Genomic DNA, 60948 nt, shown 5'->3' with positions numbered 1-60948 from the left:
TTGATATATTTTTAGATCTGGGCTGAATATAATTTAAAATCTCACTGGAAAATGTTGACACTGAATAGAAATAAAATTCTAAAATAAAACAATCAAAATATCATTCTTTCAATTGTATAAGACAAAAATTAACAATTGAAGTAACGCTTTTAATAACTAGTAATATAATTGATTTTACAAGTTATGATAATAAATCAATGAGTAATGAATTTAACTCGTTACATGAAATTTGTAAATAAAGTTACAGGGTTATTAGTTAGTGTGAGAGAATGTACATATAAAATTAAGGAAATTTCAAGTTCTTTCAAGAATTAGTAACCAATATAGCCTGCGGCGAAATGGGTGTAACAACAAACAAGCAATACAAGATAGTTAATAAATAAAGTAAAGCTTTTGATTAGTAATGTGATTGATTTTATTAGCTTTGATAATTGCTTAACAATTAGCGAATTTAACTTGTCACATTAAAGTTACAGAGGAATCAAGTAAGAAAGTAAAGTTTCGAAAATATGTATGTCTACATCCTCGGACGATATTCTTGCAATTAGCAGTAAAATCTGTCTGTATGTATAACTTCACAACCCCACTCTAACTCATGACCCAAAAAAAAAAAAAAACCACCCTAACTGAGATTTAAAGATTAATGAACAGCGAAAGAAACCTGGATAAAGTATGATACATCACATATGTCTATATATGATATTGATTGATATTGATATTTCACACGGGAATATAAGTTTTTCTCAACATTACAAAAAGAAAAACCATTCTTGTTCTGCTTCCAGTACGCGCAGTGGGAGGCTTTGTCTCGGCTCGGGTATTACTGTCTTCTTTCTGCTAAATTTTCGCTTCCCGTATTTTTTTTTTTTTTGCATCACACGTTTCGAAACTCGAGGGGGGAAAGAGGGTCGTTTGCGAGAAAATTAAAAAAAAAAAAAAGTGAAGTGAAGGAGCCACTGGCGTTTCGGTTGCCATTTGATTTCTTTTTATATTTTTTTTCCCACTCCTCAAAACAAGACACCATAAAATCACACAAATAGTCGCTCTTGCTTGCTCTGGTCTGGCCCCGTTCCGTCTCTATCTTTGGGTTTTGCTTTCTCTCTCCCTCTCTGTCTTTCTGGTTCTCTCGAGATTGGCGTCTAAGATAGAGACCAAGGAACCCCTTCTGGTTCGTTCTTTTCCAACTTCAATTTTTGAGGGCAATCTTCACTATCAGATGAAGGAGAGTGGAGGCTCTCTTGGAGAAGAGAGCCTGCCCGATAACACTAGCACAGAAGAAGACCAAACAGAAACACACTAGCTTTTTCCAAACCCCATTTTCTGTTTGAAACTTTCTTTCTTCCATGGCTCTTTCTATGCACAAAGATTCACCCAACAAGCAGATGGACACGAGCAAGTACGTAAGGTATACACCTGAGCAGGTGGAGGCTTTGGAGAGGGTGTATGCAGAATGCCCAAAACCTAGTTCTTTGAGGAGACAGCAGCTCATTAGGGAGTGTCCTATACTTGCTAATATTGAGCCCAAACAGATCAAAGTTTGGTTTCAGAACCGCAGGTAAAATAGCTCAAGCTCAACAGCGTGTGATGCTTGCTCAGGAGTTCATTTTGAAGCTTTGCTTTCATTTGTTTTCCGTGATGCATACTTTTTTCCCACTGGCTCCTTTTTGCATCTGGATTTGGGAGGAAGGGAAGTAAAGGAGAGATGTGAAAACTTCTCACTTTAAATCACACAAATTTTCCTCTTTTGACAATATAAAGTTTAATCAAGCATTTAGTTTCTCTTAGCTTATCCTGTAAATTTCATACTACTCTTGTTGCCTTTCTTGAGAGTCTGTTTCAGAGAGGAATGTTGGAAGGAAATGTTTTTTGGGGGCTAAATTTCCTTGCTTTGTTTAGTTTTCTCCGGGAGAAAAGGAAAACTTATTTTCTTCTTTAAGATTCTTGTTTTTCAATGTTCTCTTTTAGTCCTGAAGGCTGAAAGGTTGGTCTTTTCTGGCTACCTTTTTTCCTTCGCTCATGTTGTTGCTATTTTGATTCTGTTGGAGAAACATTTCTTCATTTTACAGGCTAGTTTGTTATCACCTTAAAGATGAAGATCTACTGGGAAAGTTACTTCCTTTTGTCATTTTCCCTGCGCAGATCTCAGTTCTGCTGATGAATAATATTATTTAGAAAGGATCTATTATTGAGTTGATTAAATGGAAGATAGCGACAGCTGATCAATCACATTTTGCTGTTTCCACGCCTAATTTTTTGTCCGAGTCATCATTTTGGTCATTCAATGATGCTTTTGTAAAAGATACTGTAACAGAAATGTTGCTAGTAAAACCATAAGTAAAAATGTTTATTATTTTAAAGGTTTGAAAGGACTAAACAGTTGTGAGGAGTGTTGTTTGAACAGGAATGGAGAAGAAAAAGGCTTGTGTTATGCAACGTGAAGGAGAGTTTTGTTTTTCCCCCCCTCTTAGAGAAATGTTTTTATAATTTTTTTATAATTTGTATTTTTAATTTTTAATTGTAATTAGTTTCAAATTTAAATTCAATTTCTTTTCAGTAATTTTAAACCTAAGTAATTTTAAACTATAAGTAAATTTATATTGATATATTCTTTGCTTAATGGTTCTGAATCTGGAGTGCAAATTTTTTAAATTTTTTTATTTTTCAGTTATAGGGACTTTTTTTTTAAAATTTGGAAGGGTGGTTTAATAGGACAATGACAGCTGACTTTGATGACTTTTCCACTCTGATTATTTTTCACTTTTGACCTTGTAACTTTTTCATAAATTTTTAATTTTTAAATTGTAATTTTCAATTAAATTATTTAGTAATAAAATTAAAATTAAAATTGAGAGTGTGCTTTGTTTTAATAACCTTAACTGTTTCGTCTAATGTCTGCTTGATTGCTGATTTTCTGATGTCATCCTTAACATGGGAACAAGGAAATAAATCTGTTTTACTACTTTGTTTCATCTTATAGCAAACTATTTGAATAAATAATGTTTTGTTCTGCTCTTGAAATTCCTATAAAATGCATCATCTTCCACTTTACTATGTCTGCGTTAAATTTACTTTAGATGTTACTGTTTCGTATTTTCAATCTTTTGCCTATCAGATGACAAAAGATAATGATGGTCTGATAACTAAGTACTGTGTTGGTGGTTGCTAGAATGATTCTGTCGTAGTGTCATTTATGTTATGAATGGCCTATTATGTAATGCAGATGTCGTGAAAAGCAGAGGAAGGAATCTTCGCGACTGCAAACTGTAAACAGGAAGCTCTCTGCGATGAACAAGTTGCTAATGGAAGAGAACGATCGACTGCAGAAGCAGGTGTCACAGTTGGTGTATGAAAATGGATACATGAAGCAACAGATACATACTGTAGGCCCTTCACCTTTCACGTGTTTTTATTTGTTATTGTATTTTCATCTCATGCATCGGTTGGTTTACTAAGCACTGTTCCAGCTATCAAACATCATTCTATCTAAAGGTATTGTTCAATGGAGAATCTCATTTACTGGTTTCTTCACAGGCGTCTGCTACTACTACAGACAATAGCTGTGAGTCTGTGGTAATGAGTGGTCAACAACAACAGCAAAACCCAACACCTCAGCATCCCCAGAGGGATGCCAATAACCCAGCTGGGTAACTAACTTCTAATCCTTTTTTATTGTAAACTAAGGATGAGCTACTTAGATTTATTTTCTAGGTTTTCTAATTGAATATGACATGGGAGTATCCTTCATACCTAAAATGACACGATTGACTTAAGTTACAAAAGTTCTACATGTTGTGTTTTTATTGGACAAATGGATATTAAACACCTAAGGAACTTTACCGAAGCTTTTTTTCCTTAATTCTTTTGAGTGTTTACCCAAGTGCCTAATCCTTTTAAGTTCAGTCTTCTGGCGATAGCTGAGGAGACCCTGGCAGAGTTCCTTTCCAAGGCTACTGGGACTGCTGTCGACTGGGTCCAGATGATTGGGATGAAGGTGTGACTTCTTTAAGAATTCTTTCCTTTATGTTTGTGCATACCATTGGAATTCCTGGAATTGAGAATATGTTTTTCCTTTTTCCCCCATTATGTAGCCTGGTCCGGATTCTATTGGAATCGTAGCTGTTTCCCGCAATTGTAGTGGAATAGCAGCACGAGCTTGCGGCCTCGTGAGTCTTGAGCCCATGAAGGTATGTATCTATAGTTGTGGTTTGATGCAAGTTTTCCTTTATGTTTCTTGTTTGTGTGGTGAAATTTTGCTTTTCTTGATTATTACATGATAATTCATCTCAGGTTGCTGAGATTCTTAAAGATCGTCCATCTTGGTATCATGATTGCCGCTGCCTTGATGTGTTGAGCATAGTTCCCACTGGGAACGGGGGGACAATTGAACTCATGTACATGCAGGTGTCATGGTCTTGCCTCGTGTTAATCTATAAATTTAAGCTCAACTGCAGTATCAATTATTAATTACATTTCCTCAGTTCAGCTGTTAATATGTAAAATTTTATTGGACAACTTTTTATCAGACCTATGCACCTACAACATTGGCAGCAGCACGTGACTTTTGGACTCTTAGATACACTACGAATATGGAAGATGGAAGTCTTGTGGTACTATGCAAATCCTAATCTTTTATTTCTTTATTTAGAATGTGATTCTTTTTGTTGGTGGAAGTTCGTTTTGTATGCTGATGTAGTATCGGATATCTTTGGTTGGCTGATTGCAAAATGCTGAATTGAAAGTTCCTTCTGCAGCTGTCATTGTTTTAAAAAGAAAAAAAGAAAAAGAAAATAACATCTTGAAATTATGCTTGCAGATATGTGAGAGGTCTTTGACTTCTTCAACTGGTGGCCCTACAGGTCCTCCTGCATCAAACTTTGTTAGAGCTGAAATGCTTTCTAGTGGCTATCTAATTAGACCCTGTGAGGGTGGCGGATCCATTATTCACATTGTTGATCATGTGGATTTAGATGTGAGGAATAATACATAAACATTTTCAATTATGTCCTCATTTTGCAAGCTTTGTTCTCATCGGTAATCTAATAATAAATCTACTTCTGGCAGGCTTGGAGTGTCCCTGAAGTCCTTAGGCCCCTCTATGAATCATCAAAAATCCTGGCTCAGAAAATGACTATTGCTGTAAGTTTACTTGCATGGATCACTTTCTTGACTAGACTTAAGATTGTTCAATAACATTTTTAATGTATTGTACAGGCCTTGCGACATATAAGGCAAATTGCTCAAGAAACAAGTGGAGAAATTCAATATGGCGGGGGCCGCCAGCCTGCTGTTTTAAGAACATTTAGTCAGAGACTTAGCAGGTGAGGCCCTGCCAACTTTGGGGGCAAAATCATTGGCAACTTTGTTCACTTAAAGTTTTTGACTGGGTTCATCAAATTTGGATGTCAGAGTCAAGATTAAATCAGCTTATCTTCTGTACTGACTACTAATTTCTTAAAACTTCGTTTTTAGGGGCTTCAATGATGCTGTGAATGGGTTTGTGGATGATGGCTGGTCTCTAATGGGCAGTGATGGTGCTGAGGACGTGACCATAGCCGTTAACTCATCTCCGAATAAATTTTTTGGGTCCCACTATGGTACCTCAATGTTCCCTACATTTGGAGGCGGGGTTTTATGTGCCAAGGCATCAATGCTGCTGCAGGTAACTTCTGAGCTTGCTAATCTATGAGGCCATAATATCTGGCTTCGCTTACATCTTCAATATATACAGATTTTACATTTATACTTTGTCATAACTTCAAGATGACATGCAGAATGTTCCTCCTGCTTTGCTTGTTCGCTTTCTGAGGGAGCATCGCTCAGAGTGGGCTGATTATGGGGTTGATGCATACTCTGCTGCATGTCTCAAGGCTAGTCCTTACACAATTCCTTGTGCAAGGCCTGGTGGCTTCCCCAGCAGTCAGGTCATTTTACCACTTGCTCATACTATTGAACATGAGGAGGTATTGGCTTGCAACTCTTGCTTATGTTTATTTCCGTTACAATTCTTGATGATCTGTTTCTGTTTTTTTGTACAATATATTTATTGGTCATCCCCTGCAATGGTACAGTTTTTGGAGGTAGTTCGTATAGAGGGTCATGCATTTTCCCCTGAAGATGTGGCTCTGGCCCGGGATATGTATCTTCTGCAGGTAGAATTGCGTTTTTATGCAGTCTGTCTTGGTATCTTGATTAAACCGAAAGCTAAAATGGATTCTGAATTATTCTTATTATGTATTTATATTATGTGCAATTTGATTTTGCAGCTGTGCTATGGAATTGATGAGAATGCAATTGGATCATGTGCTCAACTTGTATTTGCACCTATTGATGAATCATTTGCTGATGATGCTGTCTTGCTTCCTTCTGGCTTCCGTGTCATACCATTGGATCCTAAAACAGTTTAGCATTGCTTCTCAGCAACTTTTTTGGTTTTATATATGTTCTTATTAGTTGTTGTTGGAACTCTTTTGTTTTTTTTGGTCTTCCACATGGAGGGGGTATAATATTATTGTTAATAATTTTTATTTAGGCATTTTTTGGAGTCATAAAAAAATATAGCTAAATCACGTCCAAAAATAACTTCAAGGTAAATCCTAGTTTGCACTGTTTCTAGATAGCTATTTGGCCTAGCTAATCCTAGCTCCCAAGTCATTCCTTGTGAAGGTAGAACTAAGAGCAGTGGTGATTGAGTGCTTGTTTCTGTTTCTTGTGCATCTCAGAATGGTTCAGCAGCAAATAGAACTTTGGATCTGGCATCTACACTTGAAGCGGGATCTGGCAATGCCCGAGCACCCGGTGACACTGATCCAAATAGTTACAATCTTAGGTCGGTCCTTACAATTGCATTTCAATTCATGTTTGAGAACCATATGCGGGACAATGTGGCTGCAATGGCTCGCCAGTATGTGCGTAGTGTTGTGGGGTCTGTTCAGAGGGTTGCCATGGCTATTGCTCCCTCTCGCCTAAGTACCCAGCTTGGGCCAAAGTCTCTTCCCGGTACTCCAGAGGCTCTTACTTTGGCACGCTGGATCTGTAGGAGCTACAGGTTTGTCTTTTGACGGATGGCAAAACTTTCATTTTGCTGAGATTTTTACTTCTGATGTCTTGTTCTTGTTACTAGCTTTCCTGAGTGTGCAATGATTACTTGTTTCGTCAGGATTCACACAGGGGGTGAGATATTTCATGTTGAGTCCACGGCAAGTGATGCTATCTTGAAGCAACTTTGGCACCATTCGGACGCAATTATGTGCTGCTCTGTAAAAGCAAATGTAAATCACATTATGTTCAAGAAACTTCACTCGTTAATCTGTGATTATTTTTCAAGGTGAGGCCACTGACTCCAGAAATTCGTTGCAGGCATCCCCTGTTTTCACCTTTGCAAACCAGGCTGGACTTGACATGCTTGAAACCACTCTCGTGGCCCTTCAAGATATAATGCTTGATAAAGTTCTTGATGAGGCTGGCAGGAAGATTCTCTGCTCTGAGTTCGCCAAGATAATGCAGCAGGTGAGCGAATTACTTAGACTTGAGCTCACTGAAGAGATCAATTTGCCTAATTCCTAGCTATTTTATGTATTAGTAAAACAAGATATAGGTGGAGACACTGAAATTTTGTCTGAAGTTTTTGAATAAGCTAATCTGATGCCAGCTTGTTCAATGTCGGAATCTTTTCAGGGTTTTTCTTATCTGCCAGCAGGAATATGTGTCTCGAGCATGAACAGGCCAGTGTCGTATGAGCAGGCGATAGCCTGGAAAGTTCTGGATGATGATGATTCCAATCACTGCCTTGCTTTCATGTTCATGAACTGGTCTTTTGTCTAACGGGAAGGAAAATCCAGCTAAAAGGATGATGGTTTCCATCGTGGTTATGATAAGCACTTAATTACCGTAGACATAATATGTACTAATGCCAGGATTTCAAGACTCATGTCCTGCTTTTTTGCTTTTTATGCTTTAGTAAGCTCCATGTTACTTGTGAGAACCTCTTTTCTATATATAAATATAATCCTATTTTGATACTGGCCACTTCGAGCTCCTATGTTTGACAATTTCGTACATCACGCTCTGGAGACAAATTTGTGATTGAATTCACTGTAGCTTTCATTTGCATAATATGAAATGACACTTCATGAGTGTTGGAAATGATATATTTTAAATAATTACTTTACTGTCCCAGACTGGCAATGGTTGAAGTAATTTGTTTTGTATTTATACCTTTAAACCGAAGGACCAATAATCCAATGTTAAAAGAGCGTGCGCTGTGTGGGGTGGGGAAGTTAATTCATTTCATTGGCTAGGAAGATTTGTGGGGCCCATGGAATCTCAATTTGCAGCAGCGTTTGGATCTGGGGTAACATTATATGTATGGTCAAGGTCGTGACGACATCGTTTCAGATCGTCCATCCCAAACCTGTACAATCCTGACCCTATCCCCTGGCTGTTCCCTGTTTGGCAATCCAGTTTCGTCTCTTTCTTTATTTCCTTGCTTATTCCATTTATTTCTCTTTTTGTCGTTTTAGATTTTACGCCATCTCCAATAATTAATACGCTCGCCTTGATGACAAGCGAATGCGACGACGTTTCGAATCTGGGTGCGCGCTAAAGACAAATAAACAATTAGGCAAGGCTCTGGCCCTACAGGGCACTGTTAGGTGTCCATTTTTTGTCCCTTTCATTGGTTCGGTTGAGGACTTTGGACTTATCACTGTTGCTCAATGCCCCACCCAGTTCTTTCACTTGATTTAATGGAAAAAAATTGTAATTGTAAATTGAAATATTTGACGTAAAATGAACTAGATTTGGTCAACAATTACATATATGCATGTAGACCCTCGCTCTTAGCAAGAAGAGATCAAGTTTAATTAAATTTTCAGGTTACTCAGGTGACATACAAAATTCTTTTTGAAATTTTGAACTAAGAAGAAAGAAACTATGAATGGACGTTGGTGGTTTTGGTCCATTGTTCCTGGGCAACATTTATTTATATTTAATTGAAGGACAAGATTGGGAAGTCTGGAGGGTATAATGGCCTAGACGTACGTGGGTGCAAACCTACGTATGCAAAGGAACATGATAGAGTACAGCATATTACTCCCATGTAGCAGGATGATGCATGAGCCATAATGATTATGGCAACACCATCATGCATATATACAGTAGGGGCCCACCTCATTAACAGCAGCTCATAGTATGTGGTTTTATTTCCCTTTCTAGAGCCTCGAAACCTCAGGGATTGAAAAGCTGAGAGGAAAGGACACTTTTTAAAGTGGCCTGCCTCTCATGGGATTTAAATATTGCGCAACATGAAATGGGGAAAAAAGCGTAGCATTCAAATCTAGCAGGTTAAATAAGTAAATTAACGACCCAATGCCTTGTTTTTCATGACTTTGTCTAATTACAGTTTAACTCTTGAACTACTATGTTGATCAAACTTAGGCTCAAAGTTTGAAAAATGGAGAATGAAAGTGAAAGCGATCTTTGTGGCAGCAGCCTTGCAGGTTTCTTTAAATTTCCAGACATGAGCCGGCAGGCTATGATCATTATTGTGATCGTTAAGGGTTTAGTAATTGGGAAAAGGAAGCAAGGCAGAGTGGTTTGAGGGGCACCCCTAGATTAGTGAGGGGTGGTTTTTGAGGGGTTTGATGCTATCCATGACCGTGGTGGTGTCCATTCTTTGTTACAAAACATGTTAATGATCAAATGGTTGAGAATATTCCAATTCTTACTGAGTTGAGATGTCCGTGAGTGAGAGAGAGAGAGAGAGAGAGAGAGAGTAGGGTAGGGAATAGGATAGACGCAGCATGGGGAAGGGGGAGGGATGAGGCAGGGAGGTTTCTTGTTTGCTTCTGCTGGTGCTGGGGCGTTGAAGCACAACCACTAGCTTCTGTTAGGGTTCATCATCATTTCTTCCTTTCTGGGACTCTGTGTTCCTCCCTCCCTACTTTTTCATGTTTCCATCCAATATTTTTAAGTTTGTCTGCACTATGTTATGCCCAGTTCTTGTCCACTCTCTCGTTTAAAAAGAACAAGCATTTTTTAGGGGCTTGTATATTTAAAAGTTTAAAATATTTTTAATTTTTAAGATATAATTATTATTTTTTTTAAAAAAAGTCACTTATTAAATAAATTATTTTATATTTATTTTAAAATAAAATTTTTTATTAAATAGAGATAAAAATGAAAAGATAAGATTAATTTAAAGAAAATTAACCACTTTATTGAAGTGAAATTAGATTAATAAGTTATTCTATTATGTTATGCCAAAATCAAATAAAAGTTTAAAAATCAGAAATCTAATATGTTTTTAATTTTATTTTTATTAAATATACATATTTTAATAATATATTTTTTATAACATTTAATAAAAATAAAAGGAAAAATTTAAAATAAAAATTGAACAGTAACTTATGAATAAGATAAAAAAAGCTTTTTCTCTGTTTTATGAATAATACCATAGAGAATGCTACTTCTGCTTATGTTTAATATTATAATACATTTTTTTAAAGTATCATTTTAAAAATATAAGATATTTTAAATCTTTTAAAATATAATTAACAAGTTTTTTTCAAATCTTTTTAATTAAGAATGTAATTAATAAAAATTTTTAATTGAGATGTTCCATTAAATTTTAATAGATAAATATAAAAAAATTAATTTTAAAAATAATTAATTAACTTATTTGCTCTTGTATGCGCCTCCATCTCTCTTGTCTTTCTTTGTGGTGCTATCACTAAGGGGCAAACACTCGTCCCTTTCCTTTTCATCCCCATTTATTGCTCTCCCTCTCTCGCGCTTTCATTTTCTTCCCACCCAAATTGCAAAATTACACTGCCCTACCTTCACTGCTTTCCTTATTAATTAGCACTACACTTCGTTTCTTAAAGTTTTCTCATTCAAACTTATCTCTTTGACCATATCATTAACTTGATACATTCAAGCTCAGCTTTATACATTTGTACAAGTTCAGGATAAATTGAGACACATTTTCTTAGCCCCCATGGAAGAGTTTCACATATGTTACGTGTTTTATGAGTTCAAAGAACTCTCCTATTTAATATGTTAGTATTTTAGAACGAGTTCTCCTTCACACTAATGGTTGACGTATTTTTTTTTTTTTTTAAATAAGCCCACTGGTATTGATAAAAGCTTCTTGTTCTCATGTGAACGTAACAAGGGATGGGTATTGAACAGAGAGGTTGGTAAAAAAAATTTGGACTACTCATGCAGCTAGAGTCGAGAGTTGAAGAGCTACGTGTGTTCAGTGTTGGTGCTGCTGCCAACAAGAATTTAAGAGGGCAAGATTTCAGGATCTGCTTTGGAGATACACAGAATCAAATGAATTTATGAACAACGAAAATAGAACTAGCCAGTAGATCTGCTGCTGGGGAGGAGCTAGTTATTATAATGATAAGATAAGTACATCTTATAAATGCATCCTCACCAAAAGCAACATTCACCAGACCAGTAAATAACAGCAGAGCCCCCACATCATTTGGATTTAGTACTAATCATCCTTCTCATTGCCATTTGCCACTGGCAAATCACACTGCCTTTCCAATTTCACTTCGCGTTTCCTTTCTCACTAAAAGGTGTCTTTCTTTGTGTTTTTGCTTTGGATTGAAGAAAGAGGCAAATCTGCTGTCATCCACACACAAAGCAAGAAAAGGAAAGCTTCGTTGCAGTATCATACTCCCACTACCCTCCTTTATCTGCTTCATTATCGTCTCCCTTTCAATTTTAACCCATCAAAAACATGATCCAGCAGACTTGATTAGCTTGTGAGTAAAGCATGTGATTTCATTCCCCAGCACTAGTTTTATGCTTCATATTATTATTAATATTAATATTATTATTATTATTATCATATACAGGTATTTTTTTATTAGAGACAATTAGTCAAGCACTTAATATAAGTACATCTTCTTATAAAGTTTCAAACTCTTTTCTGAACCCAACCCCGTGGGTATATTATAATATTATTATTTAATTAACAAGAAATAAATTTAAACTATTTAAATCAAATATAAGTAACCTGAGAATAATCGTACTACCACCCCTGTTTTCCCAAATAAGCATCAAAGATTAGATGTATAAAGTATTCACCATAGAGTTCAAAGAATACCATGCATGCCATTTGACTTTGAAGGCACATTTAAAAAATACTAACAATAAATTGAAAAAATTAATATTTTAATCCTTTAACTTTTAGCTCACTTATAACTCTATATCTTAACTATGACTTGATATGATTTAATCTCTCAATTATAATTCATTACAATTCAATTCCTTAATTTTTTACTCACTTATAATTCAGCTCTTATTTTTTAAAATTCTTTAAAAAAATTATTCTCATCAAATAAGAGGAATAAAAAAATACTCATATTTTGCTTTAAAATACTCTCTTCTTGCTTTTTAATATGGCATCTAAACTAACATAAAAAGAGAGAGCTAACAAAAGTTGAGAGATTGAATCATAGATAAGTCAAAAATTGAGGAATTAAGTTATAAAAAAATTAAGTAATAGTGAATCATAATTAAAAAATTAAATTATAAAAAAAATTAAAAGTTGAAGAATTAAAAAATAAAATTTTTTTAATAAATTTTATGATTTCTTTTGAAGGAATCGTTCTTTTCTATACGTGCGAAAAGTTGGGCCCCACTAAATTAGACAAGCCCAAGATCTTTAATGATATTTGGGCCCATCACTAACGTGATATGTTTGGGTTGACTTTTGTCAAAGACTTTGTCAGTGTTCTTAGCTTTTTCAGCTTTTTTTTCCCCCGTTAGTAGTTGACCATGTTACTCAAATTTGTCTCCAAAAGCATAATCCAGAGGCTATCTTAAATTGAATCTTACCTTGAATGGCTTCTCACTCTAACTCCAAATGATAAATAACATGAATTCTAGGAGACAACAATATCGCAAATGATTTATTTTATTTTGGTGTTATTGGGGCACTTCTCTTTACTGTTCAGTTATTTCTAGCGAAAATAAAACCTCATGACGTTGTCTGCACAACTAGGCACGTTTCTATATATGTATTGTACCAAAAATCTGGATGAACTACATTGTTCATAGGTTATATATAATACGACGTTACATAAACTTTATTATATCTATTGATATGGGAACAGGATTATATTAATTTCTCATAATTTTTTTAGCACCCAATGAAATGGATGAAAATGACACTTGCACCTATAAATAAATACTAATATTTCACATTTTCATCTCTACTTTAACATATAACAGACCCCATTGCCACAAGTTGGCCTCTATGGTGAGCCTTTCCTAAATGTACAAGTCTAAAACAAATTTATTATTATAAAATGCGAAATAAATTTATTTTATATGTATAAAATAAAATCAAAGAGTCAAAATGGGCCAAACCTCATGCCAACTTCTTTTCTTGCAAAAAATACAACCCATTTTAAAACATGGGCCGAGTCATGAGCAAACTTCAATTTTTGCAGGAAAGGAAAAAATCATATGAAAGTGAAACCTCACTGGGCCTTGCCATTAAAAATGTTGACCGGTTTCGCGGCGTTGCTGGCTGTGGCGGGTGGCGGGTGGGAGCGACGGAGAGGAACGAGCCATGGAGATGGATCAGAGAGGGAAGGAGAAAGAACCAATTAGGGCTGCTTCGGAAGAGGTTTCCCGCGAGTTCAAAACCCTAGTCAGTACGGAAGATCTTCACTCCCTTAAGCAATTGCAGCACATCATGTACTTTTTATTTCCTTTTCCATCTGAATGCTTGTTGGATGTATTCTCGTTCTCATGTTTATGAAATATAATTATTATTATTTTTTTAGCGTCGTCAGATATCCTCGCTGCATTTCTAGTTCTTTCTTCCACCTAATGGATTATCAATTCAGCCCTGACAATTGGGATTGTTTTACTAGTCAATGAGGAATTTATGCGTCAGCAAGAAATGGTATTGCTAGCGTGGAAACTGGGAAACAATTAGAAGCAGTATTCCTTCCTGTTTATTTTGTGCTTTGGTTTCTTATAAGTTATAACATCATATTTCACCACAAAGAGGAAAGAGAATTTACAATGCCGATGTAGCTGGAACGGGCCATGCTCCTAGAATATAGGAATATGTATTTGTTGCTTTATGTTGATGAAAAATCGGAAGTCTTCCCGCCTCCCTTTTTTGCGCTAATGAGCAACGGTGGGTCATGACAGAATAGGCTCATAATTTGTTGACTAGAGAATGGTTTTGTTGTTTATACCAAAGTGATATCTTCTTTCTTGATGATTTTCAACATGGTCTTTGCCTGTATAATCTTGAGCTCTTGACTAATTGCTTTCCGTTTCTGTTTCCTTTCTAAAATGCCAAAATTTCAGATTGGGAAGGTTGCAGGATAGCAATGCTGTCCTATCACACTTTAATGAGTTCTCAGAAAACTGCTTTGCTGAGATTTCTGGAGATATCTCTAGAAATGCCCGCCTACTGAAGTCTATGAAGTCAGACCTCGATTATATATTTCTGAAATTAAGGTATTTTAATTTCCAACTGTTCGTTTTATCATGATTATGCATTTGTACCAATAAATGCAGGACAAAATTTAGATGCAGTTTTGATGTGTTTGTTATAAGGCTGTTCACTGAAAAACATGATTTTTTTTTTTTAAAAAATATATCTCAGTATCACGTGATCAGGTTTTTAACAATATTTTCTCTAGACGCCATGTTTTTATTGAAGATAATGATAACAGACACTCAAGAAACTTTACATAAGTCTAGTCCTTAAACTTGTCGTTTCTTGCTATGTAGAAGCAAGTCACCTTGAGAATGCTTATTATGGAGGCAAAAAATGAGTCGTTCCTGTTATAACATAAACGAAATGCTTGTTGGCACATTATGATTTACAATGGAGGTATGGGAATAGAAGAATTGCAAGTTATACTTGTGCCGTCTTATAAGTAATGTGAGAAAAAAAGCCCGTGCTTCAATCTAAGACACAGATATTAACATTCTTTGTTCCATGGTATGAGTTGCATTTTTAACTTTTAAGCATATAAATATTTGTTTGCAACCGTGTCAGAAAACAACTTTTGTTGAAATTTCATTTACAAACCTACTTCAATGACGTAAACGGTCATTAAGGGGGCAAAGAATAAATACAAACACTCACTGGCTACCTATTTATCAAGCTTCCTTAAAAAAGGAAGCACGCATGCTCCACTGTAGTTGTGCTAGTGTTGGACATGCATCCACTTTGATATTTGGGAGACATGGCTGGATACTTCTGGCTTCTGCTTAACAGTTTTAGAGCAGTGATTGCAGCCGCAAGTTCTACTTATGGTTTTATTCTAGCATTACCATGACTCCATAAGTTTTAATGATTGATGCAGTAACACTTGCCTGCTAATAATTGGTGTTTGTAAGGTAATTATGTCTCTATATGTTTTTGTTGTTTATACGTGATTGCCTATCAAATCGCATTTTGTTAACAATTAGCTGTGTCCTTGTATCTTTGCTTACTGGGCTAATTGTACTACTCCATTGATTTATGATATCCAACATATGGTGTTATTTATATGCCTTCCTCAATGGCTGTGTTTTGGTGAAGTTAGGCCTTACATCTGAGCTAAATTTCAAATGGCTTATACATGGGAACGGTGTCTTGCTTCTAACTAACGGAAGAAATCAATGATTCTGCACCATTTTTTAAATGCAGTCCATCTTTATAATCTTTATTCACCCCAACAAGAATGCACTTTTCAAAATCATCTGTCTGTGCTTTCTCTTACCTTATGATTGATCACGTGATCCCAAATTCCCCATGGCAGTATCTTCTTATCCTTTTCTCTCTTTTTTTCCTCCCAAAAAGTAGGTTTATCATTTTTGTTTCTCTAAAGTTCTGGCTTAGGTTCTTTGATATATCTTTTTATTATTGGACCTCATCGTTAGGCGCTAATTTGTAATAATAAATCAAATATTAGTTGAGTTTACATTCTTCATTACAGGCCTGATAGTCTTGTTTTTCTCCCTACAATATAATTATCCATGAAATGTAATGTCCTCACTTTATTCAGTTCCATAACGATAAAGCTTAATGTTGTTCACATTTTATAAACAACATACTAATACTTGGGGAGCAAGTCTCTTTGTTTCTGTCCTTTTGATATGTATGCTCATGTTATTCACATCTTTCCATGTATCTTGAGGTCTTACCTTTAGGTTCTGAGAATGTCCACTTGTCATTGGGGTGGAAATGAATTTGGCTGGATAATTGAGGGCATCGTGTTGATTAATTATTTGGGAACAAAGATTGCTAAACCAGGATTAGAAGGTGAAGGAACAGGACAAATATGTTGCAGAAAAGAAAATGGATTAAAAGGACTTTGAAAATATAATATATAATCCATTTTGAAAATATAATATATAATCCATATGGAAGGAGTTTTTTGTGTGTGCATGTTACTTCTTTTGTTGTAGTTTTTTTATTTCTCTAATAACAAAAAATTATTGCTTGGTTCACCCTCCCTGACAGAAGCATGAAGTCGAAAATTGCAGCAACTTATCCAGATGCCTTTCCTGATTATTCGGCGAATGAAGTGGTTGATGGGAGACCAGATCTCGAAATGCCCAAGTGACTAATGCTTGCTTATGAAGTAGAAATTCTAGATCATGTAAGAAGTTCTATATATACATGCATTTGTTTTGTTTTATGTTTCACGTAATAAAAGTTCTCTTTGTTGTCTTGATTGCGTTCTGCTACCAAGTATTCTTCATAACCTCAAGCTCTATTGATATTCCATTGCAATACCCCTATAATGAAATAAATACGACTATTTCATGAATGGGAAGAAAATGGAGGTACTTTTTCCTGGAGAATGAGAAAACTTGAGCGTGCACCCCTTCGTTGAGATTGGAAGGTACTTTAGCTTGAAACCATTCTAATTCTCAATTCTCATTGCCAATGTCAATTTTTGAATTCAAATTTCCAAGAGCCACCCTAAAACCGTTCTAAAGTTTTGCCAATAGGAACTATATGTACAAGGGGCTTGAATTTGAGTGCTAGACGGGGATGACAAAATGGCTAGCTTAGGAATGACACGAGCACATGATGGAGTGTAGTGTGTGATATAAATATTTTGAAGCGACTGTATCATTCACGTGCCATGATCCTTTTAGATTTCATGCAACAAATGTATCAGCTGTTATATATTCAACAACAACAAACGATTCTATTCTTCATATTCATGTGAGATTTAATAAAGTTTTACATTGGCTGTTAAAGGTTACACATAGACTGAGTTAGAATGTACATTCAACAAATTAACAAATTAATTTACAAATTTGAATGTCATTATGCTGTTAAAATTATATTTTAAACTAATTATTGCTATTTGGCCGAAAAATATAACTAATTATTACTATTATTTTGAAAAGGAATTAATTTTTATTTTGCATTATGCTTCAAATAATGATCGTGGTACAAGTTACATTTCATTTTATTAATTAGATTTTTTTTTCATAGAAAAACTGAACTTACAAGCGTTCAAAATAGTTTTAGTATTTTAATTTCCCTAATGAAATATTTGTTAAATTCGAATTCGAACTTTTCATCAAACGCTTGGTTTTATGTTTGTAATTAATCAGAATTTAAATTTACATTCAGGCTTCAACCGTATAGCTGGGAACAAAAATTCCTTGACAATAAACGGTCATCAACAGTAGTAACGACAAACGAGTCAATATAGTATAAACCCCTAATATCATGACAAAAAAAAAAAAAAAGAAGTATATACCCCTAATAGAAGAATATGTTGGCGCCACAATCAAATCTCACCGCTACACCTTCTCTTAGTCACTCAAAAACCCACGGCGCTGCCATCGTCGATTGTAATCCGTACAATATTTTTTTTCCTCCACGTGGACACTTGATCACCGTTGGATTCGTTGAGTCACAAATAACCTTCCATCACCGCCAACATCTCCCGCGGCTTGAGGAAGCATGGTGGCAATCCTCTCTCTCCTCGCGCTGACATCAATGAGGTCCTTCGTCAATTAGCCACGGAGGCCGGCTGGGTTATTCTCCCCGATGGCGCCACCTACGGCGCCAAGGTACTAACTCACACTTCAATCAATTTCTTGTGTTTTCTATTCCTCTGTAGATTTTCTCGACTACCAAGCACTACACGCCCCGCAAATAATGCATTCCGAGGCCGCCTTCTTTCTACCATTATGTAGACTAGATACCGTCTTCACAATGCCTTCTTCTAATCATCTGTTTTGTTTTCCATTCACGCGTCTTCAATGAGTCTCTCTTTAGACTACGGAACAGGGCGTCGCTAGCGGGGTATTTTATGATGTCTTTTGGCTTTGACTTTCTAGCTACTCACCCCACAATGCCTTCTACTTGTCTATATATCGTTTTCGGTTCATGGTTCCCTCATAAATCTATTGTACTTCATAATTTCTCCTTAAATTTCCCTGGGAAACCTGACGAAACAGAACAGGGAATCTCTTGCTACAAACTGAGTATATCCTGTGGTGTTCCTTCGGTCTTCTATGTTGTTGTTCCTCCCCTCCAAAACGCCCCAAGCAAACAGCGGGTGAAATTTTTCTAGGAAACCAAATAGGTAAGAACAGGGTATCTGTGATAACAAACTCGGCATGTTCTGTAATGTTCTTCCTCTCTCCGATTTTGTTTGTTTTTATTGTCGGTTTCATGATTCGAAGGTTTCGAATAACTGTCTCTTGTGCGGAGCTCTTCGGAAAACCCCCGCCACCATCCCCACACCCAACGGCGGCACCGTAACCGGGGTCGGAGGAGAGTTCGACGATGGCGTTGGGAGCCCCTTTATCAAACATCAATGATGGGTCTCGTTCGTTAGTCTGCTTTCCCGAGAGCCTAAACGACAGTTGTGGTCAACCCAACTCTGTTCCAGCGTATACGAAGCCAGAGCTCATCGGAGATGCCGAAACCATCAACGATGAAGGCGGCCGGAACCATAGGGACAATGGCATTGTGGAAAGCTCCGGGATGGCGATGATGACGTGTCAGAAACAAGGGGAAGAGTGCATTTGGAGGGCGTGAGCAGGTAGAATCAGAGAACGACAATGGAGTCTCCTCCGTACGACTCATGAGAGAAAATGGCCGACGTCGCCTCCTGATTGTTTCGTCATTTTGACCACCAACATGCCTCAGCTATTATGGATAGTTTAAGACTAGGGGTGTTCAGCCTAGACCCGTCTCGATTGGTCCGATATCATCTCGATCATATCGGGACGGGTCTTGTCCCGGCCCGAAAATAATCGGGACGGGACTTTACGGGACAGGACAGAAAAGGGGTTCGGGACGGGACGGGACACGGGATTACCATCGGGACGTCCCGTCCCTTCCCGAATATTATATATATTATTTTTTATTTTAAATATATTAATTATATTAATATAATTTATACTTATATTAATTATATCAATTATAATTTTAATGCTTATAATTCTTATTTAAAACTAAAGTTTTTTATATTGATAATTTTAATGGCATGGAGTAAATATGGCAATATCTTTCTTTATAATATATTAATTATATTAATATAATTTATTCTTATATCTATCTATTTAATAACTTTTATTTATAACATAATTCTTGCTTATTTTTAGAAGAGTAATTAGCTTAATCCACCTTCACTAAAATAGAAGAATAATGATTTGATATTGTGTTTGACTTGCCTGTTGCTAACTTATAGTATAAAAATCACTTATATTTGTTATTATAATATGTAGTTACGATTAATATAATTCAATAATTGATTTTAAATTATTGTTATTTATATGTTTGTGTTGTTTTAATTTTAAACTTAATAAATTATATGATTTAAAATTTTAATGAACGTTATTATTCAGATCTTTTTTTGATATTATTCCATTTATCGGGACGGCGGGACGTCCCGATCTTATCCCGGTCCCGTCCCGACTCTTAACGAGACAGGACGACTTTCGGGACGGGACAGGACACGGGACCAAAATTCAGTCCCGATCTTTTTTTCGGGACGGGACACGGGACGAGGGTGTCCCGGTCCCGTCACGTCCCGTGAACACCCCTATTTAAGACTATTTCAACAGAGAAAGGAATAGGAAGATTTTTCAGTTTTACTTTCTAAGACTCTCTCCTTTGTTTTGTATTTTTTTTTTTTTTTGGGACTTTTAGTGCGTGTGAATAGCTAGCGACGTTGCCGTTTGGAGAGTAGAAGAAAAGGCTTATTGTTGTAGAATCCCAGTGCTTGCTATGAACCAGTTATAGATGCAAGACTAGTAAAATACTCAACACACTTGAGACTTACCAAAGATTACTAAACGTCGATGAAATGCCAAAAATCGCTGAAGCCAAACACACTAACAAGGCATTGGCCTTCTTGAATAGGGGAAACGACAGTCGAGTATGAAAATACTGAACTAATTCAATATTAGAACCAATAGATTTGAGGGTACCAAAATAAGAGCTAAAGATCTTTTCAATAATTTGATATTTTTATTATTTGATTTGCAGCTTTGTTATCACAAATTTACAACTTAGATTTGTTTATTTATATAAAAGACAAAAACAGAATAACTTCAACTTGTTAAAGATGCTATTTGATATCAATGCTCTTTGATTTGTAATTTTGTGACTTCTAATTTGTAAATGAGATTCGTCTATTTAAAAAAAAAATGAATAGTTTCATAAGTTTCAGTCGTTTTATCCTCACCTTTCATTTGTAACTTTTTTTTTTTGGGGGTCAGAACCTTTCATTTGTAACTTGATAATCATTAATTTGCAAGTAAAATTCATCTATTTATGAAGAATAAAAGAAAATTTAACTTGTCAAAGGCTAGACACTCGTAGTTAAATACTTAAATAACTAAACGATCTTCTATCCTTATTTTAAATTTTCCAAATTTTTTGTCCTTGAATATGATTAATTCAATTATTTATCCTTAAATGTCATTTCTCTATGGAATAACTGCATAAATAATTTTCCCCAAACACAACATTGTAAATGTGGCATTTCTCCAAAAACAAAACATTGTAAATCTTCTACTGATGGGCTAGGAGAAATTGCTTCCCACTTCAGTATTTACCTTATAAATTTCTTACGTTGCAGGATTCTGCATTTGCATTGTCAAGTTTTGGGCTTTCCTCGAAGCTCCGTTCTCAACATACTGATAAAATCTAGGCTTTTGAAGAGCTCCTTTCTTTTCATTACTATGAAAGAAATGCGATACCCAAAAAAACTGAGCAATGAGTCCAATCAGAGAAGGGGAGCAGGGTAAGAAAATGATCGTTGATAAGGAACTTTCACCTTTGTGGTTGCAGTAATTCCCTAGGCAACAATCCTATGTTTGCTGTTACAAACACCTTTTTTTTTTGTTCACAGGTTGGGGCCCACTTACCACAAATGAAGTGCAAAACTCACTTCCAAGTTTTCACGGTAATCACTAACAAGTTCTTCTAGGACATCACAAGTAGAATCTCTCTTATTTCAGAAAAAGCCAGGGACTTCTCCTGGCATTGGAGCCAACTCATTCTTACCAAACCTCTCTTCATCATAAAATGAGGCTCGCACCACTCTACCTCCAAAGTACCTACCATCAAGGTCAATAATGGCTTTAGTTGTTTCTTCAGACCTCTCAAATTGCACAAAGATTCTGACGGCTTCATCAGGGGGGAAATTTGGCTCTGTTATCTCAAATATCAGGACCCGAGTTACAGTCCCATATTTGGCACATTCTGATCCTACCTCATCTTCAAGTTCATCATCTACCTCGCCAGGACCCACCTTCATGGCCGAAGTAAAATTAGTGACACACCAAATGCATTTATAGGTTGAACTGATTGGAATTGCCATCACACTTTTAACGGCATAGATTAAATCATAATAAATCAAAGCCAGCCAAAAAAATAAACCAAAGCCACGCACTCATGTGAGCATTTTCGCATACACGAAAAAGAACAAAATGCCATTCACAAAAATTACCAATTATTTCCAGAGTGCAACTATCAAGGCTGACTCTCTTGGTTTCCTTCAAAAACTTTGAGCTTTGTGATTTGTGATGGAAAAAGTAATCATATTATCATTACAAGTTACAAGCTAACCTTCAATATACCAAGTATAAATTTGCTCAAATGATCAACACATCTGGTTAGACAAAGCAGGGCAAAAAAAAACCCTATTGCAGTAAAGCATATAATTCAACCCATGTCTTTCTTGCTGTGATTAACACTGTGTTTGGTTGGTGGGGAGGGGAGGGGAGGGGAGGGAAATTTTTCCCTTTCACCCCATCTCAACACCCCCCAAAAAAAAAAAAAATTGAGGGAATTCCTCCCCTTCCTCCCCCTCCAACCAAATATAGCCTAAAAGTAACATGTTTGCCCCATTTTCAATGGATTTCATAGTTACCCTAAACAAATAAATATAAAAAGAGAAAATAGCTGGGAACACAAATCATCTTTACCATTGCAAGTAAACAGAACTAAAAACAAGAGTTATCAATAACCATTAAGAAGGCAAAGGAATATAACAATCACGTATTAATACATTAATCAACAAATCAACCCAAATTTAATGGATCAGACTCCATTACAATTAGAATGATCAACACTTACAAGGCACAAATTAACTGCGTCAATCACCATATATATCATTCAATTGACTGAATACCGTTCTTAATCATGCAAAAAAGTTGATACAGGAGAAAACAGCCAACAACTGTGCACCTTCAAGATTTCCTTTGAACAACATAAATTTGTGATATAAATTTGGAAGCAAGGGTAAAAGGGTTATGTTAAAATTGATAACTTTGAGTCTAATCTGAATATAAATTTCACTCATTTTTTGAGAATGAAAGTTCACATGCAAACCCCACCTAGTGGGATAAGGCTTCTTGTTGTTGTTGAAAGTTTACAAGCAAAATTCACAACCAGTTACCAGTGCTCTTTCAAGCTTAGAAAAAAATTGCTGTTAGGATTATAAAAGATATGGTTTATCAGAAAATTAAACGTTATAAAAATATGCAATGGGGGCAATGGCTAGTCAAAGGATAGCATGTAAGCTAATCAGACCACTGCACAGAAACCACTCTAAACGACTTTTTGTCCACTATATAACTGGCATTACACATTGCATCTCTGAAACATAAGCAAATGAGAAAGGCAGGATATTTGAACATGAATCTGCAGATTCCATAAACTATTACTAAGTGTGTGTTCATTTCAAATAGACAGAACAGACTGGTTTTGCAAAAATAAGCATCGGTATCAAATATCAATTTTGATGCATTACCATTTCTAGTTTCTAGTTAAATTGCATATGTTAATCATACTATACTGTATCCTTATTTCATGACAAAACGATGATTTATTTAAAGCTTCACATTGACCATCGAGCCGAATTATTCTCAGAAGACCAATCGGCACAGAGTATAAACAACAACTTAGCATTCATCAATTTCGATTTAACAGTTGAAAAGAAGCAAAACATAAATATGGATCATATTGAGCCACAAAATTTTCAATAGTTTTTAAATATAGAATTAGCACATGATTATTTCAGTTAAAGTTGTTTGGAGGGTATTTTGAAACAAGGCACGTAAACACAAATACTAAATCAGTGGTAATGAAGAATGGTTATATCAATATCAGCCACAAAAATGGCTAACAAAAGATCCATAAATGTCCGATGGAATATGAACCAATCGTGAATGATTCAGGAAATGTTTAGCCATATTTAGTTGCATAAGCAATAAAATCAACCACGGTGCAAGTTAGTCGATAAGCAGTATCGTTTCTCACCACATTCATGCACTCAACATCTATAGGTGGCAGCAAGATTCAAACACAAGTCAAAATATGCATACCATGTTCCTAAGCAGAAGCACCCGCGTAGGTTGCCCATTGAAATTCACACTCTTCAATTTCTTTTCCGGCTTATTATCACTAGCATTGACAATAACTCCAGCTCGTCTATCTGTTTTCTTGGCCATCAACGGAGTGGTAATTCCTTGCTCCTGCTTGCCAAGTCCTTGCCCTTCCTTCCATCCCATCTTTGCCATCATTCTTTGAGCTGCTGTCATTTGCCCACCTGCACCAAGCCCCAACCCGCCCGTTTCTGACTTGCCAATGCTAAAACCATCCCCGTTAGGAGGTGGCGATGGAGATCTTGGCACTGCTCCACTCATCGCCGCACGCCTTCTCCATGCCTCCTCCCCGGAAATGTTCAATCTCGAGTCCCCATATTCTCTGTCCTTCTCCTTCTCCAGCTCTTCTTTCTCCCTCCTCTCCCTCTCTTCCTCTTCCTGCCGTCTCCTCTCGAGCTCTTTCATTATCTCTGCCTCCCTAGCCTTCCTCTTCTTCTCCCTCCGATACTCCTCATAGTCGTTCGGCCTCGCCGGGTCATACTCCTCTATCACCGTCGATTGTACACCCACAAGAGCGGGTTGCGCTGCATCATCTGGCACCACCGGTGATGGTGCTGCGACTGGAGTCGACGTCACTGTCTTAGATGCGGAAGAATTGACAGTTTTCGGCTTGTTCTGGGTTCTCAGAACCGTCTGAGGAGGCGCGAAAACCGGTTTTCGAAGGGTTGCCGGAGCCATCTTGGTGCTACTTGACCATACATTGGTGTTGTTGGGTTTCTCTTCTTCGGCAGATGAGGGTGGAGGGAGGTCTCCATATAGCCCACCCAACATGTTGACACCTCTTTATCGCTCTGCAATCAAAATTTTGTGAAATCCAAAGAAATTCGAATCTGTGAGCTCCGACTACGCTTTTATTTTCCCTGCGGAAGCCCAATTTGTGGTAGGGTAGGTCCCTACAGAGAGTTCGACAAGTCAGAACTTGAGTAAGATCCCGAGTGGAACAACTTCTCCGACCTGCTAGAGAAACGTGGAGAGATTCAATGTCTCTGTGAGTGCTTGAGAGAGAAACATCAAGGAACAAGATGGGTCACTCCACAGAGATTGAGACAGTTCTGAAAATTCTAGCGTCTTCAATTAGGGCTGAGACGAAAAGAAAACACCCAGAACTCGGCAGTCGGAACTCGGAACTGACTCGGACGTAGTTAATGTCACCCCCCCCCCCCACCCCCCAATGTTATTGTTTTTTTTTCCCCTAGCTAACATAACGTCAGTATCAATATGTTAATGTTTTTTTTTTCTTTGGATAATGAAATATGTTAATGTTAACTTTGCATCTATCTGGCCTCTAAATGTTAATTAGGCTGAGGCCCGGCCACTTTATAAAGATTATTCTTAAAATTTTGGTCTAAAAATAAAAAGAATCCTTAAAATTTGAAATTTTATTACAAACTAAGAGCAGTGAAATAAAATCAAAATGTTAAGAAAAATGACAAAATTAATCCTTTAATTTTATAAAGCTATGCATACAAAAAACTCTAATAAAAAAATTAAGCACTTCAGTATAAAAAAATAAATAATTTTAGTATAGAAATTTGCAACTTTATTTTTTATGATAACAGTAGTTTAGAAAAAAAAAAACAAGTGAAGTTGTGCATACAAACAACTCTTATAAAAAAATTAATCACTTTAATATGTGAAATTTACAACTATTTTTAACATGATAACATCACTAAGCATAAAATAAAAAACAACTCCTTTAGAAAAAATAATTGTTTCAGCATGAGCAATAAACAATTACAATAAGGGGAATATGCACTCTTATTATCATGATAACAACATTGAGAATGAAATTAAGTAAAGCAATGCACACAAACAACTCCAATAGAAAAATTACCCGCTTCAATGTGGGAAATGAACAACTTCAATGTAAGAAATTTATAAGTATCTTTTAACATGTTTAAGCAACTAGAAACAATGAGGTAATTTTAGTTTATATTTTAATTTCATTTCATTGTCCTTGATTTGCAGTGAAATTTTTGACTTTAAAGAGCTCTATTTTTTCATTATATTTGGTCAAAGAGTTTAGACTAAAATTTTCTCAATATTATCTTGCCATTTAAAAAAAAAGGTTAAAATTTCATGCTTTATAAGTCTTAGTCTTTAAGTTTGTACTCATTCTCAAATCAACCTCTGCAATATATTCTATTTATAAACTAATCCTTAACTAATACCTTCATCACAAAGTTGATCCCTATGCTTGGCAAGGTTTGCCTATCACAATGGCAAAAATTGACATATTTATTTTGATGAGTTGTAAGAAAGGTGAGCTTAGTTGGCGTATGATTATACAATGATTGAGCCTCCAGATAAAATAACTTGATGTTTTAAAAGTCTTTGATAATTTCAAATGATGGAATGACATACTCTTGTCTATAAGGTATGGTTACTTAACAAAACTTAGATGTGTACACGTGTGTTCTACACAAGGTTATGCACATTATCCAAAATCAATACATTTTTTCCTTTTCCCTCCTTCTTTGTTTTTAAGTATGCACATGCAACATAGCAAACGATTTGAATTAATAGATTTATAGATTAACTAGATAGATTTGATTGATCATGGTTATCCTACCCATAACTTGGTCGGTTTGAATTAACTAGATTTTTGTTTCAATAGTCCTAATGACTTTATCGGCCCATCTTCATCATGCAACAAGGATATTACATCATTGTTATCATTGTTAATTAATTATGACTTTTTTTATGCTTAAAGCTTTAGGATGTTGCAAAATCATGCATTTAGATTTCAGGTATAACACATACTAATCCTCCTTTCAAAACTTGCCATCCAATATTCTTGTTAACTCCTCATTATGCCTCCACACCCAACCCTCCTTTAATAGTTTTTATCAAAATTTACCTTGCACCAACCCCGCTACTAAAAAACAAGCATTTTGTGATAGAATTTTTCCTAAATTTGCAATGGATATTCCATCACAAACAGAGTTGGTGACGAAATTTGTGAAGAAACAATGTTCGTCACTATTTTGTTATTGCAAATTTTTTGCGACAGAAGTATCATGTCCATCACAAAGTTGAGATGTTGTTTTTTGGGTGGATTTTGGCATCACAAATTTAGGACAACAAGTACTGTCATAAATCCATTCTAGATCCTTATGAAGGAATTTCCCTCCCACATTTGTCTCATATTTTGTGAAGGACATTTTTGGCTTAAATTCATCACAAATCTATTTCCAATGACAAATTAAAATTATGTATTCATTTATATAATTTTAGTTATTATTTTTTGCAATAATTTTAAAATATAATTTCCATCGTTACTTTTCTATTAACAATAACAACAATGATAATAACTTCTATATATAAAAGATAACCAAATCATTTAAAGAACCTAGTATCACATTAACTCAAAAGTATATCAGAACAATACTTAAACATCAAATCATACTTAAATCAATTAAAAAAAATCTAGAGTACATATAACATTATAATCACTAAAGAGAATTATCAACTTAATCAACTTCAAACTTCAATCATAATTGTCCATCACAAGCAAAAGATTCATTAGATCTTACAGCAACCCCCCAAAAAAAAACAAAGCATGTTAGTCTTTTTATGGGAGCTAGTACTGTTAATAAAATAATAAAACTAAATACAACAATAAAGAACTATCTTGAATAGTTTTTAGAAATAATTTAATGTGGTGTATGATGGAAAAGGCCATAAAAATGCAGAAATACATAAAGATATCATAATTTTTTTAAAAAAATTAAAAAATAAATTATTTTTTAAAAATTAAATCCATGAATATATTATAAAATCTCTACAAAATATATCACACACAATATTTAATTTTAATTATAACTATATATATAATATTATAAACATATAACATTTTTTAATTATAACAATTAATTTGTACTTGTATAGTTCAACACAAAAAAGTATTATTCTATGCTTATTTCTAATAATAATTAAAAATTAATATATGCATTAAAAATAATAAATTTTAGAAAATTTAATTTCATACAATTTTGATTTCATACCTATTACAATTATAATAAAATTTGTAGTTAGAGATTTCATGACATCTTTGTCACACATTTGGGACGGAAAAATTTGTAACAGAAAATTATGTCTCGATATTCTATCCCAAATATTTTGAGACGAAATTACTAGTCTCAAATAGCGTCGTAATTATTTGCAACACCAAATTTTGTTACAACATTTGGGACAAAATTTGTGGGACGAAATTGTTAGTCTCAAATTCCATCACAAATTTTTGGGATGCAGTATGCACAAACATTTGGGATGGATTTGTGATGCATTTATGCACACTTTTTAATTTGTCACAAATCACTTGTTTTTTGGTAGTGCCCACTATAATTTCTTCCCTATTTAATCTCTCACCACATTCTACAACAAGCAACATCACTACTTTCTAAAATCACTTCCACTTCATCGAAGTTAATACTTCCTCTCTCTTCTATAGCTATGTGAATACTTGCATTCTCTTGTAACCTTTCATTTTCATATTGCATTCCAAGTCCAGATATCATCCTCTACCAATTCGCCCTTCAAATGTTTATACGTGGCTAACATTGCGAAGAAGGCTACACTATGGTGAAGCCACACCACCCTACTATCACCTTCCTCTTGCTTAGGTAATAGAATTGCTCTTACACTTGACATACCATCACTACTCACGAGACAATATTTGTTCCAACACTCCAAACTTCTACTCCCCTCCAAGCACAACATAATCACTGACCCCATTATTTTTACCACTTTTAATTCTAGCAATAAGAGGAAACTTCGTATACAAGCATTTTATCATGCCAAAGCCTCCCCTTTTCACTATTGCAGTGACTTCATGAAGTAACTTTGCCTCCCATTACACTTTCAAATAAGAACTTTCATACATAGTTTCTTAAATTTTTATGATAATATGCTTATCTTTCATACCATAACTTCCCTCTTTCTTCTCAACACGTAACTTTTTCCATCTAACAGCATAATACTTCCTCTTCCATACACTAGTGCCCCATATAAGATTTTGTTTCACTCCCTCCATTTACTTGCAAACATTCTCTGACTTCTTACATTGCATCTATAATATAATGGGATTTGTTAGTCTTATGGATTAAACCATGGCTAATCTTCCTACTAACGATGAGCATTAGTTCATCCACCTATTCAATTTCTTGTATTAAAATTTATTGTTAGATCTTTTGCCCTTGGCAATGAAAGATCAAAAATACTTGTCCAACTCTTAAGAATGTTGAAAACCACATCTCTTGATAACCTCATCTCTATAGACACTTTTTGTAATATCATTTTCCTTCTAAGCTATGATTATTAGCTCTAAAATTTAATTAATAAAGAGATTGGATTAAGATAATTAACATAATACCAAGTTGTAAATGATTGGAAAAATGAGGATCTCAGGTGTTTAAAATTAAAATCATTTTCAAAGTCTTTAAAATAGACAAATCAAAGTTTACAAATATGTGAAAGTATGAGATTATTTCAAATATGAATGCATTTACTTAAGAATCAAGAAAACAAAGTGATTCTGCAAAAACTAAGGTATGTGTCATGGCTCGTCAAATATGCGCCCCAATGTATTTGTGCAATATTTGATAGTAAATTATGTTGTCAATTTGACAGCTTTTGGGGCAACTTTTGACATGCCCCAATCCTCTGTCCAATGTCCAATTAATGCGAACTAAGTATTTATGAAAATCTTTTTTTGGGTTCTAACTAATGGTTTTAGTTTTATAATCAAATTATTACCCAATTAAAATTTAGACACTCTTTTCAAAACTTACACTTTTTCAATATTTTTCTCAAAACTAAGTGTCCAATTCAATCACCAAAAGCCAATAGTCATTGACACAAATTCACATGCAAAACATCAAAACTAACTCGTGCGGTGCACCATATCATATTAAAACACTTAGAGATCACAATATCACTACTCAACCCCTCAATCTCAAAAACATATAAGGGGGAGTTCAAGTCACTTTTCATCACATATTTCATAATCAACATATATTATGCCCAACCTTTACTTGCATTAGTATTTTGACCTTATCGTATCATCAACTCACTCCCTAAGGCCCAAAATACATTTATAACTCACAAGCACATAATGCAAATAAGAACACAAAATGGACTAATTCTAATTGGTAATTTAAATTATCAAATATGCATAATAACTTAAAAATAAAGAGGCATACTAAATAAGATTGCAATCTTAAGCCTTTAGGTGCTTTCCTTTATCCGATCCTTTTGAGTTATTCTCTGTAATATTGAAGATAATAGGGTGAGTGCAACCACTAAGTAATTAAGGTTCAATTAACTTATACTAATACATGTCAATTAATTTAAATGTAAGCGACAAATATAATTAATTCTCCAAACCATATAAAATGTATGAGAGTACAAATTCACATTTCTAGGCATAATAGCACGTATTTAGGAAATAATGCTTTTTAAGAACTTCCATGTAGAAGAGAATTTGTCACACTATCAAATGACATCTCCTTGAGAGTGATTAAGACTCAATTCATGATATTTATCCTTAAGGTCACAACTCAAACAATCAAGTGCCCTTATTCACTATGTGCATGATCACACCTCCTTTATACCTTTCTTATTCCTCTAACATGAAACTATAGACTATAACATAATGAGATAGTCTATAATTCGTGACTTTCCTAGCTTAAACATTTATGAGGGGATTACCTAGTCAAGGCTCACCCAACTTATTGTGAAATACGGTTTTCTCCATTTCTCATACTATGAGGTGTCATACTCCCTAAAGGCCTAAACTAGCTTCCTCATTGAACCAATAGATAGTTAGCTAGGTTCGAGTCCCTCATTGAACAAGTAAGACAATATGAATATAATCAATTCGAGCAAGCCATCACTCGGATGGGAGCCCTACCACGTGAATTTAATTCTCTACTTCTCTTCCTAGGCGAACTCTCGCCTTTTATGATCATGCAATGCATATTTATATAATAATTTACATTTAACATAATTTATAGAACTTCACATAACCAATTTTATTGAACTCCACCATTTTACAAATCATTAAATTTCTTAAATACATTTTTATTGAACTCTAAATCAAACAAGTCATTGAATTCCAAATCTCAAAATTGTTGTACCTCACACATTCATAATCATTGAACTCTATAAATTTTAAAATTATTAAACTTCCAAATACACAAATCATTATACTTTATGTTTTCATAATCATTATAATCATTGTACTTTATGTTTTTAAAATCATTATACCTCACTCATTGAAAATTATTGAACTCTAAAATTTCAAAATCATTGAACTATATTAAATCATCACTTCAATAGTGGGCTCTTCAAACAAAACAAGCCATATTTGCATTTTAACCACTTTCACACTATTTAACTATCAACCATTATTCAACAAACTAATTAATACATAAAAATACAGGATAGAATTTCCCCGATTACCTCAAATTTTTAAGAGGTCAAAGGTTTCACACCTTAAATACTCACTCCTTAAGCTTTCAAGAAGCTAGAATGGTGCCAAAGATAGTCACTTTACAAGCATTTACAATTCAAATTATCAATATCTACATTTGGGCTAATTTTCACTAATAATTTAACACTTTTTTAATGCTTAAAATTTATTCTTGACTCATATAAAAGTACTTATAGGATTTTTTAGCTTCCTTTAACTCTCATTAATATCATGAAACTTTTTAATGATCATTAATGGGACCACATTGTTCTCAACTAATATATTTATGAGGATTTTCAAACATTTAATGTTTTTCAACTACCAACCATCATATATTCATAAATATTAAATTTACTTCGCTCAATCTACTCTCATTAACTCTTTTTAAGTTAATGGGTTTAGATCCATAGCTTTTATGAATCAAAAGTCACCATTATCAATCAAACCTTAACTTCTACCACTAAAAAAATGGAAGAAGATAGAAAAATTTAAGTGTAAGAAGCTTACTTTTGATGTTTATGAGCTCCAAATTACTCTCACTAGTCGGTTTCTTCAAGCCCTAGTACAGCTTTTCGGACTTTCTCTCGAAAATCTCTCTCTCTCTCTCTTTATTTTTGCAAGCTGCAGACAGGTCTGTTTTTACATAAAAATGTCCATGGGCTATGGCGGACGCACAATGCGCCGCGACGCATGGCACATAGAGGGCTTCCTAGGCATTTTAGCATGCGTGTGCTGCGATGCTTGATCTATAAGCCCTGGTGCACGGCACAAAACTTTGCCTTTCCATAATTTCTTCCTCTTTCATTCCCAGGTGACTTGATTCTCCTCCGGATCCATATTTAAGGTTGAAATTGAAAACAAACGAGCTCGTTAGGCCTCTCTAGCCACACATTTTGCTAATACACTTAATTAATCTAATTGGGCTCATTAAATCTGGTTTAAAATCAAGGATGTTACACTTTTTACCTTCCATAAAAGCAAGACTTAAGAAATGTCGCTAGCCAAACCTCTTATGCATTGCATCACAACATTAATATGATCTAAAACCACTTCACAAAAACATGAATAAACCATCAACAATCAAATATGATAGTTTTTTTAGGATGTGGTGTAAATGAATTGTCTTGTCTCAATCCATGTATTGCCTTGACTTTTAAAGACTTAGCTCCATTCCATGTTGCAACCATAGAAGTATATCAGTTGAGTAATGCGTTGTGGGGTCCCACCTTCATTGGCACTCTATCTGAAAACCCCTGTGCGATGATAGGATTTTTGAACATTGCTCTTAATTGCTATGTACTCTACTGTTTTATGTGAATAGTGTTATTTCTCCTTTTTTTTAAAAAAATTACCAAAAGGCAAAGCCTTCTTAAAATGCATATGGATGATTGCATGATTTTTATAACTATTAAACAAGTTTCCATTCAATAGATTCCAACAATCGAGAGATAGCTTTCTCATAATTCTCAACTTTTTAAGTTATATACTTGAACACTGCGTGCAAGTTAATTAGTATAGTTATTTGTTTACTTAAAGATGTGCTCATTAGATATCTCCTAATATTTTAGAATCAAACCTTGAATCTTCTTTTTATGAAAAAAAAGCTAGATGATCTCAATTATGAAAATTCAAATTGTTGGAAATCGTCTCTATAGAGGGTTAAAATACTCTATTATCCTTTCTATTCTTTTCTCCCAACATAGTTTTAAGCCTTTAGGGGCATCGATGTTTTCAAAACTGGATTGGTTATTGAACTAGAAGGATTAGTGGTTCATAGTTCGCATGGTTTGATAATTAAATTTAAAAATTATATATGTATATAATAATCTAAATATAAGAAATAAATGTGAAATTACTACTTAATTTAAAAACAAAACCGAACATTTTAAGTTTATCATGACTTGACAACCACATGATACAACATAGCGTCAAATAATTGAAAAAGCTTGTCATTTTCTAAAAAAAAAAAATAAAAGAAAAAGGGCATTTTGTTGAACAATTTGGTTTTTGAAAAATAAGATTTGAGTTCTAATCTGACCATCGATCCAAAGCAGCTCAACTTTCCAAATAGTTTTTCTAACTTGATAGAGCTGTTAGCATGACTGGTTGATGATCTAACCATCTAATTTGATTCATTTTTTCAATCATTGATGAATATACAATATTGATGAGTTAAGGTAATATCACAATTTCTCCATGAATTCACATCTCCAATATCTATGTTCTCACCGAAGTAAATCAAAGATAAACCCCAATTTCTTGCTTTTAACTCTATACAAGCTCCAAATCTAGTTTTCAATTAAAAATATATTTTTTTGATTTTATTTATAAATTATTTTTATTATATTTCATTGAAATCAAGAAAAATTTTAAACTTCATCAACTTTGCTTTTAAATTTAATAAATTTTTACTTTTAAGAACAAAAAAATTATTTTTAATAATTTCTTAATATTTAATAAGCATATATTCAGGTAAAGATGAATGTGGAAAATAATGAAATTTTTTCTTTCCCAATCTTACGAATGAGAATAGAGAAGTGTTACTTTTGACAAATAAATTTTACAATAAATACACATGAAAAATATTAATCCGTATGCTAGTTAATATTTGTCTATATTTTCGAGATTCGCTGATTCCACATGATATATTGCTTTCTATCATGAATGATTTCCCCCAACTCTATCATCAATGATTTTCAATAATGGAATGTTCTAACATATAATTGAATCATTCATGCACATGATTAAATAAAATATTAATATCAATGTTGTATTTTGGTATTCAAGGCGATACAAAAAAATAAATAGTAATCCTATGTAAAGATTTTACCATCACAATAAATGTAAGTTGAAATCAATCAATTAATATCCGAAACTTGTTCGGATAAAAAGCACGATGAATTGATAACTTATCAATGGCATTATTATTAATGACAAGTCAAATCGATTTAGGGAACAAAAATTGATTATAGTGTTGAAAAATTGAATGCTATCGCAGCAGGGGGACAATAATTCTCCAACTTTGGAGGATCAACTAAATTTAGCATCGATTGGAATTAGTTATTGCCTTTCACTCGTCCTGGTCAAATTTATGTACTTAAAATATTATTAGAAGAATTTCAATATTTCCACCATCACAATATAATTTGTTTGAAAAAAAAATTATTTCTTTCTGAATGGTCCTCTGAGTACAACTTAACCGTTACCGATTTTTATTTAACACGTTTTCGTCGTTTTATCATTTGATGAATTATTAATTATTTATTTAATGTTAATGTTAATTTTAATTTTCCTACTCAAGCTCGTTTATTCATTTTTCTAGAGAATTTATATACGATAGCATGAAAAACCATAAGATATTTAGATAGATTCACAAATATATTTCAGCCGTATGATCACATTACTCTATTCGCATCTCAACAGCCTTTTCCCCGCATTTGAATGTGATTTAGTTCTCTCTGCGATTTCTGGATTTGGTTGATGTGTGATCGATTTGAATCTTCGCGTTTTTGATTCTAGGGTTTCCTTTGGATCACATCCCTGGCCATTCGTCGATTGATCATTCAAAGCTTTTGGAAGGCTTTAGGGTTTCTGGGTTGGCAGATCCGTGTTCAGTTTGGTTCCTGAGGAACCATTTCTTCAACAATTCAACATGTTTTGGCGTATGACTGGGTTGTCCACAGCATCTCCTGTGAGTCTCTATGCTTAAATTTGGAGCCCCATTTCTCGTTTTCCCTTTAACATCACGTTATATTTGCTGTGTTCCGGGGGCTTTACTGGATGCGTGTTATTAGGTGGTCGGGTGGTTGTTGTTTTTTTGTTCCAGTCCGGAGCTTTTTATATCTTATTTTATGCCTTGATTTTCTTTTTGGGTCCCGGGTAATGGGAGACAGGAAGGAACTTTAACTTCAGCGGTTTCATTTGGAGGGACCAAGGATGATACAATTACCTTAGATGTTTCGAATTGAGTGCTATGATATATTGTTCACTTTACCATGCATAGCGTCATCGTCTCAATTTTCTGTTGATTTCATTGTTATGGTTTTGAATGAACAAGGTTATACTTCCTGGACTATTATGTGAATTAACACATATAGCAACATTTCAATGGGTCACATGCATTAAATTTTATTACACTATCTCAATTCAATTCTAATTTTGATTTCACAAACAATTAAAAAGAGGAACCAGAAAGAAGCCATGACTATCAATTCTGGGTTATTGATGTTTATGTGTTGCTTGACTGACAATTCCAACTCTGTTTTCTTGGATTTCATTTGGTTGATATCCAACATATTCATTGCGATTTCTTCTCTTAATTTGTGAATCAATTGATGTGTGATGGTGGTTCTTGATGTATTAACAGTCACAGGTGGCATCTTCTATGCTGACATTTGATTTAGTAGGAGAAACTGAATATATGCAAGTATTTTTAGCATATTTAAAATACTTGGTTTTCTTCTTGCGTGAGTGAGCACATGGAATACTCGACTTCGTATTAAACTGTTTCATAGTGTTTTGAGCCATTACTATGATTAAGTTGGCAAATTCAATTTCCAGCTATCAGATGGTATAAAGTTGTTAAAAGTGTAAGTGAAGCTTACTTCAACAATAAAATAATTCATGAATATTTTGCAATTATGTACATTGAAATCAAGATTGGAAATACCATAAGGTTGCCAAGTCATAACTAAATAAATTACCTATTTAACATTTTAAACTGTTCGGAAGCAGTCTGGTTTTGTGCCAAATAATAGGTTTTAATTGTAATTTGAACTTCTATTTTTGGTCGCTGTTGGATTGTGTTAATTCAATTCAATTTTTTATGTATTTAGCTACCTTTTTGGTGTAGTGATTGATTTCATCCACTCTGTTTTGTGTATTTAATTTCAGGTGGAGACGCTTTTGGATAAAGACAATTTCACTTTAGAAGAATTGCTTGATGAGGATGAGATTATCCAAGAATGCAAAGCTTTGAATAGTCGCCTTATAAATTTGTAATGAGCTTGCCATATCTACTGCTAGCGCAGTTATACCTTTTTTTGTTTGTTTGTTTAACTTTTCTTAGCAGAATTTGTAGTATTTTTAGATGCTTCATCTATTTATAAGAAATATATTCAAATATATCCCAGTTAGGTGGTAAAGAAGAATGCTATTAGCATAGTTCAAGAACTGATATCCATGCTTATATATTTTGACTTTATGGAGACAAGATTTTGAAGAAGGCTGTTTGTAATTTTTTAGTAATCCCTTCTCAATGAAAGTAGTTTAGGTTCAGTTTCTCAAATTGATGAGTTGTGAACAAGTGCTCCAGTTCTATTATTCCCAAGTCCTAGCAAAAAAAAAACATTTCTTTTTGGTGATAAAAAAACAACCTATATAGAAGAAAAATGTTTAATAACTATTCTAATTTTCTTCTACAGGCTTAACTTTGGTCCAGCTAACTCTGAAATATCTTTTCCTAGGGTTAAATTATATTTTTCATTAGCTTGGATGGTAATATCAGTGATGTTTTTAGGCTGAAATAGATGTGGGCCCCCATGCATTGCTTGGAGCCTAAAGAACGAGTTTCAATGTTGATGACTTATGAATAATGTTGTTTCTTATATATTTAATTATTTACTATTGATTGATATTGATGATATATTGATACTGATATTCCCCCATTTGGATATCCTGCAATCTGCAAATGTGGTGCTTTGGTATCATGTGTTTGGGCAGTTTGAGTAACTTGTTTTTTAATAATCAAATTGGTAGCTAATGAAGTTTTGTGTTGTCTATTGCAGTTTGCGTGGAAGAGCACAGGTCGAGAAGTTATTACGATACATTGTTGAAGAGGCTCCTGAGGATGCTGAAAAGAAGCGAACTTTCAAGTATGTTGATGAAAATGAACATAGATCTAAGTTTCTCTTTGGGAAAGTTTTTAAGTGACTACATGTTTTTACTACTATCTGTAACAGGTTTCCTTTTATAGCTTGTGAGATTTTTACATGTGAAGTTGACATCATACTCAAAACTCTTGTAGAGGAAGAGGAAGTGAGAAATCAGATTCTAATAGCTCTTTTATCTTAAAATACATTTGGAAAAGCTTTTATTGCTGACTGTGTTGCTTCTTGGCAGTTAATGAATTTGTTGTTCTCCTTTTTGGATCCAAAGCCATCCCATAGTAACCTGCTGGCTGGGTATTTTAGCAAGGTACTGATTTCTTGAGATTTGAAGTCTAGTTATTTGTGTATGAGTTTTACCATTTGTAAATTGTACTTAGCATTCCATTGGAAGTCTTTTCTGCCCCTGTATATATATATATATATATATATTTTTGGTTCCTTTAGCAAATTATTGTGGCCTTATATATATTAAGTTTTTTTGGTGCTAGGTTGTTGGATGTCTGTTATTACGCAAGACAGTTCCTTTCATGCAATATTTACACGTAAGTTCTTTCTTTATTGTTATTGTATTAAGTTTTTTGTACCGTGAGATACAGCCATCAGATTGAACTGTTATCTAATGAAGCTCAATAGAAAAGGCCTTTTTCAGAAGATTTAACCAAGGAGGGAGTGTGAAAGACTGGTGTGAGGAGATTGTTACATTAGTGTTTTGGTGTTTGAGCACCAGAACGTGTCTTTACTAGAGTGGGTATGCATAGGCCGTTCTACTGTGGGAAAGAATTTGAAAATGTTTATTAGAAGTATAGTGGTCAAGGTTTCAAACGCTCCTAATGTTGTAGTAATAGTAGTATTAAAAGGTATTAGAAGTCATGAATAGGGTGTGGGAAGGCATGCTGAATCTAAGAGTGGACTGGAGATTCTTTGCATCTTGAATTTTTACTGTGCTATCTTTTTTCTTCTGATTCCTGTGAAAGCAATTTTACTTTTCAATTCTTAAGCCTATCTCACTAATATTGGGTAAGACGGAGGTTTCTTTCTGTGACTCTCACGAGTACTATTTTGGTTTTCATAATGATTTGTGAATGACTGTTGCCGATATTTAGACCAATTTGTTTGCCCATGTATTCTCTTCCTTTCCTTTTTTTATGTCCTTTAGAAAATAATTATACTAGCTATATATTTGACGCAGAATACTAAATTCTGATTTTAATTGAGCTAATTGAAACCTTCTGTGTTCATTGGCATTATTTGCAATACGTTATACATGATGTTTCTCAGCTAGTCTCAGTTCTGCATGATATAACAAATTTCATGCGAACTTTGAAAATGCCTTCGTTTGGTGGTGTACTTTTGTCTGTTGTGAATGGCCTATTTATACCAAAACTTATGTATCTAGTGTAAATTAGAAGTGAAAAGTACAAGATTGAAAGTTCAGTCCACCTGTTCTAGTGAGGAAAGTGCATTTAAGGTTTTTATTGCATGTGAATACATCAACATGCCATCTGTTAGTCCTTGTGGTCTCCTTAGTCTTTATGTTAATTGCTTGTTTTACTATGCTTTCAATTTGTTCATTGTGGTCTTGGCGGAAGTTGCCATCAATGTGTCTGAATTGGGAACATATCGAAGACATCATTGTAATAGGGCCTTGAATGGGAGTCTGGCAGTGGTCGGCAGGTCTAAAGTGAGAATTACTTTTCTGAAAGAGGGAAAATGAATCTGTAGATGATCTGTTGTTCTCTAGTGGCCTTGCATGTGTAGCAACGGCTCTTCTGACTTGTCTCTTAAGGTTCTTGATTCTTGATTGTAGTAGTGATTAATCTTGTCAGTGGCTGTAGCAGACGATAAGATGTCCACCTTGGAGACCCAAAAAATTGCGAAAGCTAGAACAACCAAGTGAAGCACTTCAGCTCAACTGAATTGAACTGTAGCATTGAAATTATATGCCGTTAAGAGTCTAAAGTGTCAATGATAAACTGGCTTTGGTCTAATTTGAGTCTTTTAATAGCAAGTGGTCTTAACATGCAGCATTTCATTTGATTGCAAGTTTGATCTTTTTTCCCCACTCTAACACAGCCAGTGGGCTTGCTTTTAACTGAATTTATTTAGAGTTTAAAGTGTCACAAGATCAACTGTCTTTGTGATTGTTGAAATTTCAACAGAACTTATGAAAGCTAGGGTTGTTATGGCAAACTCTGATGTTAAGTTCTATACAGTTGCTCATGACCTGTTCTATACGGTTACACATGAGCTGTTCTGTCCATGATTTAATTTGAGTCTCTTAATTTGTCAATGATACTTTTAGCATTTCATTTAATTGTAAGTTAGTTTTGTCCTTTTATTAGACTAACTCAGCAAGTGGGTTGGGTTCCCTTTTAACTGAATTTATTATGAGTTTAAAGTGTTGTGATGATAAACTGCCTTTGATCTTGTTGGAATTTCAATAAAACCTACGAAACCTAAGATTGTAATGGGAAACCCTGATGTTGTTAAGTTTTATACAGTCGCTTGTGACCTGTTCTATATATAGGGATAGGGATGAGGATGGAGAATAATGCTAATCTAGTATAAAATGACTTCTGGATAGTTTAGTCATGCTTTTTTTTTCCTCAATTTCAATTTCCTGTTGGCTGATATGTTGTCCTTGTGGCTATCCAGGCACACCAAGATATTGTAAAGAAGCTGGTTGACTTGATTGGAATTACATCTATCATGGAGGTATGTTTTGGCAACATCTATTCATGCTTTATAATGTTGAACTCATTGGTTACAACTTCGCATACGTTTCTCTGATGTCCGAAGTTTGTTGCTAACTTTATATCTGAATATGAGGGTGGCTTACATGATATAGTTGGAATTAATATTTTAGCTGTTAACTATTCCTATTGGTTACTGAAGTTAACTTACCTGTATTGTGAGGTTTCCGTAGATTTTCTGTAATTTCTGTTCTGTTTTCTTCTGTTAAACAGGTTTTGATACGCTTGATTGGTGCTGATGAGCATATGTATGTAAATCATGTGGATGCAATGCAATGGATTGAAGACACTGACGTGCTTGAGATGATTGTGGACAAGTTCAGTTCTTCAGTAAGTAGTATCAATTTCTAAGATTCTATATTATATGAACTTGACCAAGGGCTATCATAATCCGTCCATATTTAAAAGTATCTTTTTGTGTGTGAATGGATTAGATTGATTGCATGTGCTGCTGTTTGTTCATGCATCAATGAGAGCCGAGGGAAAAACTCAACTAATAACAAAAGCTCTCAAACATTTTATTGGTTGATAGCATAACAAGGAAAACAGATTGTTCGCTGCTGGTGTAACAGTAGCAGTGCAGCACCTCTTGCTATTCCTGCAACAGCAGATGTCGAGTATCTAGATTTTATCTGGAAGGCCTAGGTTTATTTAATTTTTAATTTTTAATTTTAATATATATATATATATATATCTTATAATTCATGTAGCCGACTATATCTAGTGGAATAAGGTTTATTGTTATTGTTGAATATTTATATATCTTATCTTTGAAAGAATGAGGACACAGACTAAACATATCTTTTAATTGTAAGCTTTTAAACAATGACTATTACAGAGAATTTTTTTAAAAAATTATGAAATCTGGATTGTTCTATCGATGAACAGCGGATTGATGGAACTCTTGGCATTGCTTTGTTTTTCTCTCCTTTCCTATCAGCGAGTTCCGATCCTTTTGTTCGCAAGTTCATCGTTTGTACTGAACTGCATGCAGAATCAAATCCTGTGCCACAAGATCCTATATGAGCTATACCCCTCCTTGCATTTATGCTAGAGGCGTTGCCAGTGCTATGAGCATTGGATTATGTAGATAAAGAACCTGGATGGTCTAAATTTATTGCTACTTTTGCTATAGCTACACTTCCCTTTTGCTTTACAGTAGTAATCATATAAATTGGCATCGATGGATGAATACAACATATTCACGCCAATATTCATATCAATACAACAACAACAACAACAACAAGCCTTTATCCCACTAGGTAGGGTCGGCTACATGGATTGCAAGACGCCATTGTGCTCTCTATCATTTATCAAGCTTTTAGGAATATTATTAATTAAGAGATCGCGCTCAACAACTTCCAAGAGTGTTCTCTTAGGCCTTCCTCTACCTCTCTTAATCGGACTCAAAGTTATATGTTCCACTCTTTTCACTGGTGCCTCCCTTGGTCTTCTTTGTACATGCCCAAACCATCTCAACCGATTTTCTACCATTTTTTCCTCAATAGGTGCCACCCTCACTTTTTCGCGTATGTGCTCATTTCGAATTTTATCTTTACGTATATGTCCGCACATCCATCGTAACATTCTCATCTCTGCTACTCCAACTTTATGCTCTTGCTGTCCCGTTAGAGCCTAGCATTCACTACTATATAACATTGCCAGTCTGATAGCAGTGCGATAAAACTTTCTTTTAAGTTTATTAGGCACCTTACGGTCACAAATAACTCCTTTAGCTTTTCTCCAATTAAACCACCCAGCTTGAATTCTATGTGAAATATCTCCACTGATTTCGCCATCATTTTGAATAATGGCTCCCAAATATCTAAACTTTTCCACTTGAGGTATAATTTGATCTCCCAATTTCACTTCCAAATTATTGTCGAATATTCTTTTACCAAATTTACAATATAAATATTCTGTCTTACTTCTACTCAGAGGAAAACCTTTCGACTCCAATGTCCTCCTCCATAACTCAAGTTTACAATTAACCTCTTTTCTTGTCTCTGCTATAAAAACTATATCATCCGCGAAGAGCATACATTTCGGGATTTCCTCTTGAATATGTTCCGTCAAAACATTTAAAATCAAGTTGAACAAATAAGGACTCAGAGATGATCCCTGATGTAGTTCAATCTTTATAGGAAAATCCTTTGTTTGACCACTAGGTGTTCTTATACTAGTTTTTACCCCCTCATACATATCTTGTATGGCTTTAATATAAGCAATCCGTACTCCCTTTTTTTTCAACGCTTTCCAAAGCACTTCTCTTGGTATACGGTCATAAACTTTTTCCAAATCAATAAAAACCATGTATAGATCTTTATCTTTACAACGATACTTTTCCATTAATCCCTTTAGTAAATAAATCGCCTCTGTAGTTGATCTACCTGGCATAAAACCAAATTGATTCTCAGAAATACTTGTCTCCAATCTCAACCTGTGCTCAATTACTTTCTCCCACAATTTCATTGTGTGGCTCATGAGTTTAATCCCTCTATAGTTAGTACAATTCTGAATATCTCCTTTATTTTTATAAATAGGAATTAATGTACTTCTCCTCCACTCATCAGGCATTTTCTTGGACTGTAAAATCACATTAAATAACTTAGTTAACCATCTCACCCCTTCTTCACCTAAACATTTTCATGCTTCGATAGATATACAATCAGGTCCGTTGGCTCTACCATTTGCCATTTTCTTAAGAGCTTCCTTTCCCTCCCTATCACGTATTATTCGATAGAATGACAAATTTTGTTCTCCTTCACCAGTTACTAAATCCTCCAAATTACTAGATGAATCCTCTCTGTCATTGAAAAGTTTAAAAAAGTAAGTCTCCCATCTATTTTTAATTTTATCATCTGTAACTAAAATTCTTCCCTCTTCATCTTTAATACACCTTACTTGTTCTAGATCTCTTGATTTTCTTTCCTTACTCTCGGCAATCTTATAAATATTTTGCTCTCCTTCCTTCGTCTCAAGGTTCTTATAAAATTCTTCAAAAGCTTTAGAACGAGCTTCACCCACAGCTCTCTTAGTTTCCTTCTTAGCCATATGGTACCTCTCCCAATTTTCCTCATTGTTACACAAATGTATGGCTTTAAAACAGTTCTTCTTATACTTGATTTTATCCTGTACACTATTATTCCACCACCAAGACTCCTTATCTCTCGGACCAGAACCTTTCGATTCTTCCAAAACTACTTTTGCAATCTCCCGTATCTTTTTAGCCATATCCTCCCATATGATGTTAGCACTTTTCTGAGATTCCCAAATTCCTTTATCCAAAAGATTTCGCTTGAAAATATCTTGCTTCTCACCTTTTAATTGCCACCACCTAATCCTTGGTGTTACTACTTGTCGACATTTTTGGATTTTACTCATAATACACACATCAAGGACTAGGACCCTATGTTGTGTCCTTACAGCATCTCCGGGGATCACCTTACAATTTTTACAAAGTCTTCTATCTGTGTTCCTAACCAAAAGAAAATCAATCTATGACCTTGAAGCTCCACTTTTGTAAGTGATGAGATGCTCATCTCTCTTCTTGAAACAAGTGTTGGCAATCTTAAAATCATACGCTAATGAGAAATCAAGAAGAGTTTGTCTTTCATTGTTTAGCTCTCCAAAACCAAAACCACTATGCACCCTCGCATACTGACCAGCTTCCCTCCCAACATGCCCATTAAAGTTCCTCCAATAAAAATCTTTTCACTCTGTGGTATATGTCGAATCAACCCCTCCAAATCCTCCCAAAATAATTCCTTAAGACTGGCTTCTGTCCTGACTTGCGGCGTATAAGCGCTAACAATATTAACAGTCTCACGTCCAATTATCATTTTTAAGGAAATAATTTTGTCTCCAATTATGCTAACTTCTACAACGTTCTTCTTCCACTCCTTATTTATAATGATGCTTACTCCATTGCGTGCACTTACTTTTCCTGTATACCAAAGTTTGAAACCTTGAATATCCTTAGCTTCTTCTCCACGCCATTTTGTTTCTTGCAAGCAAAGGATATTGATTTTTCTTTGAATCATAACCCCTACAACTTCTACAGATTTACAATTTAATGTCCCAACATTCCAAGTACCAAATCTAATTTTGCTCTTATGGACTAACTTCTTTAGCCGCGTGCGTCCAGAATGACGCGGTAGCCCTTGCTCATTTAACACTACATTCGGGCGCCGATGCAGCGGCTCTAACTCACTTATCACTGTACTCGAGCCATGCAGCGCGTTACTTACGGGCAACGACCAAGTTTTGTGTACTTGAGCAGATTGGTAAAGTAAAACAGCCAGTCCCTCTTTTTTGGGATTTGGATCCTCACAATCAATATAAAATATAAAAATATATAACAAGCTACACCATTCATATAACAAACTATGTCTTATATATCCATTCATCAAAGTTTGAGAATTCATCAACTCGCATAATGCCAAATTAGTCATCTAAGATGATTAGGTTGGTACCAAGTGATGAACACCATTTTTCCTCTTGAAGGCTGAAATCAATGATGAATTGGAAGGGCTTGAATAATCAGTAAGAAGAACAATGATTGCTTGACTCTTGACTCCTAGGAACCTACTTGTGATTTGATCACTTTCACTCGTATACTTGCTTGCTCTTTACTTATGTTGTTGGTATAGTTGTCTTTGTTTCCACTTTGACTCTTGAAATCAACTCTTGGTAACTGACTTGTAACACTTGGAGATCACTTTGAAATCAATTTGGATTAGCTCTTAGGGAAATGACCTAGATTGTGCCCTATACACAATAGGGTTTAAATCTTGTCTCAGATTCTACTGTAGGGATGTGAACTGGCCTATGTACAGGCAACCTAAGCCAAACTAATTGTACTAAATTCCAAATGACATATGAAGACCCTGCCCAGCTTAGAATGCCAAGCCCCTGCGTTCAGTTTGTGGAAGGCCAAACTTTTTGGGTTAAAAAAACAGTAAATTACTTTTAAGTTTTCATGAAAAGACACTAAGTGACTTTTGATAATGGTTGGTCTTGTGGAAGTATGATTAAATAAAGGCTAGACCTTTATGCGGTTCCTTTTACGATAAATTCTGCGGAACTGTTGGAAAAAGATGGGAATTAGGTAGGAAATCTCTATTAGAATGTGAATCAGGATCTGAAATCCATATCCTAATAAAGCCAAAGAAGAATCTCCAAGATCCTTTCTGAATACCACTTCACATCTTTATTACTTAAATTCTGATGATTGTGCATGACATGCACATTACTGATCATAACTGACAACATATGACTAATTGCTTAAACGAATGGCAGCACTTCACAACTCCTAAACACCTGACAACTCATTGAATAATATACAACTCATCAAAATTACACTTAAACATTTGACAACTGAGATAAAACTATTCCTCCCTCATGAGATCATGTCGAATAATCCTAAGAATCTGACATTCTAAGTTTCTTCTACTTCCTACTGTATCTGAGATTAGGAAGATAATCTTTAGAAGGAATTCTATCATTGTATCCTCACTATCAAGTTTTTACAATCAAAAGATGACAAGTATATGGTTCTTTAATGATAACATGGCAGTTGTTTGATTTGATTGGGGAATCATAAAGTTGTATGCAAAAATCATACACTTTGTCATGTTATTTGTTACTGAAATCTGGCAATAAGAACATTAGGAATTGCATGTAAGTCATGCCACTACTAATCATTGTGCAATGAAAATGTATCTGCGGGGAACCTTCTCTTTCCCAAGAGTGTAGCAACTGAGTTCCAGGTATTTGTGTTTTCATTCTTTATACTAACACTTACCATTTATTTGTCTTTTACAGGATTCTCCAGAAGTGCATGCTAATGCAGCTGAAACACTCTGTGCCATAACAAGATTTGCTCCACCTGGGTTTTCTTCTAAAGTCTGCAGCCCTAGGTAGGGGTTTTCCTATTCTAATCTTGTTGCATGTGGTTGTTAGTGCTGTCTTAAGTTCATGTATTCTTTTCTTCCTCATATATCTTAATAACTGCCTCGGATTTGCAGTTTTATTGGGAGATTGTTTCAACATGCTTTAGAAGACTCTCGGCCAAAGTCTGTTCTTGTTAATTCTCTTTCCATATGCATTTCTTTGTTGGACCCCAAGAGGCATACTTTTGGGGGATATCATTCATACAACCGCCAAATGTCCAATGGACCCACAGTAACTGCAAATCCTGAGGCTGTTGAAGGCATGTTAGAAAGCCTAGGTAAGGTTGCGTTATCTTGTCATGATTTCAGCTAACTTTTTTCTAATAAAAGTTGGATCACCTCAATTTTTTTTAAAGGTTATTCTGCTTTTAAATTTTGTAGAAGTGATAAACATCATTAGCATCATTTTATCCTTATCCTAAGATAATTTGGAGTCTTTGTTTCTATTTAAATTAGGTTAAGTCAGGATGCCTAGATTATCTTTTAGATTTATTTTGAGCAAGAATTAATTAGGTGTTAGTGGTATTTATCTTTTATCTTATCATTATCTTAGTTTAACTAGCTCTATAGATAGCCCTGGATAGTTTACTTGTGGTGAATTGAATAATGTAGAAGTTATTTGCTTTGCATGTCTCACTCAATTTCTTCTAATTCTCTCTGTTTCTTCTTAAATTCTCCTACCTTCCCCTTTCGTCTACTGTTTTGCATCAAAGTGGTATTACAGCAAATTGATTCAAAGCTCACACCACCCTAAGGGGGAAGGTGTTGTTTTAGTGATGTGAGTAGAAGTGAAGATGGGCGTTCAATTTGAATTGGAAAACATAGCTCACGATTTTTTTCTGATTTTTTTTTGTAGCTTCTTATGGATATCTATTTTATTTACTCTTCCAATACTCGATTTTCTTTTGTGTTGTTACTTTTTAAGATGTTGATATTGTAATATGGTAGATGCTCATGATAGTAAAATGGAATAAGAGAAATAAATCTATTAAGATGGTATAAAACAAGAATCTTGTTCTATACTTCTCTCAATAGCCACGCTTAGAAAAATCTCCAAAGGGTTTGAAAGACTGTTTTATTGATTGATGATATGCTAGCTTCTAAGTTGCTAGTCATATTTATACAGCTAAATACAATAAAATGTTGAATAAAGTCTAGATAACTGGATAACTAAATAGAATCTCCTAAAATCCAAAATACTAGAAAAATCCAAATATCTAAAATATTGAATTAAATCTAAACAACTAAATAAAATCTAGGAAAATCTAAATAAAAACTAAATAGAGGAAAATACCAAATAAAATACTAAATAAAATACTGAATCAAATAACCTATCTTAATTATCTTAATTTATCCTATTTTATTTTCTGATGCTTCCTTCTTGAATAAGTCTTCATGGGCACGCTATCTAGAATCTTATCATTACCCCGCCCTTGAAAACTCAACTTGTTGTCAAGTTGAAAAGAGGGGAATTGAACACGCAAGAGGTCGTAGTCCTCCCAACTTGCTTCCTCCATAGGTCGCTCGTGCCATTCCACCAGTAGTTCAAGTGAATGATGACGGGTCCAACGATGATCTAAGACTTGATAGGGCCTCACATGTAACTTAAAATCAGCCGATAGTGGTAAAGAAGCTGGTGTAATCGGCGCATCCATCCCATACGTCGGGTGTAGGAGAGATACATGAAAAATAGGATGACTATGAGCATCTATTGGAAGTTCCAACTCATAGGCCACCTTTCTAATCCTTTGAATAATCTTTTAAGGACCAAAGAAGTGAGGTGATAATTTTTCAAACTTCTTCTTGGTCAGTGATTGTTGACGAAAGGGCTGTACTAGTAGCCACACTACATCACCCACGGCATACTCAACTTCTCTTCAACGATTGTCAGCATAAGCCTTCATTCGGTCCTGAGCCTTACATAAATCGTCCTTTAAAAGTTTGAGCATTGCATCTCTAGTTTCTAGTTGATCTTTCAATTCAGCTACAGTGGTTTCGCCCCTGACATACGGACACAAGGGCAGAGGATCTCTTCCATATACTAGCTTAAAAGGAGAATGTTTGGTTGATGTATGATGACCTGTGTTGTAGGAGTATTCAGCCTAGCAAAGAAACTTGTGCCATGGCTTAGGTTGCTCATGTGCAAAAACATCGCAGATAGGCTTCAAGACAGCGGTTGACCACCTTTGTCTGACCATCAGTTTGGGGATGGTATGCAGTTCTCATTTTTAATTTGGTCTGTCTTAATCTGAATAATTCTTGCCAAAAAGAGCTCGTGAAGATAGGGTCCCTATCAGATACTGTTGAGTGAGGCACCTCATGTAACCTAACAATTTCCTCACAAAAGATTGTGGCCACTTTTTTGGTGGTGTATGGATGTGCAAGAGCAAGGAAATGGGCATACGTACCCAAACAATCTACTACTACCAAGATGACCTCAAAACCTCCTGACTTAGGGAGACTAGTGATAAAATCAAGTGAGATATCCTCCTAAATCTAAGAGGGTATGGGTAATGGTTGTAGAAGTCTTGCTGGAGCCAAAGTTTGATACTTATTTGCTGACAGGTGGCACAATGCCTCACATGTGTCTTTACATCGGCCTTCATGGTAGGCCAATAAAAGTTCTCTGATAGTCGCTTGAATGTTTTAAGAAAACCATCGTGTCCCCTAACTGCAGTCGAGTGGGCTTTTGCTAGTAACTTCAGTTGTAGTTGGGATGAGTAGGGAATGACTACTTTGTGGTCATAAAAAAGTTTTTGATCAACCAAGTGGAATCTAGGTTGAGACAATGGATCTTTCTGTAAGTCCTGCAGTATTTCCTTAGTGAAGGGATCTAATGCTAATTCAGAGGTGAGGTCATGAAGCTTGGTAGCGAAAGGGACTGCCAATTGAAAAAAATCTGCATGCTGTGGTTGTGATAATGCATCAACTCCCTTATTTTCCACTCCTGCCTTCTGGATGATAGTAAAATTAAATGGTAAAAGCTTGATGATTAACCTTTGTTGGGTTTGGTGGTGATGCGGTGTTGTAGCAAATATTGAAGACTAGCGTGATTTGTTTTGACACAAAAATGCCTCCCGAGGAGGTAATGGCACCATTTTTGTATTGCAAGAACTAACGCTAAGAGTTCACGATCATAAGTGGATTTGAAGCAATTAGAGAATGAAAATCTTTTACTAAAGTAAGCAATGGGATGGTTGTTTTGTAGGAGTATAGCTCCAATCCCTTCTATGGATGCATCGAATTCAACTACAAATTCTGCCTCAAAATTCGACAACTACAAGACAGGTGCCGTCATCAATGCAAGTTTAAGGTGATTAAAAGCCTGCTGAGCTAGTTCAGACCATAGGAAGGCATCCTTCTTAGTCAATTGTCGTGCAATAATCCCAAAATTCTTCACAAAACGTCTGTAATATCCTGCAAGGCCTAAGAATCCACGTAACTCCTTTACATTTTTAGGGACAGGCCATTCTCGTATTGCCTCCACTTTTTCAGCCTCAACTTCAACCCCTTGGGTAGAAATGTGCCCTAAAAAGGGAAATCTTGGTCGTCCAATGAAGCATTTTTTAAATTTACACAGAATCCATTTTCTTGTAGAGTTTGGAATACGGTGTGTAGATGTTCTTGGTGCTGTTGAAGAGATGAACTGTAGATCAAGATGTCATGAAAAAAGACTAGTACAAATTTTTGCAAATAGGGATGAAATAAATCATTCTTGGTAGATGCTCACGATAGTAAAATGGAATAAGAGAAATAAATCTATTAAGATAGAATAAAACAAGAATCTCGTTTTATATTTCTTTTAATAGCCACGCTTAGGAGAATCTCTAAAGGGTTTGAAAGACTGTTTTATTGATTGATGAGATGCTAGTTTTTAAGTTGCTAGTCATATTTATAAAGCTAAATACAATAAAATATTGAATAAAATCTAGGTAATTGGATAACTAAATAGAATCTCCTAAAATCCAAAATACTAGAAAAATCCAAATATCTAAAATACTGAATTAAATCTGAAAAACTAAATAAAATCTAGGGAAATCTAAATAAAAACTAAATAGAGGAAAATACCAAATAAAATACTAAATAAAATACTGAATCAAATAATCTATCTTAATTGTCTTAATTTATCCTATTTTATCTTCTGATGCTTCCTTCTTGAATGAGTCTTTATGGGCACGCTCTCTGGAATCTTATCATAATATTTTAGAAATTGTCATCTCTCGCATGCTGTAACTATGAGCTGTTTTGGCCTATGGATAAAGGGTGTGATTATTATCTCAAATTATCCTCTATCTTTGGACACTCCTGCATAATTTGTTAGACTTGCCCTGGAATAATTACAAGTTTCTGAACAATATGCAAATAGATATAACTTATTTATTGTTTTATATAGCCAGTTTGACCCATTATTTTTCTTTTGCTTTTGTTTTAAGGAGGATTCCTTATTCTCCACGAAGATGTACTTGCTTTTCTTTGCAATAATGCATTCTTTTATTTAAAGAGGAAAAGAAAAAAGAGTTGGTTAGGAATTTTGAACGCATAACAGTATCTCATCTCATGTAAAAGTGCATTATCTGTTCTGTATTTTTTCTTGACAATTGTATGCTCAAATGAGAACATGCTTATGAGTTTCTTATTCTGCAGGTGGTTTACTCGAGCTTTTAGACATTTCTCCTTCAGAAAGTCTCTTGGTAACTACTTATGGCAAGTTACAGCCACCTCTTGGGAAGCATCGGTTAAAGGTATACTAATTACTAGGAATAATTGTATGGTTCTAGAATGTGTCCCTTGCACTGCAGATATGGGGACAACTGAGAAAAAGAAATAGCCATATTGGTGATTCCCTGTTAGTAGTTGAGTTTTGAACATTTGTTATTCGTTACCGTAATATGACTTGCCCAGGCAATTACCTTATCTTGTGTTTGTCAGATTTTTTTATTAAGGATTTCTAACTTCACACTTTGTATGGGCAAAAGTAGCCCATTAGGTTTCTTTTTAGATTTCAGCCCATTGTGTTGTAGTAGGAAATTTTTTTGATCTGTTGCTATATCTTTTTCCTTGTATACTTTTTCATTGTTAATTATTACCCTCCTTCTTTGTGCTCCTTACTTGTAATTTTTCAAATAATTATAATATAACTATACATTGATAGTCACACACACGCTTGTTCAGATTGTAGAGTTTATATCAGTCTTACTGAGTGTTGGTGGTGAAACTGCTGAGAAGAAATTGATTCATCTTGGAGCAGTGCAAAAAATTCTTGACTTGTTCTTTGCGTAAGTCCAGCAACTTTGTTTTCTTTCCAAAGTCAGTTGCTCCTCTGCATTAATGCACTGATTAAATGTTGTAGGTACCCGTATAATAACTTTCTGCATCACCATGGAGAGAGCATAATAATATCAAGCTTGGAGAGCAAGAATTTTGCTCTTATTGAACATGTTCTTCGTGAGTGTGATATTGTTGGGAAAATACTGAATGCAGAGAAGCATTTCACGTTGGAAGCTGATACAAATAAGGCACATGATTTTTTTTTTTTGCCCCATAGATGTTATATCTTTATGAATGCTTTCCTATTTGTTTTCTCCACAACCTTTTGATGCTATTGCATCTATCTTTCTGGAGAAATAAATATCTTAATGTTCCAATCTGTTGATCAATTTGTTCCAGCAGCCAACAATACCTACAGAGGGTAAACCACCACCCAGGATCGGAAGTATTGGGCATTTAACCCGTATATCTAACAAACTTGTCCAGGTTGGGAAGGGCAACAGTGAGATTCAGGCACATCTGCAGGTAAATTACTATTTCTTTCCATTTTTATTGGAGAATTTCTTATTGATTGAACTTGTAATGCTCTACTGTTTAGTGTCTTTTGATTTGTTGCCTCTTCTCTCCAGCTAGTGATTACCTTGTGTTTATGTCATAGTTGTGCCCCAAATTCGATGTTGAAAGGCTGCAACATAATCATTTATGGTGTGTTTGGATTTGGATTTAAACCAAATCCCTCATTTGGATACAGAAGTCTATGAATTTGGTTTTGGTTCAAATTTAAATTCATTTCAAATTATAATTCTTTTATAATTTTAAATTTCCTCTGCACCCTAATCATTTGAAATTCTAATCATTTCAAATATCTTGTTCTCTTTGCATTTTCTCTATCAATACCTGACTCTTGTATCGTAATGAATGGGTAGATGTTTATTTCCAATCAATTCAAATGCTACCTTAATTTATTTTCAAATGTTTGGTATTGACAGGAAAATAGTGAATGGACAGATTGGTACATGAATGTTCTAACAAAGCGAAATGCTATAGAAAATGTCTATCAATGGGCATGTGGGTATGTTTTCTTTTTTCACTGTATTACTATCTTGTTAGTTTCTCAAATATTTCTTGAGTTTCAACTATTATGCTTTTAATTTGATCGGTATGTTTATATTTTGGCTAATGTTTTAGGTCTAGGGCATTCTCCTTTCCATGTGCTTTTATTTGTCTCCTGTCTTTGAGACACACTTCTAATTATGCTGATTGATTGTTACAGGAGACCAACATCATTGCATGACAGGACTAGGGATAGTGATGAGGATGACTATCAGGACCGGGACTATGATGTTGCGGCATTAGCAAATAACTTAAGCCAGGCTTTCCGTTATGGCATTTATAATAATGAAGACATTGAAGAGGTTTTTTTCCCCACAAGGGTGCACATGTCTTTCTGCTGCTGCATCTGCATTTATTTTTTGGCCAATTTAACTAGTTGTGATATAGAAGTATACAGGAGTTAGAACCAACTTCAACTGGACCGGCACTGATTGTCTTCTTGTTGGTCTACTGTTCAGTAAGGGATGTTGTAAAGGCTTTAAAATAATCCTCTTCAATAACCAGAAAGAGACAAGTTAAATACAAAGGTGCCTTTTATGGGGTAACGTAGTCTCCCAGATAGATAAACACTGTTTGAACCCACCATTTGTCAGCGTCTTAGACTTGGTTGCCATGCATCTTCTGCGGTACTTAAAATTATTATTTACTGCAATCCAAATCAAAATAATTTAATTCAAACGAAATGGCTCAGTTCTTAGTTCAAGAAAACCTGAAATAATTTTTGAAATATTTTCTATTGGGTGCAAAAGATTTGCTACAAGTCAGAAAATGAGTATGCAACCTTGAGGTCCTACACTAGTTACAATGGAGTCGAAACACTTCATTTTACTTGTGTTTTGGAACCTGCCTTACTCAAAGGGTCTTTTGCCTGCAATTGTTTGGTACTATCTGTCACAATTATACAACTTCCGTCCTAGTAGTATGCCTAATCTGTTCAGTTAGTGGTTTATGCTTTTGTTGATATCAATACTTTCTTGGTAAAAATGGTTAGGGGTTCTATCATTGGGCCCTCCCGTTCTTTTTCCTCTTCTTCAAATACTCCTTACAAAAGAGATTGTATCAGAGAAAGCTATAATGGGTTTCTACTTGTCCGTGCAAAGGTAGAGTATTAGAGCCTTCACTTAACAAGTTGTCATGATATGAAGCAGTCTTTTGACAATCCCACATATTTAATGCTTCATCAAAAATTTTGTTCAACAAACAGCCAAATTGTGCTTCATGCATTTCTCACTCCAGGGGTGAGTGTGACCAACCATTTTTGTGGTCTTGTTTGCATTCATAAGGCCTTGACCACAGGCATCATTGCATATTAGGGAGATAAATTTATTATACAATTTCTTGGTTGTGGTAAATCCCTGATTTAAATCTTTTTTTTTCTCCCTATTTGTCGTGGTTTTGATGTTTCAAATTATCCTGATTGTCATTTTATGTCATGTTATTATTTCATGATTTTGACCCGGGTACTTGTGTTTTTAGGCTCATGGCTCTCTTGAACGAGATGATGAGGTATAATTTTACTTCTCTAATTCTACTAAATCTCAGTCTGGCATTTATCCATGACCTATGCTTTTGGAACCTGTTTAACTTCATAAGAGGATGTCGTACTTTTATGAATATGAATGTTCCAGCTAAGTGCTCTATTTCACCAGTTAGAAGTTTTTTATCCTGCTGGTTTGTATCATTATTTATTTTATTTTTGGAGTTTCAATTCATTAGCATATTATAAAAGCGTCTGATGCATTTATTTTGTAGGATGTTTATTTTGATGATGAATCTGCTGAAGTTGTTATATCATCTTTGCGGTTGGGGGATGACCATGAAAGGTAAGTGGCGGGCTTTCGTGGGTCTTTCCTGTATCATTAATTCACATTCACAACATAATTAAAATGATGCCAAATAATTTACCAAAGGTCTCACTCACTTCTGTGATGAAGCTTGTGCTGTATTTTCTTTTGATATATGCCTCAATTTTTCCTGGCACATGCAGCGGGTCTCTCTTTACAAATTCCAACTGGTTTGCTTTTGAGGAAGATGGAGTTGCCAATGAGCGATCAACTGGTTCCCTTGCTTCTCCCTCGCCTAATGCTGAGGAGACTGGAGTTATCAGTGGCAGTGGAGACGATAATGTTATTGTTGGTGATGATGAGGATTTGGTTGACACTGCAACATCATCTCCAGAACCGGGACCTAAATCAGAACCTGTTGAAACTGACAAACCACTTGAATGGGTGGAATGGAGAGAATCTTCAGATGCCAATGTCTCTGCTGAGCTTCCCAATGGAGAACTTAAGGACCAATCAGGCAATGATGTTTCTAGTCCAGCTGAAACATCTCCGTCATCCAGTGCTGCATCAACAAAGGATGTGACAGCTGAACCATTAGCATCACCCAATGAGAACTCGAGCAAGGAAATCTTCCTGCCTGCAGAAACAGAAATTGGAACTAACAGTTCACCCGCACCTATGGATGTGGAAGTAACCAAAGTTGAGGGAGACAGTAACAAGGATGCTAAAGATGACAAAGGGGTTGAAAAAACGAATTGCTAATGTAAATTCTTGAATGAATCATCATGGGGGTCTAACTGGGCAAACATTAACAGAGGTGGGGAGATGAAATCTGGAGTTTGAATTGGCAACAGTATTTAGAACCTCTGAACATCGATGGAGCTTTACCTCAGCAGGAATATTGATTCTTTTATACCCACCAGCAAATCGAGGCTCGCGCGTCATTTGAAGCATGAACTTTGGTGTTCCATGAGTCTTTTAGCTCATGCGGTTAGGTGCTACTGAATTTTTCACGTGTCTATATCAATATTTAGCTTGTCCCATTAGGACGCAACCGAATTTTTCACCTTCTTTTTCGTGGATAACTGTTAATATAATTATGTTTTAAAACAGAGTTCAGCTATGAAAATGAGTTCCTTGGCTGAAAAGTTTCATAAACTCATTCAAGGGGATCTGATTTTCGTGAAAAGTATCTTGCTCGGATTGTATGGATCAAGCTCAAGTCATTGGAATCGCTTAGCACCCAGTCTAGATGTGATTGGTGGGGCCTGTAGTTGAGTTCTTGGAGGAATAAGATTTCTGACAATACGAACTGTTCCCAAATATGGTAGCTTGTGTTCCCCCCCCCCCCCCAAAAGGTAAAATTAGACTTGTGCTTTGCAGCATGGAATGCGTCCTTTGGGTGCAGGTTTGACTGTTGGAATCGGAATTTAGGGGCGAGATCAAGCAGGTAAGCCATTAAACTGTGTAGATTACTATATATTCTGCATCTATCTGGAAGATGCAAGGGCTAATGCAGTCCCGCACTGCTTGATGTGTGTTTATGTTTCTCTTATATGACCGTACGTGACGGTGGAATGCGCGAATGCGCTTGAAACACTAGAATAATTAACAAAATTCCTCTCTCTAAAAGACAATTGCTTTGTCATCATGTCTGCATGTAGTAGCCTGTGTACAATAGCGTCTCATGGAATGAAGACATTAATTTACCCCATTCATAAAGGGATGAAGTCATCAAGGATAAACTGGATGGTGGGCTTGGTATTGAAGGTCTTGAGATTCGAAATACTGCCTTTCTTTTCAAATTATACATCTTCATGATCATTATTATTATAGGTTTTATGCATTATAAAATTAGATTTTAAAATAACTATATACATTATATCTGAGCATTACATCCCAAATTTTATTTCAAATATTGTAAAATATTAATTTTCTTAAATTATATTTTTAACGACCTATAATAGTTTTTTTGGCTTTTGTTCTAGTATTCTAAGTCTTTGATCTATATTATTCTAGTTATGAGGTTAAGAGGGATCAACCCTAGTAGACAACTGATCCAATCTTTTTATACTAATAAAATCACATTCAAAATAAAATTTATTTAAACTCAACTTATAAATTTAATTAATTTATTTTCTTTTGAACCAAGAGCAATTTATTCCAAGTAAAAGGTAGTCCCTTACAAACATAAAAGGCGCAATCAAAACAAAATCGGACACAGAAATAGCACGAAGTTAAAGGCAAACAAAAACAAACATGATGAATGGCAAAAAATCCCGCAGAATTCAAATCTACAACGAAGTCACCAGCGTATAGAAACATGCTGCCGAATGAAAGGAGAACCACAAGCTGATAATGCACCACGCGCATGAAGTCAGCTAAAGTCCCGTCTGCAGAAGAAAAGGTACCCAAGAGGTACTAATAAGAGAACCAACCCTTCTCAAACGGAAGGCTAAAACTATAGCCAATATCCCAATGATATTAGTGTGTCTATCACTTGAGAGAAACGAAGACTGATCCGAAGGCAAGAAGTAAACAACCTGTGAAAGAAAGGGAAAGACAACACACTAACATAAGAGTAGCCTGAAAAAAGAGGGAGGATCATGACACTACACATTTCATGTCCTCTCGGCATCCGTATCATGGTTCCATGTTCCATCAGCATCAGTTACAGGAGAAGCGGGTGGAAATAAGTCAAGCAATCAGATTCAAGAGCCCAATCATCCAAAGCGGTATTGGACAATAATAACTTCCTTAATTTAAAATCCTTGAAAATGAGATGCATGAATGCTTTATGAGTTTCGAAATCGATTCGTTGAAATTACGTGCGATTGATATTCAAAATTTTAACATACAACAACAACAACAACAACAACAAGCCTTTATCCCACTAGGTGGGGTCGGCTACATGGATTGCAAGACGCCATTGTGCTCTATTATTTATCAAGCTTTTAGAAATATTATTAATTAAGAGATCACGTTCAACAACTTCCAAGAGTGTTCTCTTAGGCCTTCCTCTACCTCTCTTAATCGGACTCAAAGTTATATATTCCACTCTTCTCACTGGTGCCTCCCTTGGTCTTCTTTGTACATGCCCAAATCATCTCAACCGATTTTCTACCATTTTTTCCTCAATAGGTGCCACCCTCACTTTTTCGCGTATGTGCTCATTTCGAATTTTATCTTTACGTGTATGTCCGCACATCCATCGTAACATTCTCATCTCTGCTACTCCAACTTTATGCTCTTGCTGTCCCGTTAGAGCCCAGCATTCACTACTATATAACATTGCCGGTCTGATAGCAGTGCGATAAAACTTTCCTTTAAGTTTATTAGGCACCTTATGGTCACAAATAACTCCTTTAGCTTTTCTCCAATTAAACCACCCAGCTTGAATTCTATGTGAAATATCTCCACTGATTTCGCCATCATTTTGAATAATGGCTCCCAAATATCTAAACTTTTCCACTTGAGGTATAATTTGATCTCCCAATTTCACTTCCAAATTATTTTCGAATAGTCCTTTACCAAATTTACAATATAAATATTCCGTCTTACTTCTACTCAGACGAAAACCTTTCGACTCCAATGTCCTCCTCTATAACTCAAGTTTGCAATTAACCTCTTCTCTTGTCGCTGCTATAAGAACTATATCATCCGCGAAGAGCATACATTTCGGGATTTCCTCTTGAATATGTTCCGTCAAGACATTTAAAATCAAGTTGAACAAATAAGGACTCAGAGATGATCCCTGATATAGTCCAATCTTTATAGGAAAATCCTTTGTTTGACTACTAGGCGTTCTTATACTAGTTTTTACCCCCTCATACATATCTTGTATGGCTTTAATATAAGCAATCCGTACTCCCTTTTTTTTCCAACGCTTTCCAAAGCACTTCTCTTGGTATACAGTCATAAGCTTTTTCCAAATCAATAAAAATCATGTGTAGATCTTTATCTTTACAACGATACTTTTCCATTAATCCCCTTAGTAGATAAATCGCCTCTGTAGTTGATCTACCTGGCATAAAACCAAATTGATTCTCAGAAGTACTTGTCTCCAATCTCAACCTGTGCTCAATTACTTTCTCCCACAATTTCATTGTGTGGCTCATGAGTTTAATCCCTCTATAGTTAGTACAATTCTGAATATCTCCTTTATTTTTATAAATAGGAATTAATATACTTCTCCTCCACTCATCAGGCATTTTCTTGGACCGTAAAATCACATTAAATAACCTAGTTAACCATCTCACCCCTTCTTCACCTAAACATTTCCACGCTTCGATAGATATACAATCAGGTCCGTTGGCTCTACCATTTGTCATTTTTTTAAGAGCTTCCTTTACCTCCTTATCACGTATTATTCGATAGAATGACAAATTTTGTTCTCCTTCACCAGTTACTAAATCCTCCAAGTTACTAGATGAATCCTCTCCATCATTGAAAAGTTTAAAAAAATAAGTCTCCCATCTATTTTTAATTTCATCATCTGTAACTAAAATGCTTCCCTCTTCATCCTTAATACACCTTACCTGTTCTAAATCTCTTGATTTTCTTTCCCTACTCTTGGCAATCTTATAAATATTTTGCTCTCCTTCCTTCGTCTCAAGGTTCTTATAAAATTCTTCAAAAGCTTTAGAACGAGCTTCACCCACAGCTCTTTTAGTTTCCTTCTTAGCCATACGGTACCTCTCCCAATTTTCCTCATTGTTACACAAATGTATGGCTTTAAAACAATTCTTCTTATACTTGATTTTGTCCTGTACACTATTATTCCACCACCAAGACTCCTTATCTTTCGGACCAGAACCTTTCGATTCTCCCAAAACTACTTTTGCAACCTCTCATATCTTTTTAGCCATATCCTCCCATATGATGTTAGCACTTCCCTGAGAATCCCAAATTCCTTTATCCAAAAGATTTCGCTTGAAAATATCTTGCTTCTCACCTTTTAATTGCCACCACCTAATCCTTGGTGTTACTACTTGTCGATGTTTTTGGATTTTACTCATAATACACACATCAAGGACTAGAACCCTATGTTGTGTCGTTACAGCATCTCCGGGGATCACCTTACAATTTTTACAAAGTTTTCTATCTGTGTTCCTAACCAAAAGAAAATCAATCTGTGACTTTGAGGCTCCACTTTTGTAAGTGATGAGATGCTCATACAATTCCCAATTAAGGATATAACTCTACAGCAAATTTTCAAACTCGGATTAATACACATAATACACGATACCATATTAATTTTTAGTATCTCAAACGTTACATTTAATATATCAAATTAAAAATTAAAAATATATTAATTTTATATGATAAATTAAATTAGGGAGAATTGTTCCAAAAAAAAACTGACATGCATATTTTTTGCTGAAAAGACATTAAAATTTGGGGAAGGACCAAGGTCGTGTGGTATCAACATGTTTGAGTGTTAAATAACTAAATTACCCTCACCAAATCTTCTTCCTCTATCTCCTCTCCTACCCCCTCTTGCGATTGTTAGCAACAACATTGACATTGTTCTGGCCAGCAACCCTGTGATGCCGACGGCAGTGACGAGTTGTTATATGGAAACAAATGGTGAGTGTTGAGATGTTAGTTTTGAAGATGGTGGAAGAGCGGGTGAAGAACGAGGATCTTCTCTCTTGGTTCAAACCCTACGGCATTTTCTGGTCCTAAGATCCGAAGATTGGTGTTGGATCCAAAAAAAACATCAGCTACCCTCAGAACTACTACTAGCCACGTTGAAAATCTCATTACCGGCGTGACCAAGGGATATCAGCATTAAGTAAGAGTATTTGGTTGCAAAATGACGAAAAAATTGATGAACAGTCATGCTGGATAAATTATCTATCCTCTCTCTCTACTCCATTGGCAGTACCGCTAGTGTACCCCAGAGATGGTGGCAATCCATGATCTAGACCCTAAGGTATGTTAATTATCAAGAGCGTCCTCTATATAAGTAATGCTTCTGATTTATCAGTGGATTTGTCTATCTCATGAAAGGTTATTAAATTGTGTAAGAACGATATTGTTTTACACCTTTCATAAGTCACACTGACTTGATACAATAAACCCTAACTTTTCATGACATGCGAGAAGATCGTGGATCTGTCATTCCTTCTTTCCTTCCTCTTTCTAGTGAGCATATCAGCAATGGCCAATGAGGGAATATATTGGAGACTCTCTGAGCTTGGATATTCTGCAAAGACTGTATGAGGGAATATCTTGTTGTAATATAATTATCATGTATTATCTTATTCTAATGTAATTATGTTGTTAAGGGATGTAAGAATATATTATTATTTAATAACAAACAGATTAGTTGGTGTTTAATTATTTTTATTGATGCTTTAAGTGAGTGTGATTAAACTTTACATATAACAATAGTTATCATTGATATTTTCTTGAAAGATTTGAAAAAATTTCAATATTTTTATTTGTTTTTCAGAATATTTATAGGTATTTTCATGAAAAATTTTGCGTTTTCATAAAAAAAAGAGTAAATTTTAGAATATCTTAAATTGTTATCATGAAAAGTGAAGAATACACATTCATAATAAGTACATTTTTCAAGAGAATCCACTTCTCTCAAAAACTTATCAAATAGATGCTATGTTGAAATTGGTAACCTTATTTTTTAGGATATTGTTAATGGTTTTTATGAAAATATGTACTCTTATTCAAATATGTATAAGAGATACTATAAAAAATGATGCGACGAATGCTTACAACATTTGCAATTCATATGCAAAAAGACCCTTAATTACATGTAACACTCTCATGTAG

The 60948-nt window shown here is 35.0% G+C and overlaps 4 protein-coding genes across 7 annotated transcripts; 3 read left to right on the top strand and 1 right to left on the bottom strand.

Annotated features, from left to right (window-relative positions):
* The first annotated feature begins 1038 nt into the window (after positions 1–1038).
* LOC129286792 (homeobox-leucine zipper protein ATHB-14-like) lies at positions 1039–8018 on the top strand. Its single transcript, XM_054922843.1, has 18 exons — positions 1039–1555; positions 3221–3380; positions 3532–3644; positions 3901–3991; positions 4089–4184; positions 4288–4401; positions 4524–4607; positions 4814–4969; positions 5062–5136; positions 5212–5318; positions 5470–5659; positions 5772–5960; positions 6069–6149; positions 6264–6398; positions 6720–7045; positions 7157–7268; positions 7357–7506; positions 7675–8018. The coding sequence occupies exons 1-18, from the start codon at positions 1344–1346 to the stop codon at positions 7819–7821; spliced, it is 2538 nt and encodes an 845-aa protein (XP_054778818.1). The 5' UTR covers positions 1039–1343; the 3' UTR covers positions 7822–8018.
* A 5516-nt stretch (positions 8019–13534) lies between these two features.
* On the top strand, positions 13535–16715 carry LOC129285415 (kxDL motif-containing protein LO9-177). The gene is made up of 3 exons (XM_054921112.1): positions 13535–13722; positions 14350–14502; positions 16502–16715. Exons 1-3 carry the CDS (start codon positions 13595–13597, stop codon positions 16602–16604), a joined length of 384 nt encoding a protein of 127 aa, XP_054777087.1. The 5' UTR covers positions 13535–13594; the 3' UTR covers positions 16605–16715.
* Positions 16716–21270: 4555 nt separating this feature from the next.
* Positions 21271–25069, bottom strand: LOC129284860 (DNA-damage-repair/toleration protein DRT111, chloroplastic). The gene is made up of 2 exons (XM_054920350.1): positions 23857–25069; positions 21271–21779 (listed from the first exon to the last, which is right to left on the bottom strand). The coding sequence occupies exons 1-2, from the start codon at positions 24685–24687 to the stop codon at positions 21483–21485; spliced, it is 1128 nt and encodes a 375-aa protein (XP_054776325.1). The 5' UTR covers positions 24688–25069; the 3' UTR covers positions 21271–21482.
* A 9681-nt stretch (positions 25070–34750) lies between these two features.
* On the top strand, positions 34751–55339 carry LOC129287168 (uncharacterized). Of its 4 annotated transcripts, none has more exons than XM_054923348.1 (19): positions 34751–35081; positions 36284–36387; positions 37177–37263; positions 37351–37426; positions 37511–37585; positions 37767–37820; positions 39934–39993; positions 40245–40361; positions 45858–45952; positions 46061–46263; positions 50630–50727; positions 51158–51261; positions 51336–51501; positions 51656–51778; positions 52243–52325; positions 52527–52686; positions 53843–53872; positions 54119–54189; positions 54354–55339. In XM_054923348.1, the coding sequence occupies exons 1-19, from the start codon at positions 35043–35045 to the stop codon at positions 54910–54912; spliced, it is 2304 nt and encodes a 767-aa protein (XP_054779323.1). In that variant the 5' UTR covers positions 34751–35042; the 3' UTR covers positions 54913–55339. The 4 variants fall into 4 exon arrangements, with proteins under 4 accessions (XP_054779323.1, XP_054779322.1, XP_054779325.1 ...); XM_054923347.1 differs by having other exon boundaries at positions 51653–51778; XM_054923350.1 differs by having other exon boundaries at positions 34752–35081; positions 52527–52668.
* The last annotated feature ends 5609 nt before the right edge of the window (positions 55340–60948 follow it).

The sequence above is a fragment of the Prosopis cineraria genome, unplaced genomic scaffold, assembly GCF_029017545.1.
Source record: "Prosopis cineraria cultivar Desert tree isolate PC_DT_omini unplaced genomic scaffold, ASM2901754v1 PC11, whole genome shotgun sequence".
NCBI classification, from domain to species: domain Eukaryota; kingdom Viridiplantae; phylum Streptophyta; class Magnoliopsida; order Fabales; family Fabaceae; genus Prosopis; species Prosopis cineraria.
The sequence above is the reverse complement of the archived record's forward strand: the minus strand, read 5'-3'. Positions and strand labels throughout refer to the sequence as shown.

Excerpts from the sequence above, each read along its gene's own strand:
- LOC129286792 (XM_054922843.1), top strand. The coding sequence starts at position 1,344 with ATGGCTCTTTCTATGCACAAAGATTCACCCAACAAGCAGATGGACACG. Across the intron at positions 7,269-7,356 it reads GCTGCTCTGTAAAAGCAAAT|GCATCCCCTGTTTTCACCTT; the intron begins GTAAATCACATT and ends AATTCGTTGCAG. Across the intron at positions 7,507-7,674 it reads TCGCCAAGATAATGCAGCAG|GGTTTTTCTTATCTGCCAGC; the intron begins GTGAGCGAATTA and ends GAATCTTTTCAG.
- LOC129285415 (XM_054921112.1), top strand. The coding sequence starts at position 13,595 with ATGGAGATGGATCAGAGAGGGAAGGAGAAAGAACCAATTAGGGCTGCT. Across the intron at positions 13,723-14,349 it reads AAGCAATTGCAGCACATCAT|ATTGGGAAGGTTGCAGGATA; the intron begins GTACTTTTTATT and ends CCAAAATTTCAG. Across the intron at positions 14,503-16,501 it reads TATATATTTCTGAAATTAAG|AAGCATGAAGTCGAAAATTG; the intron begins GTATTTTAATTT and ends CCTCCCTGACAG.
- LOC129284860 (XM_054920350.1), bottom strand. The coding sequence starts at position 24,687 with ATGTTGGGTGGGCTATATGGAGACCTCCCTCCACCCTCATCTGCCGAA. Across the intron at positions 21,780-23,856 it reads TGCTTCTGCTTAGGAACATG|GTGGGTCCTGGCGAGGTAGA; the intron begins GTATGCATATTT and ends TCGGCCATGAAG.
- LOC129287168 (XM_054923347.1), top strand. The coding sequence starts at position 35,043 with ATGTTTTGGCGTATGACTGGGTTGTCCACAGCATCTCCT. Across the intron at positions 45,953-46,060 it reads TCTAAAGTCTGCAGCCCTAG|TTTTATTGGGAGATTGTTTC; the intron begins GTAGGGGTTTTC and ends TCGGATTTGCAG. Across the intron at positions 52,326-52,526 it reads GTCTATCAATGGGCATGTGG|GAGACCAACATCATTGCATG; the intron begins GTATGTTTTCTT and ends TGATTGTTACAG.